Below are 51,471 nucleotides of genomic sequence, written 5' to 3'. Positions count from 1 at the left end.
GGACAAACTGAACAAACAAACCAAGTACTAAAAGGTTACTTGCAAAGTTTCGTCAACTATGATCAGGATGGCTGATACCAATTGCTACCCCTAGTCAAATATGCCTACAATAACTCAGCAACTAATGTACTTGGAAGAAGCCCTTTCTACGCAAACTATAGATTTCATCTACAAACTGAACAGATGAAGGAAAGCGAGGTGCAAAATTCAGAAACTATACTTTATACAAACTGGATAAAGATAATCTATTAGTAAGCAAGTCAGTCACTCCAACAGATATGAGAAGCTATAGCCAAATACTATAATAAAATGGTCAAACAATAACCTGACTTCAAAATTGGTGACAATGAAATATTTAATGTAAAGAACATTCGAATACATTAAAAGTTAAAGAAACTCAGTTCAAAATTCTATGTACCATTTGTGATCTTAGAGAAACGAGGAAATTGTACCTGGAAACTCAATATTTTGGATCAATGAAATATACACCCAGTGTTCCATGTATCTCTGTTAGAATCTTACAGAGAGTTGATATGTGCGGATCAACAACAACCTCCCCAAGAGACTGAAGATATTGATGGCGACTTACAATTGGAAATAGAGAAAATTGTATGAAGCAAGATACGCTCTTACAATAAGTGAGTACGCGGTTGCTACCAGGAAGTATATGAACTATGATACTTTGTTAAATGGCATGGTTGTTCAGAAGATGAGAACACCTAGGAATCTGCCACCGGCATGGATAATGTAAGGGAAATGGTGGAAGAATTCTACGATGATAATCTGGAAATGCCACAATTGGCAGAAGAAGTACGATGAAGAAAAAGGTTTTTCTTACTCTAGCTAAGCAAACGCAGAAGGTTTTTCACCCTACTCTCATCAGATCCCAAAGGAGCTAATGTTTGAGGTTTAATGATTTATTGCTTTAATTTAATTTTTAATTTTTAATTTACTTTATATGTACCTAAAAGGCATTTAGGACAAAGCCTTAAGAGAAGGGAGCTCATGTTAGAAATACCGGGATATAATATTTAGGAATTACCCTAAGTAGGATAACCTTACTCAGAATCAGAATCCCTGTTTTCCAACACCCCTCTCTGGCCCCCTTATAGTGCCTACACCTCATTATATACATTAATCTCAGTTGCGTCCTGTGACTATAATGCTACAGAATTGAAGGTGTCAGAATAACACTATATAAGTCACTGCTGTCTATCCAGTCAGATCCTGTTCACAGGGTATATAGGATGTGACCTGCGGCTAGGTCTAGGAAGTGGAACAGAGTAAATCTGTCAACCACTCAGAGGGCTACTAGGCTTCAAAGATGTAATATCTTTGGTATGGCCCGTTGGTAACAGGACATTTTTACATGTAGAGATGATATCAAATGATAAAGAATATTAATGAGAGATCAATATGTTCGCATCTCCCCTACAATAAACAGAAGAGTCTAGAACTCTAAGGGACATTGCTATAGAAGCTAACAGACTTCTCCGAGTGTTGTGACTCGGTTTCAGAACACATTGTAGCTGCTGGGATGTCGCCTGATACTACAACAACGATTGAAACCCAGTTACTCAGAGCAACGAAGGGTTACCAACTGCGGGATTATTTATCAATCTGGTAGAATAGCTTTTTGTGAATTAGTAGGAAGTCCTCTGTAAGATATCTCTTATTTGAGTAAAGAGTTATGAAGGTTTGAAATCAGGCGACCTTGAAAGGTAGCGATAACAACTACCTTCGCAGATACAATCTGCTGATGAAACTAATCATTTCATCAATAACAAAAGCGATTGGGGCTAACTCAGTTCAACTTGAAAACTAGACCATAAGTCTCAAGACTTTAATGATTGGAGAATTACTATTAGGTACAGTATGGTTCCTAGTTAGATATGGCATAACTGCTGAAGAGAGTGTGGTGATTTTCAGAGTCTCCTTTTGTTCACATCTTTTAAGAATACCCGACATTTCACGTTATAATCAAGGAGGTACATAATTGTATATTAAATAGATGTAGTCTGCAACAATCAGACGTGGAATATAAATATCAAAGTACCTTCTAAGCTTTAGACATTATCAAGAAACAGAGAAGAGACCTTATCAATTTAATATTGTCTTGACAATTCAATTCTACTTCACCTATTTTACATCACTCTTAGTAGTCATAAATGAAACAAGTGAAGTCCAAGCCTTTCTAGATAATTTCTGTCTACAGAAACGAATTTTAATTAGCCTAGCCAATACTGAAGTTTATCAGTATGTCTCCACCTAACAGAAATAGTGCTTCAACAATATGTACAAAATACACGGGTTGAAGAAAGTTACTACAGAATCCTACCCACAGAAGGATGAAACCAAGACAGAGTTGGAACAAAAAGATGCAGGTATATGGTGTAGGATCTCCAGGATGCAGTCCAGAGGGAAGAAAGTCCAAAAATCCTCAATGGAAATGGAACCAGATATCAGAAGCCTAGACACTAGGCAGTTCAATGAACTTGAGAAACAACTTGACCAGGCCAAAGCCACAATTTCAGAAAACAAACAAAGTAATTATGGAGCTAAGACTGCTGAACAACAACCAGCAGCACACCATTGAGATGGCACACGTCACACTGGTATCAGTGAGGATAGGGTGGAGGACAGTAGATGACAAGTTCAATAGGCTTCGGAGGTCGATGGGTGCAGCTGGAAAGGAAATATTAAAGCTTGGAGAAAAGCCCTGATGGGACTCAGGCTTAGTTAAAGAGGAGCTAATGTTACAAATATAGCTTGGCATGAAAAAGGTTTTCACGTGACTCAAGATTATGAGACATAGATATGTTCTTGTTTCATGTATATGACTTATTTAGGTCATATCACTTGCTATGTTATGATTTTTTACATTTCGCACATGACTCGATTATGAGTCATGGAACGAGCGCCTGGTGAGTATGTCTTGCAAGTATGCCTTACAGGTATGGCTTACGCATATGATTATATTTCGCACATGATCTCATTACGCAGTCGTGGGTTTCACACATGTGATCACTTGGTATCATATGACTTATTTATTATGTTATGATTGGCTTATGAGTTTTCACACATGACCTCACTACAAGGTTATGGGTTTTGAGAATGTGACCACTTTAGTCATATGACTAGTTTGTTATGATTTGGTTTTACACATGTGACCACTGGGAGTCACATGACTAGAGATGGGAAGAGCACTATATAAGGAGGCTGGTACAGCCGAGGAGGATACGCTCTTCATGCTTTATTCTAAGTACTTTTCCTACTCCTGCCTTGACTCTGCCTCGGTAGTATTCTATTTGCACCCACGATGACCTTTGATGCCTTGGCTTCTGGGGGAGATATCTGAGTTCGCTCAGTAGTTCCTGGGATTCTTGGTGTTGAGTTCTGTCCGTAATGGTGGTCATATAGTGGATTGCTTATTTGCTTCTCATTTTGTTGACTGCTGGTTATCTCACCATGCTGGCACTTCGAGCTCTTCATCATAATCACTTACAAGCTCCTTTCAGTAAAATATCCTTGGCATCCTGTTTGTTGTCTACCTGCAAGTTTCGCATTCAATTGGGCAGATTGACTATTGTATTTGGGGGGATCACCCATGTTATTCTTTAGGCCAGCTCATGTTTGTTGGGTTTTAATGGAGTCCTTAGATCTCACGGTATAAAATGCCCTTGGAATAAAGTAATGACCTTCTCAAGTTTCAACTCGTCATACTGGCCGTATCTTTCCTCAAGTGGCAGGGAGGTGCCTACCCAATCCCTCCTTGTTATGTTTTCATTTCTATGGTCGGAGTCCTAAGATGTTTATTGCTATTCCCTTAGAGTTTTTGTCCTTACAGCATTTCCAGTGGTTCAGTCAGGTGTCTCCTCCTTGCCTAAGTGGGCATGGCTTTGTCCATGAAAAACCTTACCCCCTTGTGTGATTTTTCATTACTCCCTGGAGTGGTGTGAGACGATTGGCTACGGGATACTCATGTTGTCTATATGTTTAGGTGGTTCAGTTGTGAATTGTGGTTAGTGGCTTTACCTATTACATGTGGGGCCTACCTTCTATCTCTTGGCTTCTGTTCGCTCTCCCTCTCCCTTCCTGTAGCTTTAGTTGGGGGTGCCTCTTGCCTATCGTGTAGTCTGTGCCTATAGCCTGACCTTTGAGACTTACTTTAGCAAGCTCTGCTTACCATTTCCTGACTTGGTTGGACTTTAGTTCAGCTAGGTTGGAAGATGTGGCTGGTTCCGGTACCTTTGGGTATTAGTGCTGCCTCCTTTGTAGCTCCTAGCGATAGCTGATGGGCCCCTTCGGCTACACGTTGTCAGGGGTTAGGGCTCTCTTGATGTGACCAAGACTAGTAGCTGCCTGATGGGGCTTGGTAGAAGCAGTCCTATAGCTGTTAGATGGTTGACCTGTCTGAGGAGCTGAGGGGGCTGGATGGGCTCTGTGGCGTCTAGTGTGTGGGACTTGAGGGGGGATGACTGGGGGAGAGAGGCACCAGCAAGCACTAGTCAGGCTCATGTCTGATTAGGTATGGTCCAATTAAGCATTTCTAGTCTGACTTGGGCTGTTGGGTGAAGCTGTCAAGTACTGTAAGGCTTCCTGATGGACTGGCTGGGTTGACAGCCACCTGTGCGGATAGTGGGTTGCCACCACCTGGTTGAACTTGTTCGGGTCTTGCGTATTTGGTTTTATGAGGTTTGTTTGGTATCTTTAGTTTGGCTACAGGTATGGCGGGAGGAGGTAAGGCACCATGGGTGGAAGATAGGTCCCACTGGTCTTTTCAGTCTGTTACCACCTCTTTGTATTTCTTTTACTTGTTGTATTGGTTTAGTTTACTGGTAGCAGGTACAGGCTCTCCTTACCGGTATGCTCTTCAGAGGTAAATTGCAAAGTGGATTCATAGTGTCGATGGCCTGGTATGTGGGTACGAAAAGTAGATATGTTGGTCACCTCCTGGCAGCCATTGTGCCGCCTGGGTTGTTAGATTGTTTTATGGCTTTCTACTGTAGTGGAGACATTGTGGGATAGTATTCAGACTGGGTGGTAGTGATCTTAAATTTTGTTAGATGAGGAACCTGATCAGGTCTGTCTTTTATTCAGTTTTAGCTACACTTAGTGCTGGTTGACTTCATACCAGAGGGGTTACAGACTTGGACTGAGGAGGGCACTGGGTTGTTTGATGGTCTTGTAATTAGTTCTCATGTGGGCATGACTTGGGGATGGCAGGTGTGGGACCATAGACCTAGTTAGCTTAGGAATAGTAGTATACCGGTTAGCAGTATCCCTGTACCGGCAGGGGCTGGTCATATACCAGTGTTGGCGGTACGAGTTTAAATAAAATTAGATTGAATTCTAAGTACTTTTCCTACTCCAGCCTTCACTCTACCTCGGTAGCATTCCTTTCACACCTACGATGATCTTTGATGCCTTGGATTCTGGGAGAGATATCTGAGTTCGCTCAGTAGTTCCTGGAGTTCTTAGTGTTGAGTTCTCTCTGTAATGGTGGTTGCATGGTATATTACTTGTTTGCTTCTCATTTCGTTAACTGCTAGTTATCTCACAATGCTGGCACTTCAAGCTTTTCATCACCATCGCTTACAAGCCCATTTCAGTAAAATGTCTTCAGCTTCCTATTTATAGTCTACTTGCATGTTTCACGTTCGATTAGGGGAATTGAACATTGTGTTTAGAGGGATCACCCGCATTGTTCTTTGGCCCAGCACATATTTGTTGAGTTTTAATGGAGTCCTTAGATCTCATGATGCAAAACGCGTTTAGGATAAACTCATGACCTTTCCAAGCTTCAACTCATTATACTAGCTACATCATTCGTTAGGTGGCAGGACAGTACCTGTTCGGCCCCTACTTACTACATTTTTATTTCGAAAGTTGAAATCCTACGATGTTGTTTATTACCATTCCCTGGGAGCTTTTGTACTTGCGGCATTTACAGTAGTTCAGTCAGGTGTCTCCTCCTCACCCAAGTGGGGATGGCTTTGACCCTGAAAAATCTTACCCCCTGGTGGAGATTTTTATTACTGCCTGGGGTGGTGTAGAACAATTGGCTACAGGACATTCTTCTTGTCTGTGTGTTTGGGTAGTTCAGTTATAGATTGTGGTTTGCGGCTTCACCTATTGCAATTGGGGCCTACCTTCTGTCTGTCTGCTTCTGTTTGCTCATCCTCCCCCTTCCTGTCACGTCGGTTGGGGGTGCTGCTTGCCCATCGTTTGGTCTGTGCCTATTGCCTGATGTGTGGGGTGCACTTTGGCTGGCTCTGCTTACCTTCTCTCAACTTTGTTAAACTTTAGTTTAGCTAGGTTCGATGATGTGGCTGGTGCTGGTACCTTCAGGTATTAGTGCTACCTCCTTCATAGCTCCCGGCTATGGCTGGTGGGCCCCCTCAGCTACACATTGTCGGGGGTTGGGGCTCTGTTGTTGTGGCCAAGATCAGTGGCTACCTGATGGGGCTAGGTAGAAGCAGTTCTGTGGCTGTTAGACAGTTGACCTGTCTGAGGGGCTGAGGGGCCTGGATGGGCTCTGTGGCATCTAGTGTGTGAGGCTTGCAGGGGGCTGGCTGGGGGGTGAGAGGTACCTGCAAGCACCAGTCAGACTTGCATCAGGTTGGGCAGGGTCTAATTAAGTATTTCCAGTCTGGCTTGAGCTGTTGAGTGAAGCTGCTGAGTGCTGTAAGGCTCTCTGATAGACTGGCTGGGTTGACAGCCACCTGTGCGGATATGTAGTTGCGACCACCTCGTTGGACTTGTTTGGGTCTTGCATGTTGAGTTTTGTGGGGCTTATTTGGTTTCTTTAGTATGGCTGTGGGAATTGCAGGAGGAGGCAAGACACTATGGGTAGGAAATAGGTCCCATTGGCCATTTCAGTCTGTTACTACCTCTATGTATTTCCTTTCTTTGTTGTAATAGCGAATATGTGCAGTAAGTTCATAGTGAGTAAGGAGGAAAATACTTGTGCATCGGTGAGAGTGATTGTATTCGACTAGTGGTCCATGACTGATTCGTTCCTTCTTAAGTACAGGAAGGAAAAACACACAATCCTCTAAGAGTAAATCCACATAACAGGGGAAAGACAAACAACCATGGTCATGACTGTTCTAGCTAAAGTACATCATACCTTCCAGCTATTTACTTAGATTACATATCTATTACTTCCCCTAATTCTATATTGTGCTTCTGTATACATGTATGTGCTGAAAAACAAAAAGCTTTTTAGACAAAATGAAAAACATAGAATCTTAGTCCAATATTAATAATATCCCCTCAAAACATCAATGCTTTCTAGGCTCTAATTCCTTTGTCAATCCATCTGCCATTATCTCCTCAGTTCTGAGATACATTAAATTAATCTCACCACTTGTAATTAACTCTCTCAATCAGAAATATCTGACGCCCACATGTGGGGTAGATGCTCTGAACTGCCCATTACTTAAACTAGCAATACATGTCTGATTATTGTTGAATACAGATATTGGACCAGACAAACTAACATTTTTATCATAATGTAATTCTGCTTGAATATTTGCCAACCAGATTCCTTCTTCAGTGCGGATTATGGCGTCCAGTTGCCTCACCATTTAGGTTANCGTTGAAGTATGGACTTCCCATAAATAATGGCACTTTATTTGTTGAGGATAATAAAACCACTAGTAGACCTCATACCATCGATTTTTTCTGCGAAATCAGTGTCTGTGTAGACCATAATAGGATCCTTTTCTTTTTTATCCTTCACTTCCCCAAAGGCTCCATCACTGGGTCTTCCCAAACGTATACGCATCTTAAGACTTTGTTTCAAATACAGCAATATTTGCTTCACAGTAGACCAGTGGAGTCTCAAGGGATTTGCTGCAAATCTTCCCACCATACCAGCAGCAAACGTAATATCGGGATAGGTGATAATCGCAGCTTGAGTCAAGCTCCCAGCAGCTTCTTGGTAGGACTGTCTATCAGTTTCCTCTTTCTCTTATTATGTAGCTTGGCCTTTACGTCCATAGATGTAGTACAACCCTTACACTTATCCATCTGAAATCTCTTCGGAACCTTTACCAGGTAGACTTGCTGACTCAAGTAAATCACATCTTTCTCACAATCTCTCTTAACTAGCCTACCGAGACAAAACTTTACGTTCTCCAGGCCATTTATTTTGAAACATTGTCGGATAGCCTTTTTCATTACAGCAACCTCCTCCCAAGTTTCAATTAAGAGGATGTCATCAACCCTGGTGATAATAGCTACACTAGACCCTATTGTATAAATTCCAGCTTCAAACTTAGATACGTTGATTCCCATTTCCTTAATGAAATAAGATCTTAAAGTATTATACCAATTGCAACCAGCTTGTTTCAAACCATACAAGCTTCAATTTAAATGAACTGTCACTTGATTTGTAGCTTATTCTGGTTTACTCAGATCATCTTCTCTCAATGCTGCACTACCATCTTGCAAGATAACAAATTCTTTAGGTAGTTGTAGATAGAGTTCTTCGGTTACCTTGCTTTCAAGAAAAGCAGTTACAATGTGAAGTTAGATGATTTCTTTATCCTTCGCAGCTGCTCGTGACAGCACTATTCAGATTGCAGTAAAACTGATGGTAGGACTGTAGGTTTCAGAGTAGTCGATTCCCAGTCGTTGACGAAAACTATGAGCTACAGGATGTGCTTTATACCTAGCCACCTTGCCATTCTCACCAATCTTTTTCTGCAACACCATCCACGATAAAATAGGCACAACATACTTAGGTAATTTCTCATTTTGCACAATAGACCAAGTGTTACAATCCTCAAGAGATTGTAGTTCAGACTCGACAGCTTGAATCCATTCCTCCCGATTAGGACTTTGAAGAGCTTCTGAAATTGTTCTCGGTCAATTAGCTACGAGTAGAGAGATATCGATATTAACAGCTACCTTAGTTTCTTCCACAGCGTGTCCTCAACTTCTACCACGCTGGCAAACCTCCCCATCCCAATAGCCTCCAAGGTCAGACTTCATCTCCTGAATCATCTGACTACTCTGACGTTTGGAGTGTGTATTTTGCTGTCTATCATCCTGTCCTGATACCCAACTTGCTCGACCTCCTCTATTTACCTGTTCCTCATGACTCCCCCAACTCTCTTCCAACTCTTCATTTCCTTCATCTGAATCCAAACTCTTTTCCTCTCCATCCTTCTCCACCTCTTTTAGTTCTGAGTTGCACTACTCTGACTTATTATTGACATTTATGGGAACAATAATCTCAGAGTTCAACAGTATGGATGGGCATAGGATTTGTTGATCAAGTGCCTTGTAAAAAGGGGAATCCTCATAAAATAAAACATCATGAGACTTGATCAATTACTTTGTTTTAGGATTGTAAAGATGATATTGGCGTGTTGTCAACGTATAATCGATGAAGATCAAACATTCAGCATGTAGACTCTATTTTCTGTTCTTTTGCTTTTCTTGGTGAATATGGGCATAGGCGGTACATCCCCACATACGCAGGTGCTGGAGATCTGGCTTCTTTCCAAACCACAACTCATACAGTATTGATTCAATTCCTCTTGTTCTCTTTGTGATTGTGACATTTTTGAGGTAAACTACAGTTCGAACTGTCTCTACCCAAAAGGTACATGGGGCGCTAGCATGCTGGAGTATTACATTGTCTCTCCCAACAAGAACTCGATTACTGTTCTCTGAAACTTCATTCTCTTGAAGTGTGTAGGATATCGTGACATAAAACTAAATCCTATATTTTTACAATTCTCTTTAGAAGATGTCTCCAGTGAATTCACCACTACTGTCTGTCCTTACAGCTTTGATGATATAGATTTTTCCATTGCCCTGATGTAGCCTCTCTACCTACGCCTTGTACTCCTGAAAACAGCCAGCAGCCTTACTCTTCTTTTTCACAAAATACACAGTAGTGAATTTTGTGAAGTTATCAATTAGTAGCATGAAATATGAACAGCCACCAAACGACTTCTGCTGCATCAGTCTACACAAGTCAGAGTGTATGAGTTCTAATAGTCTTGATATCCTCTATATGGTAAGCCTGAAAGGAGTTCGAGTCATTTTTCCTTTTAAACAAGCACTCTACCGATTGATTATAGCATTGGACGCAGAGTTAGGAGCCCAAGAACCAATTAATTATTGCTCATTTTTAATACTGCTCCATGATGAAGATGTCCTAAACGATGATACCATAAGGTTATGAGAGTTTGGTCCTTCGCAAACGCAAGAAATTCTTGGTCAGTTCTGTCTCCTGCTGTAAGAAGTGTGTATAGTTGCTCAATACACTTTACCACTGCAGCAAGAATTCCATCACAGTAAATCTCAGTAGATTCCTTCTTAATCGATATGGTAATTCCTTTGGCAGTCAACTGGCTGATAGAAATAAGATTTGTTAGTCTAGCATCAAGGACATGGTGAACATTGACAAGGCGTATGGTAGTTGGTCCATGTGCTGGTGTCCAAACTTGAACTTGGACAGTTCCAATCCCATAAGCGGAAACAAGTTCACCCGTTGCAGTCTTCATTTGCCTTTCATTTATAGCTAGACGCTGATAGGATCCTTCAACAAATGCATCTCTATTCCTTATCATATGATTGGTACAACCTGAGTCTACCCCCCAATCCAACTCTTCAATGACTTCTTTTCCCAACATCACCTCTCCTCTACAGTCTTTTTCTTTCTCTACTTCTTTCACCTTTTTCCAACCAGAGGGCTTCTCCTTTAAAGCTTCTTTAGCTAGCCACATCTGCTCTGCCATAATTCCCACTCTTCCTTGACAGGTCCCATTCAGTTTTCTGCCACCTCTTTCTCCATAGTTATCTTTTATCTTAAATCAACACTCTCTGGCCTTGTGTCCTCTTTTTCTACAACAATGGCAAGAACCAGTAAACTTGTCCTTTCCTGAGACCTGCGGCGCATTTCCACCAACAGTCTCCTTCTTAGAATCAAATCTCTTTGAAGATCCAAGGTTCATCTTCACATTTGACTTGGTAAAATAGACTTCATCAGGTTCAATCAATTTATCTCTTCGTAATTCGACTTCATAGGTGCTAAGTGACTGAAGTTTTGTTGTAACCGTCCATCATTATGAGAGAAGGTAATGTATCTTTTGTGATCATGGTCCACGTTTTCCATTCCAGTGTCTTTGGTAGGCCTTCAAAGATATGGAAAATGAGTTGCCCATGGGTAGGAGTCTGACCACAAATTGCAAGTTTGTCACGAAGTTCACAAATTCAGTTGAGATAATAGATGCAAGTTCTCATTTCCTTTTAATTTACCATTAAATAAACTCTTTCCGGTGATGGGTTGGTGTCATATCCAACTGAAGTCTTATAGTTCTCATTTAGACTTTCCCAAATTTGCCCATGTGTCTTCCAGATTGAGCTGTAGTAGGTAACAGCAATCACATCCATCATGGCTAAGCAAAGAGTCCCTACAGCTTTCTGGACTCTCCTCCTCTGTGCTTGGTATCAGTCTAGGTGCTTCTCGTAGTTGTCAGCTGTAATTTCTGGTTTCTCCAGAACGTTTTCCTCTCTTATTGTCAAATCCCGCAGGCCTTCAAGTTGGAGAAGGTCTGTCATGCGCATTGTCCACATGTGATGATGTAAGCACCAGTGTACATGCATAGGAGAGAGAAGGTAGGAACTTGATGTATTTCCTAGCTACGAAGGTTGCTACCTAAGTGAATACATGAATGCCAAGTCATAATGCCCACTGTGATCTCCAACCCTAATGCCCATGAGGTAACCCCAGTATCCCTTACTAACAGATGATTGGTTCCGTCAAGCTTGGAAAAGTTCATTCCTACTGGTGATGGTGAACTGTCATGTTCACTCATTTTTGCTTACTAAAGAAGAGGATGTAAAAAGATTTCTCTTTTTTTTTTGTATTTGAGGTATTGTGATAAGCTTCTATGTAGCTTCCTCCTTGGTTATCCGCAGCTCATAACCTGATAGCAAATATGTGCAGCGGGTTCATCATGAGTAAGGAGGAAAACACCTGTGCACAGGTGAGAGTGATTGTGTTTGACTAGTGGTCTATAACTGATTTGTTCCTCCTTAAGTACAAAAAGGGAAAATACACAACACTCTTAGGGTAAACCCACATAACAGGAGAAAGAAAAACAACCACGGTCATGATCATTCCAGCTAAATAATACCATTCCTCTCAGTTATCTACTGGGATTACATATCTATCATGTTGTATTGGTTTAGTTTACAGGCAGCAGGTACATGTCCTCCTTAACGGTATGCTCTTTGAAAATAACTGGCAAAGTGGGTTCATTTGGTCAACGGCCTAGCATGCGGGTGTATAAGGTGGACATGTTGGTTGCCTCCTCCCTGCCATTGTGCCATCTGTATTGTTAGATTTTTTGTTTTTTTAGTTTTCTACTCTGGTAGAGACTTTGCAGGACAGTATTTAGACCGGATAGTAGTAATTTTATATTTTGTTAAATGAGGAACCCAGTCATGTCAGTCTATTGTTTAGCTTTGGTTATACTTAGTGCTAGTTGGCTTCATACCAGAGGGGCTACAGGCTTGGACTGGGGAGGGCACTGGGTTGTTTGATAGTCTCATAATTAGTTCTCATGTGGGCATGACTTGGGGATGGCAGGTGTGGGACCGTAGACTTGGTTAGCTTAGGATTAGTGGGATACTGGTTAGCAGTATCCCTGTACTGGCAGGGGCTCATTGTATGCTAGTATAGGTGGTATGAGTTTAAATAAAATTAGATTGAATTCTAAGTACTTTTCCTACTCATTACTTTAATGAATATAAAACACCTGTACATTCTTTACCATTATCACTACCTTTATTACTATTAAGAAAAGAATACTCTACTTGAGGTAGAGTTAGAGAAAGTTTATGATAGGCATTATAGATAGAAGACATTGGTCTTGTACTATCGGTAAGGTAGGCATAGGCCTAGTACTATCGTAAGGTAAAGAAGAGAAGTATAGTTCCCTGTCGCCAAGAACTAACTATCCAAAGGGGGATCGTTACATAATAGCTATTCAGAGGTAGTGGATTTATTAAGACAAACACCCACTAGTAGTGATTTCAAGGGACAAGAATTGTCGACACAAGTTCCTGAAAGTGCTGAAGATGATCATAATTGGGACAGGAATGATATTAACGCTACTCACTCTCCTGTCTCCTTTGATTTTGGAGTATAGATCTTCTGTCCTTTCTCTTTTTTCTTTTTTTTTCTACGCATTTTGTAAGCAAAGTGGTATAAGAGAAAGAGGTTATGTGGTTAGGAGAGGAAAGGCGGGGTAGAGGTAGAGGATAGGTGGAGGAAATATTGAGGCAAGATGGAAGAAAGTTGAGTGAAAGGTGATCGGTTGTCTGAAGTACATCAATTATAAAAGCTAGCTGGATTTGGGTACTGTTCAGGGAAAAGGAGTAACTTCATTTTTTAGCTGTTTTGAGTTAGGACCAGTTTTAGTTTGCATAGCAACCAACAACCTTTTGAGAAAAGGAGAAAAACATTTTTTTCACAATAAAATTGAAATAGTCCAACCAGCAATAGACTAAACAGCATCAAAATTAAGGATATGATTGGACTCAGCTGTCTGTTTAATTCTATGTAAATATTTTCTATCATACAGGTAAATAATAGGTTCAACCAAGACTATTGATTGATAATACATATTAAAAAAAGTTAAAAGAGCTGAATAAGCACAATTAATAACTGTTTTAACTTGAATCCACTGCCTTTCGCTTATTTTTAGAGCCAGGAGGTTTACCACGACCTCTTTTGACAGGAACTGTGGTTAGAGATTCCGCCAACTTGTTATTGGAGTTCTCACCTCTATCTGATTCTTGGGCCAGCTCACACTGGACTCCTTTAGCATTAATTGCCCGTAGATTCTTCTTTTCACATACAGTAGAACTTAGTTGATCATCTGGCTTTGAGTAGTACCATTGATTGTGGTACTGAGATGGAACATAAGGAGAATATTTATTCCAGAGATCGTGACGTTTCTCTGGATTCAATCCTGTATCTGGAAGTCCACATGGTTTAATCTTCATAAACATGGGTAAGGCAAAGTCCTTTTTTCGTAAATCCACCTTCATCCACTCATCCTGTGGTAGTCTCTTTACTTCAACAATACCTGGATTCAGTGAAAGAAAACGAAAGAAATGATAGCTTTGAATTCCCTTCATGGCATTCAAATAAGACTTAGGAGCTGACTTCCAATTCCGAAACATAGCTTCTGGAGGATCTTTGAAAAACCGTATAGCTTTTATATTACCTGCCTTATCAGTAGTATCAACCAGTGCTGCTGCATATATTTCGGGAGTCCAAACCTCATTTCTGTTTGCCTTTTGCTTCACTGTTCCAAAGCCACGATCTACACTATTTCTTGTGTGACCCTTGATCTGGAATCCCAGTACAATTTCCTCTATATCCTGAGCTACAACTAGCCAACAAAGATACCACAACATTGTCTTATTCTTATTCTGGCCTCCACAATTGTCTGCCCAGAGGTGAATCTGGGCTTTAAGTCTTGAGATTGCAGTCAAGAAACAATGCAAAATTGACACAACTTGGTTAGCCCCCTTTCTCTGCTGTGCTTCTGTAAACGTAGCATGATAATGCTTATTAATTGCATCATCAACTATACCAAATACATATAACTTGAATGGAGACCAATAGTACCATGGAGATGGCTGTTGTGGTACTCTGGGTATTTCAACCACTTGTTGAAAATCAAAGGAAAAAGCACTTACCTCAGATGCCAGATCTTTTGCTTGTTGAATATCATTTTCATAAGCTAAACGACATGCTCTGTACTCTTGTTGATGTACTTGTAGTTGCCTTATCTTCTCATCCTGCTGTGAAATTTCTATATTCAATAGCTTGTTACAATCAACCTCTTCACCAATACCTACTACTAAGTTCTCCTGACCTTTAGATAGGTTTCACAATATGGTACACTCATTACCGACATTTTTGGAGGCTTTCCGAATTTTCATAAAGCGCAATGTCTCAGAGCTTTTCCATATCCGATAAAACTTTGTAAAAGAGACTTGCACCTCTACCTCATGTAAACCAATAGACATAAGATACATTTTATAAATTGTATGATAGGAAAGATGAGATAGAAGGTAAATGATCTTTTCTACCTCCATATAGTGCACAACTTTCCCATCTATCAACTTCCGCTTATATGTACATGTTGCAATCACTTTACCTTCTTCCTCCATCATACCTAGGAGAAACTTTTCTACCTTTATTATAGTCTCTGGTGGTGTCTTATTAGCAGGAATATGGCTATGATTACCATGTAGTTTGGGAATAGGCATTTGAGTTTTACATAAGTAATGAATTAGAGCATAAAGCCGTTTTAAGGAAATGTTCCAAAAGATTGTAAATACATTTAGACATACTGTATCAACAAAGGAAAGGAGGTACTTAATCATTCTATATTCCTGCTTACGCACACAATAATCCTTATACTGTGCTTCCCACTGCTTTGACAGTGTTTTGTTATTTGATAACTGGGGTATTAGAAGGTATGTTATCATTAACTTTTTCTCTTTTCTTAACAGTCCATCATGATAGGTAAGCCATTTTATCCATGTTTCAAGATCTGCTTTCTGAACACACTTTTGTGAGCAAGAACAGGCATGAAGGAGTATTTTCAAGCACTGGGTAGGCATCTCAGCTAGTTCATCATCCTCAATATCTTGTTAAGTTTATTCTCTTAGTATTAACACATCAAATTTAAAGCAATTAGAATTAAGACTTACCAGCACCAGATAAACTTTGATTATCAATTGTACTACTATCAGACCCCGAGTCTGAGCTATCAGCATAACTCTCAGAAGAGCAAGAACTAGAATCTCTATCCATAGTTATTTTCAAACTAATTAGATCAAAAAGAATCTTTAGAAACTGGAAATTGTGATATAAGAAGAGGTTTGTAGTCAGGAAGGAAGTAAAAGTATTAAGATTTTCTTTCAAATAGACTTATCTATCAGCTATCTTATAGTAACCTTCTCTCTAACCTAACTAGGAGATAATTGCACTCTATTTCATCAAATCTCACTCTTATAATTCATATGAGAAGTTTTACCTATACTCTTACTTTTACTTTTGTTGCATTTGGTCTTCTTAGTACAGGTTAATTATGTCAGTTACTTTTCAAGAAAGTGGATACATTTCAATAAACCTTAAAATAACTATAGATTGTATTCCTGAAAATATTTGAAAATTTAGACATGTGCATTCAGGAGTGGGCTATATTTCTATGTAAAAAAGTATTTTACGACAAATTTTCAAAATAATCATTACAAGTGGACTGTTGGTTCAATTTTAAAATTAAATATATTTCAAGAGGTCCAGGGGGTACTCTACCTTGTAGCAAATACTGAGAGCCATTGTAACGATCCCCTTTCAGATAGTTAGTTCTTGGTGACGGGGAACGATACTTATCTTTCCTTTCCCTTTCTTTCCTTGTCTTACGATAACTCTAGGCCTCTGCCTATGTCACCGATAGTACAAGACCTCTGTCTTCTACCGGAAACACCTATCGTAAGCTTTCTCTAACTCGTCTTCGTAACAAGTGCTTCTTAGCGTAACAATAATGTTGCAATAAGGATAAAGATCGTAAAGGTGTTTTATATTCGTTAAAGTAATATGTAGGAAAAGTACTTAGAACAAAGCGTGAAGAACCTATCTTCCTCGGCCGCATCGGCCTCCTTATATAGTATTCTTCCCGCCTTTAATCATGTGACCTAAAGTGGTCACATATGCAAAACCAAATCAAAACAAACTAATCATGTGACCAAAGTGATCATATACTCAAAACCCATGACCTTATAGCGAGGTCATGTGTAAAACTCATAAACCAATCATAACGCAATAAATAAGTCATATGACTCGACTGAGTCATATGCACGAAACCCATGACATCATAATGAGGTCATGTGCGAAACATAAATCATATGCGCAAGGCTTGCCCATAAGGCATACTCGTAAGGCATACTTGTCAGGCGCATGTCCCATGACTCATACTTGAGCCATGTGCAAAAGCATCACAAATCCCACACATAACTAATCATACAACCCGAATAGGTTATATGCGTGAAACAATAACATACCTGTGACTCGTAACCATGTGTCATGTGAAAACCCTTTCCTCACTAAGCCACGTTCGTGACATATGACTTGTTTCTTATGTTATGATTAGTTGATGAGTTTTTGTACATGACCATAGTATTAGGTCATGGTTTTGTCCATGTGACCACTTTGGTCATATGACTAGTTTGTTATAATTTGGTTTTGCGCATGTGACCACTTGGGGTCACATTACTAGAGGTGGGAAGAGTGCTATATAAGAAGGCCAGTACAGCCAAGGAGGATAGGCTCCTTACGCTTTATTCTAAGTACTTTACCTCCCTCTTTTACTCGGTATCAGAATGTGAAGGTTCAGTGTTGATCCAGTCATAGTCCTTGATTTCTATCTCACGATATTCTTCAAGTCTTTAACTTCAATCACCTTTCAGGGGCATCGTTGTTATACCTCCTCCTATATTTGCTAGAAGTTCTTTCTTCCTGTTACTTATTCTTTCAGTTGTTGGTCTACATTACTTCCTCATGGTAGCAATAACTAAGTAAGCTTCTACCCTATCTACCACGTCCGCTTTACATTCATGGGTAATTCTGTCTCATGCTGTCAAGAAGAACTTCACTATTGAGGCTGAAGTCTCTCACCTTCGGCATCACATCTCTGTCCTCTCTCAGCAACTTCATCGTGCTGAGAAAAAAACATCTACCTTATTGGCTACCCTGACTTCTAAATCCAATACTGTTCACGGTTTAGTGATAATTTTGGTGGCTAAAGCTCATACTGTTATCCCCTCTTTCCCTGTCCTCTCAGTCAATTCAGTTACTACTGTGGTCACTATTAGGGGGAGTGGACTAGACTCTGAGAATTCTCCGCATCCAGCGGAGGAGCTCCCTTAGGGGAATATTGTACTGGCGGTTATCCAGGCCTCTCTTGCCGCTTCGGTTTTAGGTGGTGGTATGGGTGGACTGGTTCCTAATTCGTCACGTCCGGTTGAGGCGCTGGCTCCTGGTGTGAGTAGGGCAAGTTCTCGTGTAGTGATACCAGCTGCAGAGGTATCACCCCCTTCGGGGGGGCAGGTGCCTGTGTTCTCTGTGGCTGAGCCCATGGCTGGTCAGGGTAACGCCTCTGGTGGCATCCCCCCTGTAGTGGAGGGTGTTGATGAGAATGGCTCATCTACTCCTATTACTAGACCTGCATCCAGGGGTGGGAAGAGGAAGAAGAACAAGAAGCACTGGGTCAAGTAAGACCAGACCTCACCTGAGTCACTTGTCCCCTACTCGGAAGAGTCATCATCTTAGCCTGTTCACTAAAGCGAACAAGAGCTACAGAGTCTAAGGTGGGTTCACCACCGGTAGAGAGCACTGAGGAGTTTGAGGAGGACTTAAATTCTTGGATATATTCAGCCAGGTGTCAACGGCTCAGGGACTACAATATCTGGGCTGTTTCTGGCGAGGCTTTCAGATTACGCTGCTACAGTAAGGCCCCCCAGATTCTCTACAACAGTTCATACACCCTCAGCTAGGGAGTCTTCGCCCTGTAAGTCCTCTATCCCTCCAGTCTACGCACTTGGATGTTGGGTGTTTCCTTTGTTTAGGGATGAGAGTTGGTGCCGGGGCGGTCGGTAGGGAGTCCTTGGATCATTGAGTAGGAGTACTGGGGTGGAACTTTCTTCAGGAGGAGGTTATCACAGGGTCACATTCAGATGACGGTAGTAGAACTTTTGTATTTTGTATGGGTAACTTGGCTGGCAGGTAGGCTGGACTAAGGAGAACTTTTCTTTACTATTAATGACTTTGTATTTGGTATTCTTGTTGGGGAATGGCACAGGCATGTTTGAGGTACAGGGTTGAAGGTTTAGCTAGTTTGTAGTTAGTAGTATCCATAATGTGACAACCTGGAGGCCCGACCCGGTAGCTCATCATATGCCAGTGTTGGCGGTATGAGTTTAAATAAAATTAGATTGAATTCTAAGTACATTTCCTACTCATTACTTAAACGAATATAAAAAGCCTTTATGTTCTTAACATTATCACAATCTTTATTACTATTCCGAAAAAGAATACTCTACATGAGGTAGAGTTAGAGAAAGCTTACAATAGATATTACAGATAGAAGATATTGGTCTTGTACTATCAGTAACGTAGGCATAGGCCTAAGAGCTATCATACAGTAGAAGGAGATGAGAAGTATTGCTCTCCATCACCAAGAACTAACTATCCAAAGAGAGATCATCATACCAAGTATTAAAGTGATACTTAAAACGAAACATAAACAAAATCAAGTATTGAAAGATACTTAAAACAAACCAAGTATCAACGTGATACTTAAAACAAAATATTAAACAAAATTCTTCACCCAGTACCTATACTAGTTACACTACTCAGATTGTAATCTCACAGTTGATTCTCTTACTTTGTACTTCTTTGCCTTTGATTTCAATTTCAAAAAAATATGTTTCTTCTAGACTACCTAATTATCTTTATTGTCTGTACTATAAATCTGACTTAGGTTATTTTCTTATATCTTCTAATTCTCACAACTGGCTAGTTATCCTAAATTGTTTAGTTTGTACAAGTTTCTCAGCTGGTCTTAATTGTTTAATCAACTATGCTCTATTAGGGCCCATTCGTTAGTGTCTCTTGCTAACTGTAGTTGCCAAGACTTGAATATCACCCCAGTAAATCTTGTAGGTATGGTTCTTTTTTCTACTTCTTGTAGAATTGTCTTCTTTCTTTCTCACATTGATCACACTTTACAAGATTTCTTAATGTGCTTCAGACTAATTTGAGTACATAGTCTTAGCAGTTTCTTACATTTTCTTCTTCTATCAATTCATAACATGTTCTCTAAACTCTACCATATAGATCCTGTAGAGCTTTATAAGTTAGGCCTCTTGCATAACAACTATCTTGGCCTGTTTAAATATGTAATGGAATAGGTAAAAGAATTACTGCAGAAGCACAAATGGCAGCAGGCATTTAACAATATGTACTAGTAGAAAGGGTATTCTCCTTACTGCAGATTCAGGGTACTAAAAAAGACCTATTAGAAAGTCATACAATAATAAAGAAAGAAAATGTATAACCTCAGCCAATGTATTTCAGCTGTATTAGCATCTATATTATAAAATCCAGACTGTTCTTGGCAATTCCCTTTCAAGCAAATCTTGTAATATGTTAGTATGCTGAGCAATTTCAGTTTGATGGTACAGTATCAAAGTCATATACCTGATACCATATCTTACATAGAAAATTATCTGCAGATATTTTAACAAACAAATGATATCTTTCTTGAGTTTTGTACCTCAATTGCTACTCATGCCAAGGCAAGTTGTCAGCACCATGAACTATGAGAATATATAGCAGATCAACCAACTATAGTACTTCCCAGTACTACTACCACCAAATGCCGTCAACTAGTAGGTAAGAGGAGTTAAAGTATAAATCGCCAGGCAGATTTGGTTCAGTATGAGAATCACTTTAACTTTATCAAGATGCACTACCGGAGTCACTTTACAGTCTATGTCTGATGTTTTGAGTCAGTTATGATATATTCCACTAAGATCTATCAACAGGTACATAAGAAATAGATCCTGAAGATTATAGGAGATCAAATAAGAGTGCAGCAACCCAACAGATCTTATTATAATATGGCCACCAGCATGCACTGGGAATGAGGTTACTTATAATAAAAGAACTTTCTCAAGCCAATAACTAAATCAAAATAGTCAATATGATAAAAGAGATTTAAACCTCTCAGTCTTCAAGTTACAGTCAGCCATAGCGAGTTCTCAGGGGCCATACAAGAATACTCAAATACTAATTAACTTTTATTAGGCCCTTGAGATCAGTTATTCTACTATTGTAGAAGAGATAGCATGTTCTATCAAGTAGACAGTACCAAATAAGCACTGACTACCTAGAAATTACACAGAACTGGGATTGCGTCCAGTAGAGTAATTTACTCAGCTTTAAATTCTGGTTCCAAACTTCTAATCAAATGTCATCTTCAAGATTCACTAAGCTTACTGTACTAGAATGAAGATTTACCAATATACAGGAGTTAGAAATAATTGGATACAAATTTAAACTAGTAGAATGAACAGTTATGAGAATCTATAAGGGAGGAAAGTAGCATAATTGTTAGGACTATTTAAGATAAAAAACATCTGGAGTAAGGCTAGAGGTATCAGTTGGCTAGTATTGGTTCAAGTACTTCATCTACTGAATGGTAGAAGATTTTACAATACTAGTGAATACATCTAAGTTTGCAAGCAGTGTGGGAGTCAGGATATGCAGATTGTTAATATAAGTATGGTGATTGGACTAGTGTATCTGATTCCTACTGGGGAGAGTTAATAGATAGTGAATCACCAGATTGATCTGCAAACATTCAATATGATATATTGAATTCTTATATATATACCAATAATAACTATATATAAAGATTACAAGAGAGCTACTAGCTAAGTAAACTGAAAAATGAAAAAGTGGGAGCAAAGAGGATATGTGGGGTATGAAGTAATAAGATCAATATAGATATAAAATGTATAGATTAGGGTAGACATAGTTCATTCTGCAAGCTGGACAGAAAACAAACCATAAATCATCTGGTACCTATACTGCATTACTTACTATTATCTTTACAAAATATGAGTCTTTCAGCTATCATCCTGATATCAATATCATAGTAGAAAAGACCAGAGATGGCAGTAGAAATAATTACAAAGTATAAAGAAAACAGTGTGACTCAGAATATAGGTACCAGACAAATGGATTATAGGATTACACCGAATATTGTACACAGAGGACCTTTTATAGGATGCTATCAGATGGGTCCTGTTTTCCTGAGCTAGTCAGTCAAGTAAAGCTGCATTCAAGAAGCAAAGATCTGAGAACAATGTAAGAAAGATCGTCAGACAAAATAGGAGGTGGAGTAAGATAGCAGACAATACTGGAATGAATAGGATCTATGACAAACAAGTGAGGTGGAGGGTGTGAAGGTTGAGGCATGGGAATGTACCAAACAGGAAGGATGAAATGAGCCTGCATAAAAATGCTCAGATATACAGAATGAACAAAAATGGCTCTCCGTATCCAGATATGGACGTTCTTCATCTGAGGAGAAAATATTTTTTGCTGATATTTATAACTTCACATATTACTACTTGTTAAAGAAAAGAAGAACCTCCTCCAACTACCTCTAATCTTTCCTAATATTTCATCCGAACTGTACTTGCACCACTACTTTGAACAAAGGCCTGTCCCTAACACTGTCTCTGCACATATATTGTGCATTGACAAAATTAACTGTAATTCAACAATCAGTAGAAACCTACTCCTCTTCATCGCCTCACACTCTCAACACTACCTAAAAAAATTACTCTAAGTTAACCAAGAAGAAACCATTCTACTCAATTTTTTTAATAAACTATGCCTCTTATTCTTCCCAGTCATGTCAAAAAACCTATTCTCTTGTCACAAATATAGCTAAGCATGGAAAAGGTTTTCACATGACGTATAATTATGAGTCATAGGTATGTTCTTGTTTTATGCATATGACACATTTGGGTCATATGATGCTATGGTTTGATAGATTTTGCACATGACTCGAATATAAGTCATGGGATATGTGCTGGGCGAGTATGCCTTGCAAGGGTGCCTTGCAGGTATGCCTTGCGCATATGATTTATATTTAGCATATGACCTCATTGTGAGGTCATGGGTTTTGCGCATGTGACTCATTCGAGTAATATGACTTGTATATTGTGTTATGATTAGTTTATGAGTTGTCGCACATGACCTTACTATGAGGTCATGGGTTTTGAGCATGTGACCACTTTGGTCATATGATTAGTTGGTTATATTTTGGTTTCATGCATGTGACCACTTTGGGTCACATGACTACTGGTGGGAAGAACACTATATAAGGAGGCCAGTATAGCTGAGGAGGATAGGTTCTTCATACTTTGTTCTAAGTACCTTACCTACTTATTACTTTAACGAATATAAAATATCTTTACATTCTTTATCATTATCACAACTTTATTATTGTTACACCAAAGAGAGCTCTTTACGAAAAAGAATTAGAGAAAGTTTACGATAGTTGTTCCCAATAGAAGACAAAGGTCTTGTACTATTAGTAACGTAGGTATAGGTCTAGAGCTATCATAAAACCAAGAAGAAGAACAAGAGAGGTATTGTTCCCCATCACCAAGAACTAACTATCCAAAGAGGGATTATTACATCTCTCCACACATCTCTCTGAGTTTACCTAGAGGAGGATTCTCAGGTTACACAAGTCTCAGATGAGATATCAGCAAATTTTCCACTACCTTAATATTCCCTACACTACTGTCCGAGACACAATTGCAAAGGGACATCAGGAGAACAAGGAGAATAAGGGTAGAGGAAGACATCCTGAAACTACCAACTCAAAAGATAATGCTATAGTGGAGGAAGGTCTTAAAAATCGCCATACTACATATTTTGACATTGCCAAGCAAGTTGCTTCCAATATTTCTAGTAGGACAGTAAGGAGAAGACTTGAAAAAAAGCATCTTAGAAAGTGGATGGTACAAGAGAAAGTTCATTTGGATGAGGATCTAGCTCAAGAGAGGTTGGAATAGGCATTAGCTCATAGGTATTGGACAAAGGAGATGTGGAGAAGGAAGGAAATGTGGAGGGATGAGGTAGCTGTGGAAAGGGGGGGAGGAAAGAGGAGAAAATGAGTTTTCAGATACCCATATGAGAAATGGAATAAGGATTGTGTTGAACCTAAGGCTAGGAGAGGGGAGAGAGGGATTAGCCAGATGATGACTGGTTGTTTTTATAGTCAAACTCATGGTCTTTTTTTGCCTGTTTTTCCTGATCCTTCTGCTAGGGGTGGAGTTACTAGGAAGTCAATTATTGATGTTTATAATCATTATGACTTTCTAGAGATATGGGAGAATATCAGAGAAAAGACTGGAGAAGAGGTATTTTTTATCATTGACAATTCTAAGACTCACTTGCCTTTTAGGAGATGGCTCAGAGGGCAGGGAATTACACTAATGGAAATTCCTGCCTATTCACCAGATTTCAATCTAATTGAAAATATTTGGTCTCTAGTGAAAGGTAAGCTTCACAAGCACTGCCCTGAGCTATATCTTATGAAGGGTGATGTCAATGTGGTCAAGAAGGCAATAGTAGAGGCCATCACTCATTGTTGGAAACTTCTTGACTCAAAGGTTTTTGATACTTTAGCTGGATCAATGGTGGATAGAATAGAGGCAATTATTAAGGCTGATGGATGGTATACCAAATATTAATTTCTACTATGTATTTACATCTTTTAATTTTTTTTCTGGTTTTCATGATAGTAGACTGGTGGGTGAGTGTGGTTATCATTGCCAAAGATTTTCCTCTGTTGAATCACGGTTAATTTTGTCCACGTACAATAGGAAACATTCAGTGACTGCCATCTTGTTTTTTTCTGCACATACTACTCATGAAATAATACCAAATCCACTGCACTACTACTGCTAGTACAACAACCCCTGCTAGCGGAAAGTGCAAAACTTATGGGCTGTACCTCCGTATACAGGATCAATCCCAGTTTTTTGTAGTGAATAGAGCAGATATATAACTTAAGTGAACAAAATGGAGTTATAGTGGAATTTGGGGGGGTTTTTGTGGAAAGCTGCGCCGGGTCTAAATACCGGTAGCCTATTTGCGGACAGTAACTTTTGAAATCACCCGGTTGAAGACTGCCAAGACTTTACAATGCATCAGGCGTTTCAAGAACTTTGTGGACACGGGTGCACCTGTAGCCTATATATCTACGAGTACAGTAGGTGCTGGCTTTAAGTTACAATATAAGTAATTTTTATTTTATTTTCCTGTTTTTAAACAAATAGGTAGAAAACAGAAGAAACAGAATGGGTACAATAAACTAATTTCAGATGTCCACTGTATAAAGTCAACCGAAACACCCCCGGTTCTTACCCCTCCAGCAGCTATCTTTCGTAGATAGGAGCGCACGATAACAGCAAAGTCACACCCATCCTCCATCTCGATCCCATCCGTCTCCCATACTCTCATCACCCCCCTCTCTGTCCTGGTCCCACCGTCCTGGGATCCACCTGCCCCCACCACTAAAGTACTCCCACACGGCCCTGACCCATTCTGTGCGTTTCACCGGGTCGTTCAAGTCGATCTTGTCGAGCACCTTGGGATCAAACAATTGCACAAAGCCCCCCCCTCCTCCCCCACCCGGTATCTTCCCTTGCGGAGGTGTGGGTAAATGCGTGGTCATGGTCTTGGACGTCTCCATCGGAAGTAAGGGTAGTGGCAGTGGCGGACTGGAGGGCTGACTCGGGGATGAGGACGAGTTGGTATTGGTAGCGGTGTTGGTGGTAGTCGTGTTGCTACGGATGGTGTTGGTGGAGGCGGTGGGTAAGGATGGTGACGGGGAGATTGTTTTTTGCTTTTTGATGCTAGGCTGTGGGGAGGAGGAGGGTGCGGTGTCATCGTCAGATATATCGTCGTAGTTCCATTCGCGGAGTTTGGCGTTTATCGCAGATATGTACTCTGCCTTTGTTGTTTTTCACACATGTCAGCGTTAGCACGATGGCGGTGATGGCGATAGTGAGGAAGATGTAGGGTGGGGGTTGCAGGAGAGGGGAGTACTCTGTTTCTGGCCTCACTGAAACATTTATGCTCAAAGGAGATTGCGATTATATCGAGATTTGGCTGATTACCGCCTATGACGAAGTTTTGGACGGCTTTTAGACTATTGCTCCGTTCATTGTTATTATCCTTCAATGCTGTGTCATTGGTAAAAGGGGTAAGAGTGGTTGGCTGGCCATAAGGAAGGGGGGGCGGTAGTTACAGTTTATGCTGGTACTTTTCCTGATCGCCTTTTGCAATGTTACCCTTATCGTGGGGACGCTGTAATCGCCATGATTTCGGACGAGTCGTCGGTAGTGATCGACCGGCTGATGGCATCTGATTTGTTTTGGTGAATCATTTCTTGATTGGCCGGGTGCTCCTTTTTTTGTATGTATATATATGTATATATAGATATATATATGGAATATTTCTTTTTCGGGAGGAAACTCTCGAAAGGAGCGGAGAGATAGCTAGGGAAAGGAGAAGAAAAAAAAAAAGAAAGAAAAAAAATAATACTCTGTTTGAGATTTAGTGTGTTAGCTGTGTTGTTTTGCAAGTAAGCAAGCAATTTGATAGCTAAGGTAAGGTCAAGGTAGGCAGAGTAGGTAGTATGGATAAGGTAGTTATGGAAGGAAGGAAGGTTCCGGCGTACCACTGAAGCGGGTATTCTTATCTTTGATAACGAAATGCTGTGCTTGCAGCTGCGTTGGTGGGGCTGGCTGGCTGGCCTTCTTATTCTGTCTGGCTTACCGGTATCTGGGAACTCGATAGGGGATTTCCTCAATGATTTTACCGCTTTTTTATTTTTTTTTCCGCGTCGTGGTAAGTTTGTGCTGACTGGAGTGATATAAGGATGCCGGGCTATTGGAGTGATAGGGTGAAGTCTCGTGTTGTGGATCCCGATGTGCGAGGTGGGACGGTTTAATGTCGTAGATATTTTCTCTCTTTCCTCTCCTATTCCTTTCCTCTTCCCTCTTTCGTCCGTTTCGTCCGCTTGTTTGTAGAGGAATTGGGGGAGGGGGGGGGGAAGACAATCGCCGAACTCGAGTGTGTTCCTCTTATCAGGGTGGTGTAAGCGTGTAAGTATGCGGGGAAAAGGGGGCGAAGGTTTCCCTCTCTCTCCCTCAAGGTGATTAGGGGGGAACACATTAACTGAAAAAAGCTTTATTACACTAATCTAAGGGGAAAAAGAAAATAATTATCGGAAAAACAACTTTTTTTTTTTTCTTCGAGGGATCTTCTTTTCGAAAATTTCTGTGGAGAACAAAGAAGCGATTGATTGAAGTTGATTGAGAAAGGTTGAATTCTTAACTTCACACTATTCATATAAAAGAGAAACCAATAATCTACGGGTTGGGCCTTTGATCACGGAGTAAGCGGTGCAACGCAGCAGACTATGGGTGCCGGTGAAGTTGATGATGGGTGGTGGTGATGATGATGTAGGATGGGTAGACTAATAGGTGGGGGCTTCTGGGTGGTGTACCGCCCGCAAGGTGGGCTGCCAAATCTCTGATACGAGCTGCGAGTAGGATGCTCGAGCACACCACCATACAGATGCCAGGAGAGAGTCGATAATTCCACAATCTTTTTCATTTCTCCCCCGCATTTCTGAGATCCGCCACACATCTAGCTTATCCCATTATCTTCAGCCTCAAATCAAAAACAGAAACGATACATGCGGTAGCCATCCTATCGAAATATTTCGATAACCGCCCTTGAAAGGGGAAAAAAAAGATCCCAATGTGAACATCTTCTTCACCTGTTCATCTTTTCCACTTCGTTTGCTCACACACAACACATCCATTCATCCCCCTATTCATCCTCCTCTATCTACTCGAGTACAGTATCATCCTCTCCTTTTTTGCCCTTCTATCTCCTCTCCCCATCCCCCCGCCCACATCCTAATTAACGAACGGCCCCCCCTCCCCCCCACAAGGGTTCAGAGCCTCGAGATCAGGGTTGACGTTAAAATCTGAAAGAAAAAAAAAAAGAGAGAGAGAGAGAGATCAAAGGAAGAAAAGGAAAAAAGAGTAAGAAACGCATGATGTCGTCGCCGTTTTTTATTGCTGGAGGAAAGAACTCTTTCGTGTTGGGGCTCGTATGTAGAGCGTTCGTTCTACCTGTACCTGTGCTATACCCAAAGGCAGCAAGCCGTGGAAGCGCCTTCAATGTTAAAGAAGCTATTGACCCCCCCCTTAGCAACGATGACACGCAACCGAACTAAACAACCCAAACCAAATAAACTCCACACCCAAATCCAAACCCAAATTCAAAAAAAAGTAACCCTCTTTTTTCCCTCTTTCGCTTTCTTCCCCCTATCTTATACCCTCATAACCACAACTTCCAGACAGACCAGACTACCTCCTCTCAGCCATTCATGGCGAGGAAGAATAATAATCGGAAGAGCCCAACGGTAGCTTCGGGGTCGAGGGGTTCTGGAACCGGTGCCGTTTCCCAGGCGTTGCGGCTGAGGCGCTGGATAGATATTCAACTTAAGGATGTGCTCGAGGAGAGGGCGAGGGGAAACTGGACAGAGGAAGATGAACGTGAATGGCGGAGGACGAAGCCCTATGAGTGCGAAACGTGCAATGAGAGGTCGTCCACGAGAGTGAGTCAGAACTCCAATTCTCGGGGAAACCGCCTGGCTTACCCGAACCCAAGAAAAAACATCAATCCCCTTTTTTCCTCTGATATTTCTCATGGATACGATAGCTGATTAGGTCTTGATCTACAGTATAATAACAACAGACATAAACTTAATAGTGAGCTACCTTGTCTTTCCCGCTGCGTGAAGGGTAGATGAAGGGTCACTAACGATGATAATGGCGTTTGCTTGTAGAGCACTCTACGAAGAAAGTCCTGAACTGTACGTTTCCGGGATGTAAATTGGTGTTCACGAGACCGTATGGCTTCCCGAATTCTTGCGATTTCGCACTCCGGCGATCTGGACCATTGCTGCCTATGCGCTCTCGGATACTCCCGTGCCACTCGTTCGTTTACTGGGACCCGGGCATAGGGTTACCTACCGGAAAAGGGATTTGTGCTCTCGAAAATGAGGCTAGATCCCTGCAGTAAACGAACAGTTGCACCGGAAACCTCCGAATGCGCGTAAGCTTGCTATGGGCGCCATATCACCTGGGGGTTATCGCGGTAATACTAGATGCTGATAGTGATCAGTGATAACCTCGCCAAACACCAGAAGAAGCATCATTCTGCGAGTCAGAATGACCCAGAGGACGAGCCACGCGATGATGTGGAGAAGTTGACGTCTCAATTCTGGAGGCGCTTCCCCATTGCAGACGATGTATTCCTCCTTCTCTCCCGTTCTGCTCGCACCGCTAATATGTTTTAGTTGCCTAAAAAGCCAGTGGATGGGCTCAGGATTTACTATACTCCTGGGAAACTCCCTTTGTAGTACCGCACAACATCCTCGAGCTTATTCAGTGCTGTGCTGATTTTTGCAGCTTACCTCCGGAGGTCATTTCCCATTATGCGGATTACTACTTTGCCCCCACGGCCTTTCATCCGTTTCTCCCATTGCTGCATAAGCCCACCTTTCAACCCACAACCGTTTTGGCGAGCTTCCTCAGAAGTGTATGCGCGCTTGGTGGGCGTTACGATCCGACGAATCAGACGCTTCGGGAGCAGCTGTGGGAGGCAGGGCTTCGGTATGCACTCCTACATGATACCTCCGTAACATGCTGATTGGTGTGAAGTGTGATGGAAAGGTGGATTGAAAGGGGACCTGATGATGGAGGTGATCTGGAGCCTCCCGCTAGCATGAGCCCTCCTCCATTGGTGAAAACCGAAAGTCCTCAGGCAATGGTGCATCCCCATCCTCCTTCATCCAGTGCTGGAGATGGAGATAGACAATCTGTGAAGTATGCCGATCGGAGTCAGCGGGAGGGTACGCTCTGCGTGCTACAGGGTCTGCTATTATTTGCCTTTTATGGGCTGTTCTCGGAGGAGAAAGAGAAGCATAAGAAGGGTAGGGTTCTGCTTGCTAGAGCTGTCGAGGTATGCGATCATTGCGTATCACTCGATAAATTGCGAAGCTGACTGGATTGGTAGATTGCGAGGGACTATGGGTACTTTAGTCCTGCCCCTGGGCACATCCCCCAGGAACTTCCGCCCGATCAACAATGGAAGATATTCGTTGAGAGAGAGTCCAGGAAGAGGTATGGCAATTTACCGGGGGGCTTTCGAGTGTTGGCACTGACGTTTTTAGGGTGGCATTCACAATTTACCTTGTGGATTGCTATGTGTCTTTTACATTTGAAACCCCTCGGCTGCTCCGCCACACTGAGCTTAGGAATCTCCCCCTGCCCTGCGACGCTCAATTGTTTGAAGCCCCGACTGCCCAAGCATGGAACCACAAGTATTACACTATGCGCATCCACGGTTCTCGGATGGTCCCCCCTCCCCTATTCCTCAAGACCCTCCGCATTCTGCTCAATGGTAATGGCCACCACGAACTCCTGGATGCTGGCGGCCTTGGGAGCAATTTTTCTGCATTGATTCTCGCGACAGCGATCCAGATGGAAATCCTAGACTTGACTCGCAAGGTTGCTGATGACATAGACGCCCAATACGAGACTGGGATATTGGCCCTGGAAGAAGGTGCCGCGTGGGAGGGTGTCGACGTCTTTGCCCCGGAGAGCCAGGAGGGTCTCGAGAAGTTACGAATGGGCTTGACAACCCTGGGTCTAATATCCGGCATCGGCAATCTCTTCACTCCATACGCCGAGCACCTCACCGTTTTCCCTCCAGTAACTACCTATGCCTCTACCAGCCCCACTCTTTTGGCCTCTGCTCTCCAAGGTTGTGAGAAGGCATTCTATATCCTCATGCACCTTGCCCTCGTCCAACTCGTGATCCCAGACCGCATGGTCCTTCACAAAAAGGACGTCCCAATGGATCTCTACACGGCCCTCGCGTCCACGGTCCACGGCGCAAAGGCCCGCGTAGCAGCGAACAACCCTGCAACCCTCCAGCACTTCATGCACGTCCTCGACCAATCCAATGTCCTTTCACACCTTCTCTCCCTCCTCCGCGTTCTCCTTGCCCCGCAATCGGCTTATGATGAGAACGCCCGCAACACCGAATTCCCCATCGTTACAGTCCTAATATTTAAAGCGTTGATGGTGGTCTGGGAGATCATCGTCCGCGTGGAGAACCCACCCTCTCCGCAGGAGGAAATGTACCTCTGGCACGCGTACGGTCTTGACGGTAGCCCGAATCAGGTCTTCACGCAAGACATGGTTGTCAAGCCTGTTGACGCTTTCAGGTATGAATTGCTGGGATTGCTGGTCCAGTGGGAGGTTAGGAATGAGGAAACGGAGGGATTAGAGAGCCTTGAGTGGAGGTACTTGAGATGGATGAAGGCGGTTTTCACCGAGATGGAACAGTGGGGTGTTGGCGAGGGTGTAGTGCAAGCGCTAGATTATGGACTCTTTGGGTAGGTATCAACCTCTAGATTCGGTCATCCTTGTTACTTTTTCCCCTTTATCTTTGATTTATGGCCTTGACTGGTTATCTGTTTATCCTACGTTTGTCTTTGGTGTCTGGTGCGATGAGTGTAATGCGAACGGGAGAAGGGAGTCTAATGATTGATGGGAACTCTTTCTCTCTCCTTTTTCTTCAGGATAGTTGGGTGGAGGGAGAAGGAAAGTCTGGAACTTTTCTTTATTTTGTCCTAAACTTTTTCCAACTGGTATGCTTATCTCATTTTTCTTATTCACCCAAGTTGGGATTTACTGCTTTTCTCGTTATTGTTTTTGTTTTTATTATTATTGCATGGAAACTAGATTAGTGGTCTCCAGAGGGGCGGAGTATATGAGCATTTCTGTGGGTTAGAATTAATTACATATGCACTTTTCGATATATTTTGGTTATGGCAGTGGTTTGGGGTGGATGGGCAGGTGCATGGTGGTTTCATCAGTTTTTGATTTGTGATACTCGGAAGGCCACGGCACACAAGTGCTGTTATTTTACAAGCACTGTAGATTTGTGCTTTGGGGAACCACGGACGAGGGCACATGCATCGCCTGTACTCCATTCTACTCGGGTAGTCCATGATTTACTACTGCACCTTGGTTCGGCGACATGCCGTGCTGGTAAAGTGCTGGTATGGTTCCGGTCAGTAAAAATCAATCCTTTGTGGATTGAGGATTGCTGATTAATTTACAAGATATCTCTCACTTTTGTATTTCCCTTTATTTTCCCATTTATAAATCATGAATCCTTTAAAAATTACTAAAATCTTCTTTCTTTTTTATGATATAATGAATAATATAAGGAAGATATACAAAGTTCTAGATTCATTTAACTTATAAAATTTAATGAAATAAACCCTTCTGCATGACTAGTATTCCATGATATCAGCAGAAAGTTCTGTATCTTTATATATAATATTCCCCCCATTATAATGCATTTTAATAGGTTTTCTTAAAATGTAGATAGAATTATTCTTATAATATAATATGTGTTAGAACTATATCTTTGACTACAAATAACTCAAAGGCCTTGCATACCCTATTAGAAAATTGCCTTAAACCCTATATACTCATCAACAATCACACATATGCACATTTTACCATTACTTTTAAATGTGTATTGGATTCAGTACTAGGCAAAAAGTTCCTAGTTTCAAAATGATCTACAGGGTTCAATTATTCCTTGATTTCTTTATGGCTCTGTAAATGTCTTTAGATTCACTAAACAAATATACAACTTAAAAAATCATCATACAATAGTTGTGGTTGGTAATAACATTTTTCATGGGGTATTCATCTTGGAAAAAGAGAGGGTTGATTTTTACTGTCCGGAACCATAGTCTAGGTATCCTGCCTTTACACTCCTCTCCATGCATTGTACTTTATCATGCTTACCGGCGCAACACATGCACCCATACGCCTCTGCCCCAATCCACTATTGTGCAACGCCCACCCAAGCACCGGAGACGAAACCGAACTTACATACTCGAGTACGGTACCCACTTCTTCTCTCGTGCCCCGCACGAGACCGGCAAACCATCAGCACGCACACACAAACGGGCACTCGTACCCACCGGTCAACCAACCAACCAATCCCGACTCAATCATAAACGAATAATCACTCTGAGGGTCCGGCCGTTGGCTCGGCCGACCCCCCGATTAGGCAGATAATCATCGATCACGAGTGACTGGTGGGGATCTTGGGCCCGAGTGAGTGTTAATGACGGCTCAAGGAAGAAAAGGGGGGGGAGGTATAGACGGCTGCTGGCTTTTGAGATACTGTACCATACCCCGGCATCCTCGGTTTGGCTTGGTTTGGAGTGCTTTTTTTGTTCCGGCCGCAGTTCGCCCTCGCTTCTTAGGAGATTGAATAGCTCGGAACGAGAGGGTTCTTTAGTTTTGTAGTTAGGGATTGCGCCGAGGTATCATATCATATCGTACGAGAAGTTATATCCGCGAATAGTGGAGAGCATTATACACTGCTGGACCAATCACAAGGCATTATAATATCGTAGAACTCTTGTAAAACATGATAGCAATCTTGTGCCTAGTGGAATGAGGGGCCCTGTTACAAGATATAGACAATAGCCCTTTCAAATGTTTTCTCATAACTATGTACAAGGTATAGCTTTATCAGTTATGAAATATCATTTTAAACTAAATACATTATACCAGATGTCGAACCCATGCTATCAGATGTTCTGTTATTGAAAATCTGATTGCACATATAGTCTGTCTCATAGTATGGTAACCGCTAATCTTCCTTTTCTGCTTGCAGATTTCTTTATTAACATAATATACCACTTCTTGTAAACTTTCTATCATCACATTAAATGACAATAATATTATAGCAGGTTGTGAGCAGATGTCATCACGTGAAATGAGGGAAAAAATATGACAGCACCTGTATTTGGTCCAGTAGTGCAGTGTAAACTCTGTTGAATATGATAGTGCGGTGGTGGTGGTGAGCGGATTTACTGTCCGGGTTATATCTCGAGTTTTGGATTACTACACTCGGTATAATACGAGTAGTCTTCTTTTGTTCCGGTGCGGGCAATAGATATATCCGTCACGTGCCATATCTGGACATACATACCCCAACAGGAAAGTTCAAAGTTTTCTTCTTAGGCCCCACGTGACGGATAGATCCATTGGTTGCACTTGCAGAATCGTTTTTGCAACTGCAATGGATAGTGACCTTCCCTCCCTATCGAAACAAGGCAAAGCGTGACGGTATTAAGCCGAATGTTAAGAGCGCCATATATCGTACAAACCAAATACCGGAAATCCCCCGAGCCAATATCCGTAGTCCAATAAAATTACAAAAAAATCCCATTACCAAACATACACACGCGCAGGCACACACAGCCATAACCGGAGCCTCTACGGCCCTAACCCCTTGCCTTTCTTCTTCACCTGCCCCTGCACTACCCCTTGCTGCTGCTGCTGCTGCTGCTGCTGCACACCGGCCTTCTTCGCGGCTGCCGCTACCGCTGCAGCTTGCTTCTTCGCCGCGACATCTGCTTGCGAATTCGGCGTACTACTCCTTTGCGAGCTTGGCTGTGACTGCAAGAAGCTAGCTGGGTCGCCCAGCAGTGGGGCATGGTCATCCATGTACTCGTTGTGGTGCTTTATCGATAGGTCCAGCGCCCGGGCGAGTAGGCGGGGGTCATTGACATAGGAGGATGAAGTAGTTGGTGGTGGTGGGGGAGGAGTTGAAGTGGCCATGGAGGATTGTGTGGAGGGAGGAGGTTGGGACGCTGATACAGATTGTTGGGATGATGTAGCAACGCCGGTAGTGATGGTTTGTGAAGCTTGGGAGGAGGAGGATGGATTGGTTGAGGTTGTTGGTAGGAAGGAGGAGAGGTTTGTTGCGACGGTGAGGGCGGAGCGGAGGGCGGATATAGTTGTTAACTATTGTATTTCATCCAAGTTAATTGCATTTTCTTCCGAGCGAGATCGAGAGCGAGCAAAGGCAAGGTAAGGTAGGGCCGGGGTGGGGGGGAGCAGAAACCAACCATCCGATTCTGCAGCACCGCTCCAATACTTGGCGCCTGATATATATTCTCCCCAATAATATAATAGGCAGCTAACACCGTGATATCATCTTCCCGTCCATTGTCATCATATCTGGGACTCTTCCTCAGCTGCTTCCGGATAACCCATACACCACTCTCCGCACTCCCCGCAGCAAGCATGTACTCCACTCCCGTCATCGTCGCTAGTCGTCGGTTGAACAGCTCGGGAGTTCGCAGCTCCTCGCGGAATTGCGGGTTGAATTGCATCTGTTGGAAGAGCGTGCCATTATTGCTGGTGTGGTCGAAAAAAGTAGACATACGGAAATAGTCCATTGCTGTGACTTCGGTTATGGGACCCCATTGACGGTACCAGACCTGGTCCCGCCAGAGGGTTTCGTCGATGGGAGTTTTTGGACGGGGGATTGTGGCCATTTTAGTGGAAGGGATGATGGCAGGTGCTATCTGTTATTGGTGCAGAAGATTGAAAAGGTAGGACGGATGGGGTGAACTCTGAAGATGGAGCTTTGTTTGGTGAAGACCAAAGTGAATATCATAGAAATGCCCGGAAGGGGCCATCTTGGCGGATAGAAGCCCTAACCCCAATTTTCAGGCAATGGTTACCCGGACCTTTGAGATCATGGATGCTCACCCCAGCCCCCACTTGTTTTTTTTCAGGGAGAATTTCACGCTTGCATTAAATTTTGCATGTTTGAAGTATTACGGCGTTTTCTTCGTTTTCGGACACAAGCGAAAATGGCGGGACCCCTACCTCCACTCATATCCGTTATTGGCGCCACGGGGACTGGTAAATCGCAGGTACACAATATTGAAACCCTTCCAAAAAAAATATTCCCCACCTCACCAATCCCGAAAGAAAGAGTTGGAAGAAGCTCTGACTAACAAGGGCCGTACTCTACTTACAGCTGGCGGTAGACATTGCCCATGCCTTTAATGGCGAGATCGTCAATAGCGATGCTATGCAAATGTACGCTGGACTCCCCATAATAACCAATAAACCAACAGTAGCGGAAATGCGCGGAATACCGCATCACCTGTTTGGTTTCCTGCGGGTTGATGAAGTTTATCGTGTTGGTCAGTTTGTGAAGGAAGCTGAGAAAAAGGTATGTTTTTTGCGGCTTGTGGGAAACGAGGCTAACGGCTAGTGGATAGATTGAGGAGATTAGGAGTAGAGGAAAGCTGCCAATTGTGGTTGGCGGGACTCATTACTACGTTCAATCTTTGCTGTTTCCGCATTCAATTGGGATAGAGGGAGAGGAGGGGTACCCTTTCCTGCCAGACGCGGGGGATGGTTTGGCTGATAAATATCCAATCTTGTATTTCCACCACAATACGCATTTGTGGGTCAGATCTAATGTCTTAGAGATTCTCCAACACCACAGCTATTTGCAGAGCTCCAGCGCATTGACCCAGCGATAGCGGAGAAATGGCATCCCAATGATCGTCGGAAGATCCGGCGTTCACTGCAGATATACTATTCCACGGACGGGAAGCAAACTGCAAGTGAAGTCTACGCTTCTCAGCGAGCAGGAAAAGAAGCGAATCGGTATAGGAGTCTAGTTTTCTGGGTACACGCCGAAGCTGAAGCGCTGAAGCAGCGACTAGACACCCGAGTGGACAAAATGATTGACAGTGGGATGTGGGCTGAGATAGAGGAGATGAAGAAGACATATGACTCAATGGAAGTGGACATGACCAAGGGTATCTGGCAAAGCATTGGGTTCAAAGAACTCCTACCATACCTACAACTCTACGACTCCCACCACCAAGATTCAGAAGAGGGCAAGGAGAAACTTCAGACACAGCTAGCACAAGCCCGCACTCGCTGCATCGAAGCCATGAAAACCGCAACCCGCCAATACGCTCGCACCCAAACCCGCTGGATCCGCATAAAACTGCTCAATACCCTCCGCCCGCCGTCACATATTTACCTCCTAAACTCCACTAGCCCTTCAACCATCACCGAAACCGTAACCGACCCTGCCCTAGCCCTCGCTAAGAAATTCCTTGCCGGCGAGAACCCTAGTCTGCCAGACCCACGCAGCCTCTCGGCTCTAGCAGAGGAAAATCTTAAGCCTAAGCGCGAAGACTTCTCCTCGAGGCCGGATTTATGGGTCAAGAAGACATGCGAGGTGTGTGGGGTCACTTGCATTAACGGGGATATGTGGGGGTTGCATGTTAAGAGTTCACGGCATAAGAGGCTTGTGAAGAAGGCGGCAATGAAGGAGGAGATTGAGGGATATATTCGTGCAAAGAAGGAGGAGAGAGATAGAAAGAGGGTGGAGTTGGTGAGGGTTTTGGAGAGGAGGGTTGAGGATTTAGCAGGGTTGGAGATATTTGATGAGGGGGAGGCGGAGGGGAGAAAAACGGGGGAGGGGGTGGAGGGATAGGAGATATCTAAGACCCTTTTAATAAAAAATCTGTGCATAGCGGATTTAGTGCCTTTAGAAGGGGCAGGCGCTCAATTGTAAGTAGTACATAGAACCTCAGATACCTGGTCCATGTGCTATTCCAGTTGCCTCCTTGATAAAGTCTGGTGTTTTTTTTTTTTTTTGACTTTTAGAGGAGCTTGATGATACATGTTTCGCTGTGTTTTTCGCCCCCTTTCTAGAAGGAAATTTTTGACTGTAATATCATACCTAACGCACGATCCAATTATTTGAGCTTCTAGTGTATGAAGTCATCATATATAATCACTCGGGGTCCTATGCCCTGAACTTTTCATTGCTCAACACACCACTCGTGATGTCTAGTTTGAAGGTTGGGCGCATTGCCCTGAACAAGGTTATCATAGGTCGTGAATACTGTGTTATTCTTGTACTCCACGACTATATGATTATCAATGCACGGGTATAGTACTTGACGGCCATTGGTAGTATGTTTGTGATAAGCAGCCCCCTCCAAATCCCGTCTTGCTCACTACTAACTCTACCTTTTTTTTGTCAATAACATCCCACCTTACCCGCCACTGTCCAACCCGAGGGGGTTCTGTCGTTGAGTATCTGACCAGCGCTCATAATTCCCCTTCTCTTGAGGATGTATCTGCTCCGGTGATGGGTTCGTTTTTTGATGTTATAATATTATGATTTACCCTCATGACATTGATTGTGTGGAATACCTAGCTAGTGTGGCGGTCAGGATGTCAAGAACCAAATCACCCCTATGCAGGTAGGAGGAGCTCAGGGGTTCAAATGCTTTATGGGAACTGGGTGACTGAAGATCTTCGTCTTCCTTGGGAAGGCTGTGGGGCAAACTCTTGTGCGAACACAACTGAACCGGGCCATGAGGGTGGCCATTTACCACCAAACTACATTTTGATGGAGTAATCCCATTGTAGTGTTGTGGTGTACAAGAAAGAAGTTAGGTCTGGTAACCGTAGGGATTGATTTGAGGTGGTATTGAAGTGGGCATGGCCCTGATTTGTGTGTAGACAATGCCTTGCGGCATCTGTCGGGTTTATGTATAACTAGCAGAAAATTTCTCTCCATAGTTGAATAGACAACGAACAACACTTCATCAAGACCAACAGCATTCTTCCATGTGCGCCCGATTGATCAACATCTATCGCATTTCACCATTGATCGCCTTGTAAACTGTCCGTGTTTCCTAACAAGAGGCAGGTGTTAGATTATAGCTACTATTCTACAACACCGATCATCGCCACTCGGGTCCCATATCACCGACCTCGTATAAATTTATTAACCATGTAACGTCAACAATCCAATATTTCTCCCTAACTTCCCTCTAGTTCTATATAAACCTTTGACATCATTCAGCTGCAGTATTATCCTATGGGCTGCCGAAAAATGTGAGATTCGGAAACAGGCGCGCTAATCCTACTTTGGGGGCATTCGAATGTTGTGATTCGTTGAAATTTAAGTGGTTCCTGAGGTGCTGAGTTACTTGAACCTTGAAAAAGCCCAGATTCATAGCCTAAAACAGCTAGCGACTCACTGATCCAGGCCTAAGTTAGTTTAATTCAATACAATTATCCTGATACGCACGATCTTAGTGTATCTGGTCGTGAATTTTACTTCCTCAGACCGCCCAAAGGATACCGGGCATAATACCGGTATGATACTTGTGGTTATTAAATAAATGAACACACAAGCTTTGAATTCCAGCCCTAACCCCCCACCACCTCAACCCTGGTACTCGAGTAACTTAGAGGTCAGGAGGCAGAAATTTATTGCGGGGGCTCGAGAAATACGCCAGCATATCACAAGTAGTATCATAACGCTGAATACCAAAGGTAGGATAGTGTCATATATATCACGGATAATAAAAATCATACCAAACACTTGATACCGGGACTATAAATTATACTATTCTCATCGCATGTGAACTGGGTTCCCTGGATGACATGTGAGCCCGCAACCTCGGCTGTTGCCACCAAGGTTAAAACAGATTCGATATGACCCCGAACCGACTCTACTCGTACTTCCACCCGGGACTCTCAAACCCGCGTCTTTGATCTCTCCATAAACCGCAACTCATTCCAATTCAATAAATCCTAAACTCGTCCTACCTGCAGTTATGGCGTCCGAAAGACTCAACTCCATCCTCAACCACTTCAAGATGCCCTCTGGTTTGGCTGCTGTGTAAGTTTCCTCCTTCGGATTTCGCTCCGCCAGCATGTGAGCAGGGACTGGAGAAGAGAAGCTTAAGCTAATGGTGATCATGACAGTACTTCAAGAAACCCAGACGATATCGTGGTAACCTTTGCCGCGAGGACGCCTTTAACAAAGGCGTTCAAGGGCGGGTTGAAGGACACCCCAGTAGATTACCTCCTAATGCAACTCTTCCAACACGTCCGCGAGAAATCAAGGATCGACCCCAAGTTAGTGGAAGATATTTCCGTCGGGAATGTCAACGAACCGCACATAGCATACAAAGCCCGCGCAGCGGTACTCGCAGCCGGATTCCCGAATTCCACCGCCGTGTCCTCGGTGAACCGCTTCTGTTCTAGCGGTATGATGGCTATCCAAGGAATAGCGAACCAAATCAGCAGCGGCTCTATCGAGATTGGTTTGGCAGCAGGTGTAGAAAGCATGTCTCGGACACCCGATCTGGCGCCCGAGTTGGCGCCGGAGATTCTATCAGCAAGCCAAGAGGCGGGTGACTGTTTACAGCCTATGGGCCAGACAAGCGAGAACGTGGGCAAAGACTTCAACGTGCCCCGAGAAGCGCAAGACCAATTCGCGGCGAAGAGCTACCAGAAGGCAGAACACGCGCAGAAGTCCGGATGGTTCGATGAGGAGATCGTCCCAATCACTACCAAAGTCAAGGATCCCAAGAGCGGCGAGGTTAAGCAGGTTACTGTTACCGCCGATGATGGTATCCGCTACGGAACAACATTTGAATCCCTCTCCAAGATTCGCCCTGCATTCCCTAAGTGGGGCGATAAATCCACCGGTGGAAATTCCTCGCAAGTGACTGATGGTGGTGCAGCGGTGCTCCTCATGAAGCGCAGCACAGCAGAGAAGTTGGGACAGCCCATTCTTGCTAAATTCTGTGGAAGCACTGTTGTTGGACTCGCACCCAGGATCATGGGTATCGGACCAAGTCTTGCTATCCCCAAGCTCCTTGGGAAGTTTGGATTGACGAAAGATGACATTGACATCTTTGAGATCAATGAGGCGTTTGCTAGTATGGCGGTGTATTGTCTGCGGGAGTTGGGCCTGGAGGAGGAGAAAGTTAACCCTCGGGGCGGAGCGTACGTTCACTATCACCCCCCAAAGTGATCTATAGCTTACCAACATTTTGCAGTATTGCCCTCGGTCATCCATTGGGCGCTACAGGTGCCAGGCAGGCCGCTACTGGCCTGGCAGAGATGAGGAGACAGAGGAAGAAGGTTCTTGTTACTAGCAGTAAGCTCACATAATCCCATCTTTTGGGCAATTAAAGGGGGTGCTAATGCGATTTAGTGTGCGTTGGGACCGGTCAGGGAATGGCCGCGTTGTGGGTTAATGAAGTTTTGTAAATTACGGATTGATTTAGGCAAATTATGTGTTTGAAAGCGCTATGAACGCTTACTCTGTTTATACCTCTACTTCTACGTCGCACCACTTTTGGACCATTTAGAGGAAACGCTGTGGCATCGGACTAATAAACTTCAAGGGATTGATGATACAGTACGATAATAATATTATGATATGAATTATACAAGCAAATTCGGTATCATACAACACTCGCGCGGCCAAGAGCGTACCCTACTGCCATAGCCAACGCCACAGCTCAAGTAAATCGCAAGCCTACCCACATTAAATCTCGCCAAATTACTGTCAGAGATTTACCCATCCAACACTCGCCCAATACCACCCCTTGATCGAGACCTCATGTTCGGTCGCGCAAAGATAGAATGAGAAAACAGAGGAAACACTCCTATGTCACGGACCAGCACTTCCGTAGGGAGACTACATCCTCAGAAATAATCCTAATATCACACAGTTACCCCACTTCCTTACACATCTCACCTGGTGGATTGTGAGAACCTAGGGCTATCATAGGTAATCCAACACCCGGCGATTTAATCCCCGAGCTAAGTGTCGGAGGTCACTTACAAGAAGCCGGGAAACTAAAAAGGTGAAGTAATAGGAGAGAAGCATGGAAGAGTATTTAAGAAAGAAAGGAAGGGAGAGTTCCTCTCTTGATTATCTTGTCCATAGATCTGCCTGGGACCGACTGACCTACTTATAACAATCAGTAGCATGTACTAGTATCTCTTAACTATTACTTGCAAGTTATAAATATAGCACATGGAAAGCAAAACCAAGTATGAGAGAACAACTTAATTTCGCAATATATTTGCTTTTGCTATTGATATTTTTATTGTTATCCAATTATCATAAATTACTGCCAGTGAGAAGTAATACAAAAAGAAAAAAGGACAGTTGATATGCAAAAAATAACAATTTTATTATAAAATACAAAAAAATATTCAATGACAAACAATGCTCATCAGATTTTATCTGTTTTCTCAGTATTCACTGTTCCTTGGAGAACAGCTCAGAGTTGGATATTTTCATCACTTGAGTTTAAATTATACAGTAAAGGTTTTATGTGCCATTAATGTTTCAACAAAACCCCTCAAATGCCATGGTACCCTTGGGTGCTACAGGAATATATTATGTAAGTTTTGCTTCTATGTAAATAAAATACAAATTTTAATTGATTAGGTTTCTCAATAGAAATTATGGACTTAGTTTTGGTACTGGTAATGGAGAATTCCAAGAATGTGGGAATGTGTCACAAATATGGCTTGGCGAGGAAAATGTTTTCACGTGACACATGGTTATGAGTCACAGGTATGTTATTGTTTCACACATATGACTCATTCAAGTTATATGATTTGTTATGTATGGGATTTGTGATGCTTTCGCACATGGCTCAAATATGAGTCATGGGAGTGCGCCTGGCAAGTATGCCTTGCGAGTGTGCCTTGCAGGTAGGCCTGGCACATATGATTTATGTTTTGCACATGACCTCGTTATGAGGTCATGGATTTCACGCATATGACTCAGTCGAGTCATATGACTTGTTTATTGCGTTATGATTAGTTTATGAGTTTTGCACATGACCTCGTTATGAGGTCATGGGTTTTGAGCATGTGACAACCTTGGTCACATGACTAGTTTGTTATGATTTGATTTCACACATGTGACCACTTTGGATCACATGACTATGGGCGGGAAGAACACTATATAAGGAGGCCGATGTGGTCGAGGAGGATAGGTTCTTCACGCTTTGTTCTAAGTACTTTTCCTCATCCTTGCTGTCGCTTCACCCCGAGTATTTCTTTTGCACCTATGGTGGGCCTTGATGCCTTGGATTCTGGGGAACATACCTGAGTTCGCTCAGTAGTTCCCGGGGTTTTTGGTGTTGAGGTTTGTCAGGCATTGCGTGGCGGATTACTTGTTTGCTTCTCATTTCATTGCCTGATGGCTTCTCACAATGCTGTCACTTTGAGCTCTTCATCAGGGTTGCTTATGAGTCCCTTTCGGTAAAATGTCTTCGGCTTCCTGTCTATAGTCTACTCGCAGGTTTCGCGTTCGATTGGGGGGATTGAACCTTGTATTTGAGGGGATCACCCGTGTCGTTCTTTGGGCCAGCTCATGTCTCTTGTTGGGTTTTAACGGAGTCCTTAGTTCTCACGATACAAAATGCCCTTGGGTTAGACTGATGACCTTCCCAAGTATCAACTCGTCATACCGGCCACATCATTCCTCAGGTGGCAGGGTGGTGCCCACCCAGCCCCTCCTCGTTACGTTTTCGTTTCTACTGTCAGAGTCTTATGATATTGTTTATCACTGTTCCCTTGGAGTTTTGTCCTTGCGGCATATACGGTAGTTCAGTCAGGTGTCTCCTTTTTGCTTTGGTGGGGATGGCTTTGACCATGAAAAATGTTACCCACTGGTGTGGTTTTACATTGCTGTCTGGGATGGTGTGGGACGATTGGCTGCCGGACACTCTCGTTGTCTGTACATTTGGGTGGTTCGGTTGTGGTCTGTGGTTAGTGACTTCACCCATTGCAAGTGGGGCCTACCTTCCATTTGTCTACTTCTGTTCATTCGCTCTTCCCCTTTTTTTTGTGTCAGTTGGGGATGCCTCTTGCCCGTCGTTCAGTCTGTGCCTGTTGCCGGACCTGTGGGGCTGGCTTTGGCTGGCTCTGCTTACTCTTTCCTGGCGCAGTTGGACTTCGGTTCGGCTGGGTTGGACGGTGTGGCAGTGCTGTTGCCTTTGGGTGTTGGTGCTGCCTCCTTTGTGGCTCCCGGCTGTGGCTGGTGGGCCCCCCTCAGCTATGCAATGTTGAGGGTTGGGGTACTATTAGTGTAGCCAAGACCAATGGCTACCTGATAGGGCTGGGTATAGGCCATCCTGTGGCTGTGGATGGTTAATCTGTCTGAGGGGCTGGGGAGGGCTGGATGGGCTCTGGGGTGCCTAGTGTGTGAGGCTTAGGGGGGACTGATTGGGGGGAGAGAGGCACCTGCGAGCACCGGTTGGGCCTGTATCAGGTTGGGCGAGGTCTAATTAAGTGTTTCTAGTCTGGCTGGTACTGTTGGGTGAAGCTGCTGAGTGCTGCAAAGCTCCCTGGTGGCCTGGCTGACTGATTGCCACCTGTGTGGATAGTGGGTTATGACCATCTGGTTGGACGTGTTTGGGTCTTGCGTGCTGGGTTTTTGTGGGGTTTGTTTGATTTCTTTGATTGGACTACGGGTTTGGCAGGAGGAGACATGGCACCACGTGTTAGGCGGAGACAACTTGATAGATTTCAAGATTGTCTAGGCCAATCGAGAGTTGTTTTTGTAGACGGAGATGGTCTAGGAAGGCTCAGATTTGGCTTGTTTCGTTTATGACTACTAGGAGAGAAGTAAAGTAGGTAAAGTAGGGTAGAATTGTAAAAACAATATTATATTGTTAAGGTCTCTTCTCCGTTGCTTGATGATGTTTAAAGCTTTGAGAGGCACTTCGATATTTATATTCCGCGTCTGAGTATTCGCAGACTACATCTATTTATCATACAACTATGTACTTCTTTAATCGTAATTCGTGACGTCGAGTTTTCTTCCAAGGTGCGAACACCTGTGGACCCTGAAAATCATCACACCCTCTTCGGTAATTACGATATTTCTTCTTAGGAAGTGTGCTACCCCCAATAGTAATATCCCGATTAGCAGAGTCTTTAGACTTATGGCCTAGTTCTTAAGTCAAACTGAGTTGGCTCCAATTGTCTTTGCCATTGATAAAATGATCAGTTTTATTCACGGCTATATCTGCAAAGGTGGTCGTTATTACAACCATTGTAGGTCGTCTGACTCCGATCCTTTGTAACTCCATATCCAACCAATAGATTTTCTCTGGAAGACTTTCTATTAACTCGCAGGAATCTATTCCACCAGATTGTTAATTAATCCCTCAGTGGGCAACCCTTGGTTGCCCTCTGGGTAGTAGGTTTCAGTAACCATTGTAGTATTGAGAATCACTCCATGGCTACAACGTGTTCCGAAACCCAGTTGCAACACTCTGTGAAGTTCGTTAGCTTCTTTGGTAGTGTTTTTTTTGGAGTTCTAGACTCTTCTGGTGGGTGTAAATGTATTGGTCTCTAATAGAGATATTTTACCATTTGGTATCATCTCTTTGTGCAAAATCGTCTCATTACTTACGGCCCATGCCAAAGATGTCATGTACCTGAAGCCGAGTAACTCTCTGAGTAGTTGATGGAATTACTCCGTTCCACTTCTCAGGCCTAGCCCATGGTCCCCTCTCATATACCCTGCGAACAGGATCCGGTCGGACAGACGGCGATGACGTATATAGTGTTATTCTAACACCTTCAATTCTGTGGTAATATAGTCACAGGATGCAACTGAAATTAATATATATGATGATGCGCGGGCCCTGTAAGGGAGCCGGAGGGGGGTGTTGGAGACCAGAGATTCCGATTCCCAGTGGGGTTACCCTACTTAGGGTGGTTCCTAGGTATCGGGTTCTGGTATTCCTAACACAACGGGTGGGAGATAGGCCCCACTGACCTTGTTGGTCTGTCACTACCTCTATGTCTTTCCTATGTTTGTGTTGTTTTGTTTGGGGGACAGGCAGTGGGTATAGGTCCTCCTCACCGGTATGCTCTTCAGAGGCAACTGGCAAAGTGGGTTTATAGGATTGACGGCCTGGCATGCGGGTGCGAGAGGTGGACATGTGGGTCACCTCCTTCCTGCCATTGTGCCGCCTGTAGGTTTAGTTTGTATTTTGTTGGTTTTCTATTGTGGTGGAGGTTTTACAGGACGGTATTTAGACTGGTTGGTAGTGTTTTATGTTTGTTGGATGAGGAACCTGGTCAGGTTGGTCTTTTGGTCAGCTTAGGCTACGCTTAGTGCTGGTTAGCTTTATACCAGAGGAGATACAGACTTGGACTGGGGTGAGCACTGGGTTGTTTGATGGTCTTGTAATTAGTTTCCATGCGGGCATGACTTGGGGATGGTATATGCAGCACCGTAGACTTAGTTGGCTTAGGATTAGTGGTATACCGGTTAGCGGTATTCCTGTGTCGGTGGGGGCTGGTTGGATGCCAGTGTTGGTGGTACAAGTTTAAATAAAGTTGGATTGAATTCTAAGTACTTTTCCTACTTATTATTTTAACGAATATAAAACACCTTTATGATCTTTATTTTTATTGCAACGTTATTGTTACGCCAAGGAAAGTTCTTTACGAAGAAGAGTGAGAGAAAGATTACGATAGGCATTCCTGATAGAAGATAGAGGTCTTGTACTGTCGGTAACGTAGGCTAAGGCCTAGCGCTATTGTGAGACAAAGAATAGGAGAAGAAGAAAAAGAGAAGTATCGTTCCCCATCGCCAAGACCTAACCATCCAAGGAGGAATTGTTACATTACAAAGGGTCACCTAGTACGACGCCAAACGATATAAGACGGCATCCTTCAACCCAGATAGGGAAGGAGATATCGACATCGATGATCAAAACCTTAACCTAGGGGGATTCAGAGACGCCCTATATTACATTTTAGCAGAGCCCTCAAGGGCAGCAAGCCCAGCAACTCCAGAAAAAGAATCACCAGTTGACAGCTCTCCCACAGGAACTCCACGACCCGGGAGAATGTCAGGATTAGTAGTACCTGGGCTACCAGCTCCCGCTGCTCCCACACCAGGCACTAGCATACTTGAAATGACTGAGAATCAGTTTCAGGCATTTCTAGCAGCAACACGAAACACAAAACAAGGAAACATCCAATGACTGAAAGTAAAAAAACCTGACGCATACAAAGGAGCCGAAGACAAGCTACGAATATTCTTGGCACAATGCGAAGGGTATTTTGCCGTTAAGGGATATGGAGAACACCACGATGAGATTAAGATTCCATATATGGAATCTCTACTAAAAGGACTCGTAGGGCAATGGATCATGCCCTTCCAAGATGGAAGGAAACAGAGGGAATGAATTACGTACGAAGAGTTTAAGGCAATACTCTTCGAGCAATTCGGGGATCCCAACACTAAAGAGACAGTAAGACGAAAGCTGGAAAAACTCCAACAAGGAAAACAAACCTTTTCAGCATACTGGAACAAATGTTGACTATTGGAATACAAGGCTGGGTTTGATGATACTACTCTCTACATCATCCTCCTAAGAAACTGCAGTGAGAGACTCCGAGAGGCATGGGGAATCTCTGACTTATGCTTCATAACAGCAGAATGATTTGCAAGATGGGCGATTGATAAGGAAAGCAAGCTAAATATGGTTCGAAGTAACTCGGAAAACACTATAGTACACAGGGTGGTCCAATCATCCAGGAATGTGGATGGAACCTTCAAACCGCAAGCAATTCGAGGAGAAAGTCGAGCATTACCACCAGGCGAGCCAATGGAGTTGGACAAATCAAGAACAAAACATGCTGTGAACCTGTCTAAGGAAGAATACGCTAGATGAATGAATGCGAAACTCTGCTTACGGTGCAGAAAAGCAGGACATCAGATACGAGAATGCAGAGGCCGACCTGACAGTGGATACCAAGGCACCAAAGCTGCTGGAAATAATCGCTTCCAAAATTAAAAGAGGGGCAACATTCGCGAAATGATTGCTGAAGATTCAGCGGCAGAAAACGACGAGGGTCCCCAGTAAACTGTAGTTTAGGAGACCCAAGATGTGGACCTGGAAAACCCATCAAGTTAGCAAACTACAACACTGTACTACATACGCAAAGAGGAGAAGGAGATGGAGATCATGTGATGATCAAGATGAAGATATACAACAAAGAAGACAAAGAAACAATAATATAGGCAATGCTAGACTCCGGGGCTACCGAAGATTTCATCGACAAGGTAATCTGTGACAAATATGGCCTCCACACCAAAGAAGTAAAGAAAGAGAGACAAGTCTACCTAGCGGATGGAAAGTTAAGCGCAATGGGTCCTATAACCCATACCGTGACAGTACGTATAGACATTGACAGCCATAGGGAAACGGTAACCTTTCAGGTAGCAGATCTCAAGAACTATGAGATAGTCCTCAGGATGTCATGGTTGCGAAAACATAATCCGACAATCGGTTGGAATGAGAATAAGATGACCTTTATAAGCGAGCTATGTGCAACACGATATCTCAACAGTTTGCCTGTGGTCTTGTTAGGTGGAGACAACTTGATAGACTTCAAGATTGTCTAGGCCAATCGAGATTCGTTTTCGTAAACGGAGATTGTCTAGGAAGGCTCGGACTTGACTCGTTTCGTTTATAACTACTAGGAGTGAAGTAAAGTAAGTAAAGTAGGGTAGAATTGTAAAAATAATATTATATTGTTAAGATCTCTTCACCGTTGCTTGATTATGTCTAAAGCTAGAGAGGCACTTCGATATTTATATTTCCCGTCTGAGTGTTCACGGACTACATCTATTTATCATACAACTATGTACTTCTTCAATCGTAATTTGCAACATCGAGTTTTCTTCCATGGTGCGAACACCTGTAGACCCTGAAAACCATCACACCCTCATCGGTAATTACGATATTTCTTCTTAGAAAACATACTGTCCCCAATAGTAATATCCCAATTAGCAGAGTCTTGAGACTTATGGCCTAGTTCTTAAGTCGAACTGAGTTGGCTCCAATTGTCTTCGCCATTGATAAAATGATCAGTCTTATCCACAGCAATATCTGCAAAGGTGGTCATCATTACAACCATCGTAGGTCATTTGACTCCGATCCTTTGTAACTCCATACCCAACTAATAGATTTTCTTTGGATGACTTCCTATTAACTTGCAGGAAGCCACTCCACTAGACTGGTAATTAATTTCTCGGTTGGGAACCTTTGGTTGCTCTCTGGGTAGTAGGTTTCAGTAACCATTGTAGTATTGAGAATCACCCCATGGCAACGACGTGTTCCGAAACCCAGTGGCAACACTCTGTGAAGTTCGTTGGCTTCTTTGGTAGTGTCTTTTGGAGTTCTAGACTCTTCTGGTATATGTAATTGTATTGGTCTCTAGTAGAGATCCTTTACCATTTGATACCATCTCTGTGTGCGAAATCGTCCCGTTACTTACGGCCTATGCCAAAGGTGTCATGTCTTTGAAGCCAGGTAGCTCTCTGAGTAGTTGACGGAATTACTCCGTTCCACTTCTCAGGCCTAGCTGAAGGTCCCCTCTCATATATCCTGCGAACAGGATCCAGTCGGAAGGATGGCAGCGACGTATATGGTATTATTCTAACACCTTCAATTCTGTAATAGTATAATCACAGGACGCAACTGAGATTAATATATATGGTGATGCGCGGGCCCCGTAAGGGAGCCGGAGGGGGGTGTTGGAGACCAGAGATTCCGATTCCAAGTGGGGTTACCCAACTTAGGGTGGTTTCTAGGTATCGGGTTCTGGTATTCCTAACAGGTCTACTTGACACTGATACGAGAAGCGGAAGAAGAAACTTTGCATGCAAAGTTTGCCGAGATGCTGCAAGATAAGAGAGTCCAGATACAAAAACTGGACCAAGAGGCAAAAGTGCCTACCAAGGGTTCCAAAGGGGCAGCAGGATACGACCTGTATGCTAACAAAGGAATCAAGATACCTGCCAATGGGCAGGCAACGATAGCAACAGGAATAGCCATTGGACTACCAGAAGGCACCTATGGACAAATAGCATCCTGCAGTGGTCTAGCAGTCAAACATCGACTCATGACCATAGCAGGGGTGATCGACGTCGAGTATATAGGTGAAATCAAAGTGGTCCTGGCCAACATGGCTCAAGAGGACTACGAAGTCCAAAAAGGCGATCGAATCGCACAGTTGATCATCGAAAAAATCAACAAAGAGGATCTGCACAAAGTAGATCAACTGGAAGAAACCACAAGAGGAGACAAGGGATTTGGAAGCACAGACCAAAACCAGCTCGATACAACAAAGAGAATCGAGATCAAAGAGATCACAGCCTAAGCCTTTGGATGGTGCTATTGAAGAGGAGATCCAACAGGAATTCTCAAATGGACATACAAAGATGAAAAAGCGGTCCTAGCAAAAATCAATATCAGCACGGAACTAGCAATCTAAGACAACAAATACCAAAGCAAGAAGGGATGGAAAGAATTGATTCCAAACGAATATCATCAATTCAGAAACCTGTTCCAAGAAGAAGAAGCTACTGAGCTACTACCTTGAAGACCAGGAATTGATCACGAAATTCAGCTGGACAAAGACGAGAAAATGGAAAAAACAAAAGAGATTCCCTACAAGAAGTTATACCCACTAGGAGAAGCGGAGCTCGAAGAACTTAGGAAGTACATTGAGTAAAACCTAAAGCGAGGATAGATCAGAGACTCCTTCGCATTAGGAGGATCCCCAATACTATTTGTTAAAAGAATGATCGAAAAATGAGACTCTGGGTAGACTACAGAGCCCTCAATTTGGTTACTAAGAAAGATCGATATCCACTACCCTTGATTTGAGAGGTACTGGATAGACTACGGTTAGCAAAATACTTCACCAAACTTGACATCAAGGACGCATACCATAATATATGCATCAAGGCAGGAGATGAATGGAAGACTACATTCGGCTCAATATACGGAATGTTCGAATACTTGGTTATGCCTTTCGGGCTAACCAATGCACCAGCTTCATTCCAAAGATGGATCAACAAGGTACTCAATAAGTACCTCGACATATGTTGCATCATATACTTGGATGACATACTCATCTACTGGGAAAATATGCAACAACACCAGAAGGATATCAGCAATATCATGGCCGCAATACAAGGATCAGGAATAAAGATGTCACGAATATGGCTTAGCAAGGAAAGGGTTTTCACGTGACACATAGTTATGAGTCACAAGTATGTTATTGTTTCACACATATGACTCATTCGGGTCATATGATTTGTTATATGTGGGATTTGTGATGCTTTCGCACATGGCTCAAATATGAGTCATGGGACGTACATAGGGCGAGTGTGCCTTGCGAGTATACCTTGTGAGTATGCCTTGCGGGTAAGCCTTATGCATATGATTTATGTTTCGCACATATGACTCGGTCGAGTCATATGATTGGTTTATTGCGTTATGATTGGTTTATGAGTTTTTCGCACATGACCTCGCTATGAGGTCATGGGGTTTGAACATGTGACCATGTTGGTCACATGATTAGTTTGTTATGATTTTGTTTCGCACATGTGACCACTTTAGTTCACATGACTAGGGGCGGAAGAACACTATATAAGGAGGCCGATGCGGCCGAGGAGGATAAGTTCTTCACGCTTTGTTCTAAGTACTTTTCCTACTTATTACTTTAAATATAAAACACCTTTACGATCTTTATCTTTACTGCGACGTTATTGTTACGCCAAGGAAGGTTCTTCACGAAGACGAGTTAGAGAAAGCTTACGATAGGCATTCCCGATAGAAGGTAAAGGTCTTGTACTATTGGTAACGTAGGCAGAGTCCTAGAGCTATCGTAAGACAAAAGAAGAAAGAGATAGAAACGAAAAGTATCGTTCCCCGTCGCTAAGAACTAACTACCTAGAGAGGGATCGTTACATAAATGCTCTTCAAGTTCTGGCCACTGTGCTAGTACTTGTTCTGTTGCAGGTACTTTCCTCTGACCCTTCTTACTGGCTACAATTTGATCCTCTTTCACATGACAATTATGGAGAGTTGTAATAGGAACATGGTATCTCACTGCCACTTCCTTCATTAGGGGTAC

The 51,471-nt window shown here is 42.9% G+C and overlaps 5 protein-coding genes; 3 read left to right on the top strand and 2 right to left on the bottom strand.

The window, feature by feature from the left end:
* Nucleotides 1–24,944: 24,944 nt before the first annotated feature.
* On the bottom strand, nt 24,945–26,745 carry GSTUM_00006114001 (uncharacterized protein). XM_002838257.2 has 4 exons: nt 26,391–26,745; nt 25,959–26,255; nt 25,757–25,859; nt 24,945–25,661 (listed from the first exon to the last, which is right to left on the bottom strand). The coding sequence occupies exons 2-4, from the start codon at nt 26,072–26,074 to the stop codon at nt 25,122–25,124; spliced, it is 759 nt and encodes a 252-aa protein (XP_002838303.1). The 5' UTR covers nt 26,075–26,255; nt 26,391–26,745; the 3' UTR covers nt 24,945–25,121.
* A 1,207-nt stretch (nt 26,746–27,952) lies between these two features.
* GSTUM_00006113001 (uncharacterized protein) lies at nt 27,953–31,621 on the top strand. XM_002838256.2 has 9 exons: nt 27,953–28,346; nt 28,473–28,500; nt 28,578–28,641; nt 28,916–29,042; nt 29,091–29,149; nt 29,203–29,406; nt 29,455–29,749; nt 29,810–29,916; nt 29,967–31,621. Exons 1-9 carry the CDS (start codon nt 28,116–28,118, stop codon nt 31,198–31,200), a joined length of 2,349 nt encoding a protein of 782 aa, XP_002838302.1. The 5' UTR covers nt 27,953–28,115; the 3' UTR covers nt 31,201–31,621.
* A 2,427-nt stretch (nt 31,622–34,048) lies between these two features.
* GSTUM_00006112001 (uncharacterized protein) lies at nt 34,049–35,235 on the bottom strand. XM_002838255.2 has 2 exons: nt 34,752–35,235; nt 34,049–34,647 (listed from the first exon to the last, which is right to left on the bottom strand). Exons 1-2 carry the CDS (start codon nt 35,181–35,183, stop codon nt 34,117–34,119), a joined length of 963 nt encoding a protein of 320 aa, XP_002838301.1. The 5' UTR covers nt 35,184–35,235; the 3' UTR covers nt 34,049–34,116.
* A 269-nt stretch (nt 35,236–35,504) lies between these two features.
* Nucleotides 35,505–37,271, top strand: GSTUM_00006111001 (uncharacterized protein; the record flags this gene model as incomplete). XM_002838254.2 has 4 exons in its annotated part: nt 35,505–35,567; nt 35,675–35,872; nt 35,922–36,085; nt 36,133–37,271. 4 exons carry the CDS (start codon nt 35,505–35,507, stop codon nt 37,157–37,159), a joined length of 1,452 nt encoding a protein of 483 aa, XP_002838300.1. The 3' UTR covers nt 37,160–37,271.
* Nucleotides 37,272–39,224: 1,953 nt separating this feature from the next.
* On the top strand, nt 39,225–40,813 carry GSTUM_00006110001 (uncharacterized protein). XM_002838253.2 has 4 exons: nt 39,225–39,370; nt 39,457–40,485; nt 40,539–40,639; nt 40,697–40,813. The coding sequence occupies exons 1-4, from the start codon at nt 39,306–39,308 to the stop codon at nt 40,750–40,752; spliced, it is 1,251 nt and encodes a 416-aa protein (XP_002838299.1). The 5' UTR covers nt 39,225–39,305; the 3' UTR covers nt 40,753–40,813.
* The last annotated feature ends 10,658 nt before the right edge of the window (nt 40,814–51,471 follow it).

Source organism: Tuber melanosporum (genome assembly GCF_000151645.1).
Source record: "Tuber melanosporum whole genome shotgun sequence assembly, scaffold_24, strain Mel28".
NCBI classification, from domain to species: Eukaryota; Fungi; Ascomycota; class Pezizomycetes; order Pezizales; family Tuberaceae; genus Tuber; species Tuber melanosporum.
Note: the sequence above shows the minus strand (reverse complement) of the source record. Positions and strands in the feature narration are given on the sequence as shown.

Coding starts and splice junctions, on each gene's coding strand:
- GSTUM_00006114001 (XM_002838257.2), bottom strand. CDS start 26,074: ATGCCATCAGCCGGTCGATCACTACCGACGACTCGTCCGAAATCATGG. Junction 25,860..25,958: donor GAAAAGTACCAGCATAAACT/GTAACTACCGCC, acceptor ACGGAGCAATAG/TCTAAAAGCCGTCCAAAACT. Junction 25,662..25,756: donor TCAGTGAGGCCAGAAACAGA/GTACTCCCCTCT, acceptor AAAACAACAAAG/GCAGAGTACATATCTGCGAT.
- GSTUM_00006113001 (XM_002838256.2), top strand. CDS start 28,116: ATGGCGAGGAAGAATAATAATCGGAAGAGCCCAACGGTAGCTTCGGGG. Junction 29,150..29,202: donor ACTCCTGGGAAACTCCCTTT/GTAGTACCGCAC, acceptor TGATTTTTGCAG/CTTACCTCCGGAGGTCATTT. Junction 29,917..29,966: donor GAGAGAGAGTCCAGGAAGAG/GTATGGCAATTT, acceptor TGACGTTTTTAG/GGTGGCATTCACAATTTACC.
- GSTUM_00006112001 (XM_002838255.2), bottom strand. CDS start 35,183: ATGGCCACAATCCCCCGTCCAAAAACTCCCATCGACGAAACCCTCTGG. Junction 34,648..34,751: donor CGGTGCTGCAGAATCGGATG/GTTGGTTTCTGC, acceptor GAAATACAATAG/TTAACAACTATATCCGCCCT.
- GSTUM_00006110001 (XM_002838253.2), top strand. CDS start 39,306: ATGGCGTCCGAAAGACTCAACTCCATCCTCAACCACTTCAAGATGCCC. Junction 39,371..39,456: donor CCCTCTGGTTTGGCTGCTGT/GTAAGTTTCCTC, acceptor TGATCATGACAG/TACTTCAAGAAACCCAGACG. Junction 40,486..40,538: donor GTTAACCCTCGGGGCGGAGC/GTACGTTCACTA, acceptor AACATTTTGCAG/TATTGCCCTCGGTCATCCAT.